Source organism: Colossoma macropomum, unplaced genomic scaffold, assembly GCF_904425465.1.
Source record: "Colossoma macropomum unplaced genomic scaffold, Colossoma_macropomum, whole genome shotgun sequence".
NCBI lineage: Eukaryota > Metazoa > Chordata > Actinopteri > Characiformes > Serrasalmidae > Colossoma > Colossoma macropomum.
The window spans coordinates 19,222,081-19,291,039 of record NW_023494807.1 but is presented as its reverse complement, the minus strand read 5'-3'; the positions used below and the strand labels follow the sequence as shown (position 1 = coordinate 19,291,039).

The 68,959-nt window shown below is 39.2% G+C and overlaps 2 protein-coding genes across 2 annotated transcripts; one reads left to right on the top strand and one right to left on the bottom strand.

Annotated features, from left to right (window-relative positions):
- Positions 1–15,509: 15,509 nt before the first annotated feature.
- LOC118796925 (vesicle-associated membrane protein-associated protein A-like) lies at positions 15,510–45,110 on the top strand. Its single transcript, XM_036556079.1, has 6 exons — positions 15,510–15,639; positions 34,176–34,328; positions 35,897–36,000; positions 38,722–38,802; positions 41,299–41,481; positions 43,943–45,110. Exons 1-6 carry the CDS (start codon positions 15,582–15,584, stop codon positions 44,102–44,104), a joined length of 741 nt encoding a protein of 246 aa, XP_036411972.1. The 5' UTR covers positions 15,510–15,581; the 3' UTR covers positions 44,105–45,110.
- A 1,016-nt stretch (positions 45,111–46,126) lies between these two features.
- Positions 46,127–68,713, bottom strand: LOC118797305 (protein APCDD1-like). Its single transcript, XM_036556626.1, has 5 exons — positions 68,277–68,713; positions 58,419–58,602; positions 57,433–57,961; positions 48,841–49,162; positions 46,127–47,588 (listed from the first exon to the last, which is right to left on the bottom strand). The coding sequence occupies exons 1-5, from the start codon at positions 68,317–68,319 to the stop codon at positions 47,131–47,133; spliced, it is 1,536 nt and encodes a 511-aa protein (XP_036412519.1). The 5' UTR covers positions 68,320–68,713; the 3' UTR covers positions 46,127–47,130.
- Positions 68,714–68,959: the final 246 nt, after the last annotated feature.

Here is a 68,959-nt window from a genome sequence, read left to right as displayed (position 1 = left end):
TAAATGGATTGAAATATTTGGATTAAAATACTTTTTAAGCCAAAACTTTATCACAAAACTATTATAAAGCAATGTATTAGACATCAGGCATAACACTTTTATGTAATAACTTTCTGGGAGGGAGATTTCAGAGGCATTAATCTAAAATTTGGTTCCTATCACCACTGCTGTGAACAATTCTGGCTTGGTTTCTTCAGATTGGAGCATTTCACACCAAACCACTCTGAATTAGGCAAAATGTTTGAAAAATCGGTTCCCCTTTAACATTTTGGAATAATAATAATAATAATAATAATAAAGTATCTCAAAATGAGTTAGTGTTATGAAACAATGACTTTATATGTGGAGATAATGACTAAATACTTCAGACTGATCACTTGTTTTCTGGATTTTGACTTTCTATGTTGACACATTCCCAAATAACTATCTATGTACTTTTATTGACATAGTATGTCAGAATTTAGCCATAACAGCTTGAAATCTCAAGCAAATAAATTATTTCCTGATAAAGTCAATATTTCAAGATACTATGTCAATTTCAGGATAAGTCAAAATTTTGACATATTGCTACAAGAAACAGGGAAGTCATAATAATAAGGAATAATAATAAGTTTAATTTATATAGTGCCTTTCTCAAACCCAAGGTTGCTTTACAGAGGCAGGGGGGAAAAACATCTGTAAGATGTAAAATGAAAGTGCTGAGAAAAGAGGTAGGTTTTAAGATGAGCTCTAAAGGAGAAAAGTCAGGGACAGTCATGAAGAGACATGGCCCCGTAGTTTGGGGGCCATGACACTGATAGATCTGACCTAAGCGTTTAGGCAGGGCAGACCTTAAAGAACGTAGCTGATAATGTTGTGTTTTACTGTTTGCAATGTTGCATTTCTTAACCTAAAAGATTAAACGTCCACTGACAGTATCACCACAGATGAATGTTTAAGATTAGTTTACTAACTTCTTATTTTTACAGTGGCCTCAAAAAAGAATTTGGACATTTGTGCCATACTAAAAAATGATGTTAAAATAGCTGATTTAATCATAAAGTCAAGCCAATCAAAGCCCGTAATTATCTTTTTTGGCAAAGCATTCTTTAAAAGGTGTCTGGTTTGTTTCAGATTGTTATCATTTGAGCAATTTCTTTGCTCACTGACACCATTATAAGAAAAGCAGCCCAGACTATGATCTTTACACCTCTGTGCTTTACTGTACTCGTAGTGCAGTCTGGTCGGAATTCTTCTACCATCAGCTTGATGTTGTGCTAAATTTTATTTTTCTGAAACAAATATTGTTTCGTTTTAGGGCCCCTGTATCTGATATATTTCTAATTAGCAAACAAAGAGTCATTTTCTAATATTCAGGCACAAAGAAATAGGAAGGAAATAGACAAGGAACTGATTTTATTAGGATACTACAGGAGATGTAAAGCTTTTACTGACACATCAAGTCAGAGCTGCAAAGTCATTATAAACCTGCCATTTCAGTGCCAGGCCTGAGCAGCTGTGCTGGTTCTGCCAACACCAGGCACATTGCTGCTCTTTTGCTGGCTCCTTTTGCTTAGCTGGCCAATCTGGGTTATATTTAACAAGTGTAAACTCTGGGGAATGGCAAGCTGAAGCTCCAATTACAAGCCTGCACTCCCTCTTCATAAAGCACAGTCTTAGAGTAGATAGCTTACGCTGTGGTCTCCACTGGGCAGGTTGCAGGTCAGTTGGCGGTAGCACGTGGTGCAGTATAAACTAGGCCTGACCCCTATAAAGCCTGATTTGAAATCAGCTTAGGACAGAAAGAGGGCAAATCCATCACAGAGAACACCTATCCTTTGTTCATTCATTCATTTCACCTAATAGACTATATGAGTGATAGACCATAACTGAGAATGTAGGCTTTACATGTATTTTGTGTATTGGTCTATTCTTGAGGTTTTTGCTAAAATATAATGTCTAATAAAGGTTTATATAATTGACAGGTAGGCTTTACCAGCGTATGAGCTACATTTTTAGCTACCATAGTAAAAACTTTTGGCACATGATTAGGGGACATATATAATTCAGTCATTTATCCTGTAGTAAAAATGCATGTGCCAACCATTTTATTGCTTTGTACTACATCTGCTCCTATGTGCCATTTTCCCCTCCCGTTTTTGATCTCATGTATCTGTCTCCCTCTAGGGGTGCAAACTGCAGTGCTGCATACATTTTATTCCATCAAAATCATTTGCGAAGCTAAGCTCCACTGTAGTAGGCAAGACAAATACCCCGGTAAGATTTACTTTCCATGTGTAAATCTCTTAGGTAAGAAGTCAAAATACATTACAAAACCATCATGAACCAAAAAACACTTAATAGTTTCTATGGAATTTTTCAGTAGGGCAGTGAAGCTTGTTAGATGAGGCCTCAGAAGGCTGAGGGATCAGAACTTCCCCAGAAATTGCAAGCTGACACACTTCCCTTCTCAAAGCCACAAAAATAGCAGACAACTCTGTTAAGCCATAGTGATAAAACACTTTAAAGTGCTTAATATTTCAAACCCAGAACATTTGATTTGCCATATCCAGAATGGCTTTTATTGAGCAAACTACATCTGTTATAAATGACTGCTGTTGTAATGCCATTACTTTACTATGCTAGCTTGCTAGTTGACAAGCTAAAGGCTAGCAACAACAACAAAAAAAGAAGGCAATTCACCATGGTTCTAAACCAAAGCTTAGCCAAACAAAGCAATTATTCTCAAAATGTGTTATGTTCAGAACTCTCAAAAAAAGTCTGCATTACAAAGGTTCATGGCTTGCCAATTAGCACATTGTGGCTAACCTAGCCAAGGATGAGTGTGCTCTGTTTGAAAAATCCGTGACGCACTTCTGGTTGGTGAGTTGGAGAGGAGATGTATCGAAAATGGGACCTGACAGTGGTTGTAGATGAGGGGCCACTAAACTTTTAAATTATGCTTCAGCCAAAAATGAAATTTACAGTTTTCTCTGTACCCCAAATGTGGTCAGTCAGCCAAGAAACAGATTTGCTAATGTGGTTTCTGAGACTGCGTGACATACTGATTCTATAAAAATGGACCAAAGTACAGACAAAATTAAGGCTTCAAGATGGCTACTAGATGGATGGCTACAGAGATTTTAACCTTAGCGTAGTGCGTCAGCGTAGTGCGTCAGCAGAGAGCTAAACAGAAAATCATTCCTTTTAAGGTGCTGACGCTGTTCTTTGAACACTATGTCACTTGTATGTGTTGTTTCTGTTCTGTTGAGGAAACTTCCAGCCACTACTGTAGATATCTACTGAAGGTTATGAACACTGAGGTTCTGGCTGGTAGTCAGAATTTAATATGGACACAGGACTTCTAGTCATGATGATTGTTAGCCAAAAGATAACGTGAAAGGTTTGAGAGCTCTTTGCTAAAGGCTTTACTTGCAATCAGCCTGTCTGTGGTCAATTTGGATAAGGTCTCGCTTCAACGATTGTATTTGCATTGTTTTTGCTCTCTTTTGAACACAGGATATCGCAGCTTTTGTAGAGATAAAGAGCACAAGTGAGAAAGCAACTTATTTTCTAACCTTTCTTTCTAACCTTCTGTTTCTTGGCATATTGGTCTAGGCCACAAGGGGAAAGAGGAAACCTTTTCTGTAACCAGTTTCAGATTTTGGAATAAATCTTTTAAAAGTCTAGAGACTATTCTTTCTGAATTTATCTTCTATAGTGGCTCCCCTCTGGAAAGCAAACTCCAACCCAACAATATAGGATCCCATTACAGTATCAAAGTAAGTTGTGTATATCAGAGGTTATTTGAAAAGTAGCCAAATGTTTTGAATTAGTTGGTTATTTGGCAGTATTACAGCACTGTCAACTTCCCAATTTCCCACTCGCTATCCCATATCTGTCTATTACTTGAAAAGTTTGCTAATTAATTAACTAATGATTAACTTTTGTTGTTCACTAGTTATCATAGCCAAGCTGCTAACCCCTTTAAACAGCCTACTGCTCTATAGGCGCTGGTAAAAGATCAATTTTGATTGCTTTTCTCATACTCATCAGCAGCTGATTGAACTGCTGACAGAACCTTAGTATGCAATATTCAAGAAAGAACCTTTAATTGTTTTCAAATAAAAAAAAAACACCACACCAAAATGTACCAGCACTAAATTATTACAAACCAAGACTATTACAGCTTGACTACTTCAGTTCAGGCCATGTACATTTCTACTGGCGCCCTTTAGAATTACTAAGATTATAGTTTAGTGTTAAGCTAATGGTTTCCATTGGTTGATTCCCTTGTCACTTTCTAATTATTTTGGTAGTTAATCTAATATGTAAATCCAGGTTGTGGGGGCCTAAATAATGGGAGAAGTAGGTACTATGGGAGAAAAATCCTAATTGGATGATCTTCTGCTGGACATTTCAAGATTTTAACACTTTTGTCTTTTGTTTCTAAACAAAACTACATAAGAGTATTACTATAACACTTGCAGAGTTTAAATAAAACAAGCATGATGATTCAAAAATTACAGACATGTGTTTTTTGGTATGTAGAAATGACTAGGCCTTCTCTGCAGGCCTAGAAGGCCCCGAGGGTTCCACACTGCACATAATCAATTTCAACAAAAATTTCAGATGCAGTCTTATAATTCTAAGCCCATGTGATGTTAGGTCTATATGTCCTTAAAGGAATATATTTGCCAAATTATCGAGAATATTGTTAAATTGTGACTTCACTGTAAATCACCTTTCCAAAACCTTCTGAAACCTCAGTCAGTCTCCTCCAAATAGGTTAAAATTAGTCTATTTATCCAGAAATCAATCCTCCAGTTTTTACAAACCATGTTTTATTTATCCAGAGAACAGTGAAATCATTTTTAGGGGTACTGCTTCTGCTCAGTACCAGTACCACTGTTTCCATAGTAAAAGTCTGACAGTCCTGTAGCTGCCTGGAAGGAGGCTTCTGCATTATAATGTATCAGTCTTGCAAAAGAATCACCATTGTGAAATGTGAAAATGAAACAGACAAAAAACTTTGAATAACTTTTAATAAATGTAATTATTTTGTGATTTGAAGCTATGTGTGTATGTATGTATCTAAGTCTTTTCTATGAATATATTTTCTTATAAACTTCATTATTAGTGCATACTTGACTTCACATCTGTAAATAATCCATGCAAGGTCAATGTACAGATGAGTGAGAAATTAAAGTAAAATACAACATAAAGTATCTTAGTAAGGTTTTGGGCCACCATAAGCCATGATCAGTAGCTTCAACATGCCTTGGTATAGATTCAGTATGTCTCTGGAATTGTGCTGGAGGGATGGAACACTATTCTTCCTAAAGATATTCCATCATTTGGTGTTTTGGTGATGGTGGTGGAGACTGCTGTCTTACACATTGGTCCAAAATCTCCCAACCGTGTTCAATTGGGTTGAGGTCACGTGATTGCGAAGGCCATAATATATGATTTTCATCATTTTCATACTCATCAAACCATTCAGAGATTCCCCGTGCTTTGTTGATGGTCCACTGTCATCCTAGAAGAGACCACTGGAGGGCTTTCAAGCATGAACTGCCCATTTAAAGTCTTGCCACAGCATCTCAATGGGATTCAAGTCAGAACTTTGAATCAGCCACCGCAAAACCTTAATTTTGTTTCTTTTCAACCATTCAGAGGTGGATTTGCTTGTGTCCTTCGGATCATTGTCCTGCTGCATAACCCAACAGTGCTTGAGCTTTAGGTCACAAACTAACGGGTGGACATTCTCCTTCAGGATTTTCTGGCAGAGAGCAGAATTCATGGTTCCATCAATTATTACAAGTTGTCCAGGTCCTGCAGAAGCAAAGGAACCCGAGACCATCACGCTACCACCACAACATTTAACTGTTGATATGATGTTCTTAAGGTGGAATGTGGCATTAGATTTACGCCAGATGTAACGGAACCCATGTCTTCTAAAAAGTTCCACTTTTGACTCATCAGTCCAGAGAATATTATCCCGAATGTCTTGAGGGTCATCTAGATGTTTTTTGGCAAATGCGGGGCAAGTCTTTGTGTTCTTTTTGGTCATCAGTGGTTTGCAACTTACAGCTCTCCCATGGATGTCATTTTTGCCCTGCGTCTTTCTTATTGTGGAATCAAGTACAGTAACCTTAACTGAGGCAAGTGAGGTCTGTAGTTCTTTAGATGGTCTTCTGGGTTCTTTTGTGACCTCCTGGATGAGTCGTCAGTGTGCTCTTGGTGAAATTTTGGTAGGCTGGCCACTCCTGGGAAAGTTCACCACTGTTCCAAGCTTTCTCCATTTGTGGATAATATTATCCACAGATTTAGAGAAATCTCTGATTCCAGAGAAATCTTGGGCCAACTTTTGTGGGCCCAAGCTCATCTGAAATGGATTGATAAACAGCGGAAATGTGCTTTGTGGTCTGATGAGTCAACCTTTCAGATTGTTAATGGAAATAAAGGATGTTGTGTTCTCTAGGCCAAAGAAGAAAAGGACCCTCCAGACCAGCATAAAGTTCAAAAGCCAGTGTCTGTCATGATGTGGGGGGTATTAGTGGATAATCTTCTCATCTGTGAAGGCACCATTAATGCTAAACACATTTTAAAGCAACATATTCTGCCTCATACACAGTGTCATTTTCAGGAATGTCCATGTAAATTTCAAACTGACAACACCAAGCCACTTTCTGCATGTGTTAAAACAGCATGGCTGCGTAATCAGACAGTGTGGGTGCTAGACTGGCCTTCCTACAGTCCAGAACTGTTTCCCACTGAAAACATGTGCAAAACACAAGAATGAAGCCATATATGACCCATATAGTTGCACAGCTGAAGACTTATATAACTGATGAAAGGCAAAAAATTCAAAACTGTCAAATATCAAAACTGGATCGGTTTTTGGGTTCAGTTCCCACACGGTTATGTAAGTGCTGAAGGTGATGTAACACAGTGGTACGCATGTTCTTGTACCAACTTTAAATTAAATTTGCAATGAGTGTATATTTACAAAAACAATAAGTACAACAAAAATATTGTGTTTTGGTACTGTTTTCAATTTAAAACAACAGAATCAGAATAACAAAATAATCAGACAGAATTTACTAATCTCTGCTTTCTGTTTCATAGCATTTCACATACTTAGCAACTTTTGGGAAATGGGTTTGTAAAACCTGAGAAGACATGGGTAGGTTCACAGGTGGTTTTAGATAGTACATAAAATGGCTAAATTTGTGTTGTACATACGGGCACTATTTCACATCAGACCACTCTGAATGATTTTCTATTGCAACATCACTAGATGGAGACATTTCACTGTGAATGCAGCAATTGGTTTGAACATAATGCTCTCTCTATTTTGAGAGACTGAGAGATTTTGCTTGCCACACAGAGTCACTTAAAGGAATAAAGAATTGCTGGCAGAAGAGGTGAGATGCTACAAACATTTATACGTTCCTCAGAATACTACAAATACAGGGAAGCGATTTTTGAAGTGATTCTTGAAGAGACGAAAGACACTGCCCTCTGGCATGCATGCTTACGTTACATTCAGAGACAGTACTGGGCGAAAGTCAGAGACCACCCTTCATTTATTTCATTTCCAGTCAAACAACCATTAAATTCAAGTTATTCATTTTTCAGCATCAGGGAAAAAGCAGAAAACATAAAAACAGAAAATTACTGAACATAGCGACAATTAAATACAATATCACTTTTAATACTTTTAGTATTCAGTGTGTCCACCAATTGGCTTTATTCTAGCTTCCATTCTTTTCAATAGGCTTGTTTTCCATTTTTAAAGAATAGGAGTGTTTTTCCATACTGCCAAAGTTCAGTCTTAGAAGTTGGTTGTATTTTCTGCTTTTTACGATTTAAGTAATCCCAAACATATTCAATAATGTTGAGGTCTGGACTCCCTTGTTCTGAGAACACCAGCCTCTTCTTTGCTTGATTTGCAAATGTTCTTTTTTTTGTCTGTTTTCTTTTCTCAGTAAGGGCTTCTTGACAGCTACACATCCTTTTAGACTCACAGTGCTGAGTTGTCTTCTCTCAGTGGAAGGATGGACAGAAACACCTGTGGATCTTTTCAGATCTGAAGCAAGAGTGGAGCCTGATTTTCTCCTCTCTCTTAAAGATGTAAGCTTTAAGTGCTGTTTATCTGGTGGTGACAGAGTTGGTGGTCTACCAAGTCTTGCATGGTTGTTAAGAGTCCTATTTTCTCTATAACGTTTAATGTTTCTTGTTACTTATTTCCCTTTGATTCAGGTGGGTTATCTTAAACGCCAAACAACATTTAAACTACCTCTTTGTTTTTACGCTCATGGTCCATTTTATCAGCTCTGCTTACTATATAGGTGCATTTTGTAGTTCTACAATTACAGACTGTAGTCCATCTGTTTCTCTGCATACTTTGTTTGCAACCTTTCACCCTTCAATCGTCAGGACGCCCACAGGACCACCACAGAGCAGGTACTATTTAGGAGGTGGATCATTCTCAGCACTGCCGTGGCTCTGACGTAGTGGTGGTGTGTTAGTGTGTGTTGTGCTGGTATGAGTGGATCAGACAGAGCAGTGCTGTTGGAGTTTTTAAACACTGTGTCCACTCACTGTCCACTAACTACTAACTGAAAACTACTATCTGTCAGTATCCACAATGATAGATGTGATAGATGATCTGAAATTTGTGCTGAAAGCAAATTAGGATACTTATATTTTTATTTATATTCCAATTTTATTGTCAATTTAATAAAAATCATTTTTACTTGGCTTTTATTGGCATTGTAGTATTGGCCTGTGCTACCTTATATACCTTAATACAGTATTGCTTGTCATTACATATAGAAGCTTCTTCTAATGAAGAATTGCTGCTTAATACACTTTCACAAGAAACTGATTGAACTAATAAAGTTAATTGCTTAACCCCTTAAAATTCTATAGGTGTATTACATACTAAGGCTTATTATTCAGTAACTACATGGACTTCCATGCAAACTGGCTGAGCCATTCTTAGGCTGTAAAAGTGTGTAATGAAACTTTGGGCCTGTCAGCGGTCCCTGGCCATTTATGGAGTTGAAGGAAAAGAAAATGTTGATCATACAATTACACATTGATATGTTATCCTTCCAGCTTCTGGGCTGGCTGCTGTTGACCTTTGTGGTTGCTGAAAATAGCTCAAATGTGATGGAGTGAAGAGCATTCCACAGGCTCTCTTACAGTCAGTTTAAGGAACTACTGCTGACCTGGGACCCTCGGGGTAGACCCCCGCCGAACTAAAGAGACTTTCAAGCAAAATGAATCATAGTTTGGCCTCTGAAATATTTTTTTTAAAAGTCGTACATTATGGATGGCCTATGTATTGTTCGTTAATATTTATTGCAATAGTGGGGCAATATTGACATTGCAGAAGCTGTTAATATACAAGTGTTTCTGTGGATGTTTTGATGAATCAAGGCATTCCTGTAATCCAACAAAAGTAAATTATTTTGATCAGCCTTTTTTGTGTGTCATATTGTGTTTTTAATATATTACAAGAAATGTCACAATTGATCATTTGTAAAATAATGACATGCCTTTTAGCCAGTTGCAGCTGTCTCTAAGCATTACTTCCTCTGTCATGTAGAAAAAACACTGTCAAAACTCCTCAGAACAAACCTGCAGTGAGAACAGCAGTGGCAGTAAATTAGTCAGAATTAATGGGCTAAGAGATGTGATATTTATTGTAATTGTGATAAATTACATGACAATATGTCATGATGTGCTTTTCTGAGTATATTGTAGATATTGTCAGTATAGTAATTAATTTTTAAATGATTGAAAAGAGAGCATTATTAAGAATTGTTGAAATGTTAAATAGAAGTAATTAGGTTCATAGTATTTGATAGTATTTTTAAAATGTGGCACTACTTTGCCTGTTGTGACTTACTAGATGTCAGAAAAAAATAAATACCAGTGGCACATTGTGTATAGTAAAAAGCTAAGTATTGTGACAGTACAATTGGCATATCACCCACACTCGAATGTTCTTTAGTATAGAAACATGAACACTCAAAGAACCCTTTGCATTATGGTTCTTCTATTGTGATAATGTCAAGTTTGTAACAATAGAAGAACACTTTATGGTGCCATATAGAACCCTTTTCAAAAAGGTTCTATATAGAATCATCTACAGCACATTCTCCATCAATCTGAAGAACGATTTAATGATGCAAAGTGTTCTTTGAGTGTACATTTTCTTCATTATAGAACTCTTGAACAACCATCTTTGTTAGATGTGCTTTTCTACAAACAGGATTTTACTGGCTTCAAATACGCATTAATGTTTCTAAGCAAATGCTCAAATGGTCTCAGTACTACCCATAAAACACAAATATTTACATTTTTTAAATCAGAATACTCCAGTTTTGGATTTGTAACAAACAGTTACTCATTTAACCTTTTAGCGATGGACGTCCCAAAGATGTTGAGAAACAGATGTGCTGTAACGTTATGTCAGATAAGGAGACAGATGAGACTGACTGGATAGCAGCCATGATACAGAAATAAGTTCAAGATATCTTTGTTTAATGATGTCCTTTCATTGTCAGTTTAGCTGGTTTACTGAATAGACAGCCAAGTTCATATTCCACTGCTAACTTCTTACATAAACGCTTCATGACAGGTTCATGAATGTTTAAGTCAACATTCATAAAGCATACATGTTTTACATGATATTAATATGAACTACTATGTCATTTTACTGAAAGATATTTTTCAAATTAAAGGTGTCATTTTTTTATTTTGAAAAACTAGACCCCTATGCTCATTAAGCGCTTTGACAGGCATACCACCAAAATTCGGTCGAATGATTATTCCTAAGCATATTTATGAGTAATTTGCTGTCCATGTAGTAAAGTGACATGCAAAGCAACAAACGATTAAGAAAAAACAGATATATTTTATAATTATATAATTGAAATTCTATAGGTGAAACATGCCTGAATGCCAAAGCACTTAACGAGCAAAGGGGTGAAGCAAGCATTTTGAAAAATGTATCTCAGTAAAATGACATAGTGGTCCATATTAATATCACATAAAACATGTAGACTTTATAAATGTTGATTTAAACATTCATTAATATGTTATGAAGCGTTTGTGTAAGATGTTATGAATGTGTGGTGTAGACAACCTTCAAGTAAAGTGTTACTGCCAACTTAGTGATCCAAGCTTGGTTTAATCACAAGTGAAATAACCTCAATAGAAGAACATAAATCTCACTCAGGGCTGAAGACTCAGCGAGATATTTCAATGTTTTATACTAAATTAGAATACATTTCAAGTTGTAATGAATCAGCTAGACCGATAAGCTAGACTGCTATCCCTGTTGCCTCCGTCTCTCAGTTCTGTGGTGGCCAAATGAGTGACCGAGGATGCTGAGCTTTTTCATCTGAATGACGTTGAACAGTCAAAATTATAGCCAAACAAATTAATGTATATTTGGCTATTTCTCTTTTTTAAATGCTTTTGCTATTTTAATGTCTTTCACTAACTTATCTTGTTTCAGGGATGATACTGTGGCTGTGTTCAGGCTAACACTACCTGAGTATGACATGACTGTTTGTAGCCTAATATCATGTCCATTGTTAAGTAATAAAGCAATAAGCCACTAGAGGCCTTGGGTTACTGCGATTTTATCACGGGAAGGGTGTACTTAGACTCCGTCCCCTGTGATAAAATCGCTGTAGCACACAGCCTCAAGTACCTTATTGCTTTTATAAAACAGCGGCCAGCATGAAATATGATTAAATACACACGTTTTCAGCTAAAAATTGTTATTTGGGACTCAGCCATACTCAATAAAACCATACTCAATAATAGTGTACCATTTGGCTGTAGAGGCAAGAATTCCTAAACTTTCATAGCTAGCACACTATTTAGGGAGTACAGAGCCGTTTGGGATACAGCCTGGATTTGATGCTACTTTTGACTGAAACATGAACGTTTGAAGCATGTATACCACTTAAGTGACATTTTTTAGACTTTTATACTGCAGTTTTACAGTTAATCATACCATAACTACTTTAATTCAAGCCTGTGATATTAATGATGGAGTAGTTTACTCTATCGTTTAGCCTGTTAGCTAGCTAGCTGACCAGCCTAGTTCTAGATAAGAATATAAGTTACCAGCCCCTCAGTTTTTCTTCATCAATATACTCGGTGGTCCATACAAGCAGCATGAGAGTCAAAGATTATTCCATTAAGAGTACAAGGATTTTTTCGTGCCGTGGTGCAGTTCAGTTGTTGTGAGGTGGTCAAAGGTGTGGATATATTGTGGATTTTACAACAGATTCCATTGCGGCTCAGCCAATCAGATTTTGGGACCGGAACTATCTGTTTTATAGTTGCTTATTTTCTTGGTTTTATTTTTCTGAGGTTTTCTGAGTTGGAACAGATAAGAAAGAGCCAGTAGTGCCACATTTAAAAAAAACTTACCACAACTGAGTACTGGGATTTTTAACATTTCACATTCTGCACTGTACTAAATCCAAGGCCTAATTATGCTCTCCTTGTAAATGAAACATGCAGTTATTGTGTTCTTTAAGTACTGATGACATCCATGATATGCTCAGAAAAGCATTTTGTGACATAATGTGATGTAATTTTTCACTATAACAATAAATGTCAGCATTTTGTCCACTCCTGTTTACAGTTCAGTCAATAAACTTTGAAATCAGAGTAAATATAGTGTCTGGTGTGATATTATATTATATTGTATTTGCTATCTTTGACAAAAACAATACCAGATGCTTTTAGCTAATTTCACGGTTTTGCCCAAACTACTAAAAGTAGCCGACATAGATAATGTAGCAAGGATATTTCAAGGGAGAACTTGAACATGAAAGAAGGTGAATTTGGAAAGGTTCTTAACTGAGGTCTGAGAGGAATTGCACTTTCAGTGGCAGTCAAAGGAGGTTACTCACAGTTCTTTGCTGTGTTTATGGAGGGGCGGTGTAAAACTGGTCCATTATGAAGTCCATTTTCATTAGGAAAATATATTTTAACAGAGTAAACAGAGTCTTTCAAAACAATTTTAGTGATTTTGCTTTTTAAAGATATATATAATTTGTGTTCTTCTACAATAAGTGAAAATAACCTCCCATAACCTTTCACACGTCATAGAACAGGGCGTCCGGTTCTGGGTACAAAATAGTCTTGCACAACTGCAAGCATAAAAACAGATCAACGTCATGTCCTCGAGTTACTGAATGAATTCTGAAAGAGCTTGTTAATGTAATGCACTATTTTGTTTTGCATAAAGCTATTATTTACCTTTGAGCTAAGTAGCTAGCTAATATCACTAGCTTTAGTTTCCTGTGTTTCTCCACCAAAAAAAGAGGAAATTTGAAGGTGACTGCATATATAAACACATGACTGCCCACAGCATTCAAACGAGCACGGAGCAGTGAAATAATCCCCGAGTCATAAGACTACATGTGTTCAGTTCTTTGTCAGGTTTTAACATGAGATTTGGTGCTATTAGAGGATATTGCACTACAGCATTAGCAATGTACTGTTGTATGCAAAAGTTTGTGTTAACTTATTTTCACTTAGAAAAAAAAAACAATGTCTTTTGACCAGAGACACCCAAACTTTTGCACACAATTTCAATTAGAGTTTTTAAAAGCAAATAAGTTCCTCAACCAATGTCCCGTAGAAGCCTATGGGAGGTACTTTTGGCACTGTATCTTACTTTAAAGGTATGCATTTCACCCCAATTATCCTTTAATTATACTATTGTACTGTTTATTTAATTATGTTAAGTGAGTTTGACTGTTGGCCAAATCTGATATGATTAAAGCAACACTACCACAAAACCATGCACCATCTGTTCATATCAAAAAGGTTTTGGACAGCTTGACTTTTGTCTTCTTTACACTAAAGCTGTGACACTGAATTTGTTGCTGAAGGAAGAGGTTGTAGTCATGATTGTCCAAATATCAAGAGCTTTGCTTTCAAGATTGAACATTGAAAGGGACATTCTGGCCTAAAAAAAGAGTTTAGCCAGTCATTTTTTATGTTAATCAGAATTCTGTAGCACAGCATAGTATCTCTCAGCCTCATCAGTTTGACAAAATTCATGATTTTATATCGATTTCATGTTTTTGTTCATCAATGTTCTCTCAGTACAATATCCAGCAATGCGTTATGCAAAAATCATATACCTATTGGGAATCTCTGTGGTGTCAACCAGAGCCAGTGTACACTTCCTGTTTCTTCCATATCAAACACAACCGCAAAAAACTAGAAAGCACCTGCTAGAGAGTCAATGGATAGGAATGAATGAAGCTAAAAGGCTAAAAACAAAAGGCTTCAAGTCATTTATGTGAGAATGTCCTTTATTTTGTAAAGTAGAAGTATGTATTCTATTATAATACATAGACAATTTACCAGTATATTTCTGTTTTTCTACAGAAAACAGGTTTTTACTGCTGCTGAGTGCTGATTGGTTGTTGAGCTGATCAGCTCTTTGGCTGAGTGAAGCGGTTTGCACCCCCTAATTGCTCAGGGGCACCCTCTAGCATCGGACAAAACCAGAAGACCACCCAAGCTAGCATTAACGTGACCCTTCTTCAGCTGTCAATGCAGTCTTTATTCATCGGAGGTAAAGTATCTAGATAGCCAGGTGGTTAGCTTGCTAACTTTAGCTTTTAGTTTGTGCTCTTCATTTTGTTATGTGCTCTTCATTTTGAGTCATTTCTGTTGATTAAGTAATCCATTTTCTCAATTGTAATGATGATAAGACAGTTGCTACAGTTATACAGTTCCAATTAGACATTCTAGCTAATGGGAAAAAGTCCAGCCCTAAAAATCGACCCCAAATCGCTTGTAGCTCCAAGATACATCACCAGAAGGAGGTTTCCCTGATTTTTAAACTGAAAAATCTCATTATAGAGGCTGCAGCACTGCTGTGGAATGCGAGTAAGCATGTTTACAACAGATGTAGTGATGAATGGAGCTAAAAGGCTAAAAACAAAAGGCTTCAAGTCATTGTTTTGCATGTTTACTTCAGTGTTTTGCATATGTCGGTCATAAAGGTAGAAAAGCAAAAACATTTTTTAAAAGATAAAGAGGATAGTAATTATTGTTGTTTTTGGTACATAAAACTATTCAAAGGTCATAAGTTGACCACCTTCAAGAAAAAGGGAGGCTATGGTCATTTTAATGATTTAAAATATCCATAAATTAAAAAAATAAACTTTGTTTATATTTGCATTATTTGTAAACAATGCTGCCAAATCTCAGGGTCTACCTGAAGCAGGACAGTCTCCATACATTTGATCAGCGAAGACTGTTCTGACCCAGGGATGTATGTTCTGAGAACTTCCAGCAAAATTGGAAATAATGTATTTTTGGCTACATATAATTAGGCTATATTGGATTTTGCCTCTCAGGACAAACAAATTGAGTTTGGACACAGATTGATCCAAGCAAACCCGCCAGTGCGTCGGAGGTGGATAATTGCCAGTAAGTGTCATCGTGAACGCGCCCTGGCAGCGGCGTATGGCCGTGTACGCGCGCCCCCGACCAGGTTTGGATCTCTCCGCTGATCCAGTGCAGCAAACATGTCCAAGCTGGAGCAGGTCCTCATCCTCGACCCTCCGACCGACCTCAGATTCAGAGGTAAGGCAGTAGCGCCCGTCATGGCTGACAGCCGTTTATTTGTTCGTGATTTAGAAATATCCGAGCTCAAGCGGAGACTGAGCGGAGGTTTCACACTCCCACCACGGCGAGTTTCGCCGACCGCAGCCCCGCCATTTTGAGGCAGGGAGCGCAGGCCGCGGTGCATCCCCGGGCTCGAGTGGCCACAGGCGGCCGCTGTGGGCTGAACTTAGCCGGCTTGCTAGCCGAGTAGCTTCCTTGTTACACCGCACAGAGGTCATGAAGACCTTGTTTGGTAGAAACACCGCAGCGGTCTTGGCTGTTGACTAATTTCTCTGTTTCATTTTCTCTCACTTCAGCCTGTTCCCGGTTTCTTTTCCACACCGAGCTTGGCTTTGCTTAGAAGCTAACTAGCGTTAGCAACACAATTAGCATTAGCTTCAGCATTGGGTTTCATTGACGACGTGGATGTTGCTAAGCTAGCTAGCAGGTGCTGATGTAGGTTAGCTCACTTGTGTTAGCTAGTTGCGCAACTAGAAACTAACTAAGCTAGTTGTAATCTTCACATACTGAACTGACTTTATGTAAGATAACACCATGTTTATCTTATTTCACATAGCAGCGGTGGCTGTTCTTTTCGGCTAGATGGTCGACTTGTTCAGTTGTTCAGGTTGTTGGCTGGATAGAAGATAAATATTTGATGCTCTTCCAAGCAAGGTGCAATATCAAGCAATGCTCCAAGTGCACTGCTAGCTGGCTGTGTGTTTTACTTTATGAAGTTAGCTGGCTTCCAAACTAGGAGCGTGTTGTTCATTATGTCTGTCACACTTGTTTGGTGAATATGAAGAAGTAGATTTGTAACGTTAGCTAATATGCTCTAGAGTCTGGCCAGGCTCGCCCCAAAGAAGTACAGAGGGCGGGGGTCTTTAGCTAAATGGGTTTAGCATGGAACCAGGGCGTGTACAGAAATCAATTCTGCATTATCAACTCTGTCCTTCAGACTCATTCACTGTACTATCAGCAGCCTTTGGAGTGGCGTTAAATTATGCAGGACATGCGTTCTGGAAGAAACCAACACGCGTGTGAACTTGCAGCGACCAGTCAACTTCATTAAAGGGTCCCAACTCTCGTTAACAGGAGCTTCTGTATGCTTAACTTGTAAACATTACTTGAAATTAGTTGAGGTATTAGTTTAGGAAGGGAGATGGCAGTTCTACGCACTGTCCACTCTTAAAAAAGATATTTCTTCTAGGGATGGTTCTTTTTTAGTAAAGAGAATGGTTCTACATAGAACCATTTTATGCTTAAACTGTACTTTTCACGGAAAAATGTTTCTTCAGATTGGTGGAGAGTGTGTTGTATGTGGTTCTGTATAGCACCAAAAAGATTGGGCTGTTGTTACGATGTCAACCTTGTACTTGTATTTCCAAAAAAGTTCTATATAGAGCCATACACGCTTTTCTTAAGTGCTGTTCAGGCAGGATTAATACACTGGGAGGTGGAGTAATGCAGTTTTACTACAGGATGTCTGTAATGTTCATGACTAATTTTTCACAGGATGACAAATCTCAGTATAATTTACAGAGATGGGAGTGGCTAATTGATTTACGCTCTACCGTCACACCCACAAACGTCTATATGCAGTATGTTTGATTGATCAGAAGTAGAAAATGTGTCCTATCCATTTTACATAATCATACTTGAATAATGACTGAATATGGTGTCATTAGCTTGGGAATTTACAGCCAACAATCAACATTGGTGCCTAAAATGAAATGATGTTTGTACACTCGAAGCAGGACAGTACATATCAGCTAGATGTGGGCCTTAGAGAATACATGTAAATTCTCCTTTGATTGCTTACATACCACAAAAAAGCAAATTCTCTTTTTCACAGCATATGTTAGAATATTTACAGACACAGCTTTTTCGCACAGGATTAGTATAACTTTATTTTCTTCATTTTATTTTATAGTAAGTAAAAGTAGTGGAATCTTAATTGACATGCATTCTGTGGAAAAAATATTGACATTGTGGATTTTGATGAGAAAAACTACATTACCCCACCTCCCCTTGTAAAACGAATCCTGTCCCATTAGTACTTTACAGTGTTGTGAACATTAACCCAGGTGCTTCCACTTTGACAGAAAATAAACTTGCTATTTATTCCATGTTTATGGAATTTAAACTGTTGTTTCAAAGCAGTCTGATTCATCCAGCTGCAGTACTGATATAGACGATATATCGTCCAGTACTAATTATCCTAGTGCTTTAGTTTTAGAACAGAAAAAATGCTTCACAAATTGCATGGCATATACGATAACATAATATCTACAACAGTGACACCACCGACAGTGGTTAGAGTAGTAATTGTGTAAGTTTACTGTTTCTCTCAGCCTTTTGCTACATTCGCTAAGTTTAAAATCTGATAGAGCCCCTAGTGAGAAAACATCACATAAAAAGGGTGAAATGCTAATACTGAGGTATGTTTATGTGGGTACTTGTTGTTGTTTATGCTCTTGGTCAGATACTTTGGATTCTTCATCTTAAAAGTCAGTTCAGGCCACTGAAGCGTTTTTGATGCAGTTGATCAGGTCTCATGAGACGCATAGTCTCCTTGGCTGGAAGCATGTTTGTGTGGTCTGATGAAACAGATTTGATAACACCTTATTACAGCGCTAACTCTATAATCTGAACAGGGCTGTGTTCCAGGCATTTTTTTCAAGGCATCCACTGACCGGACTATAAAAGCAGAGATCATGCCACTTCTGAAATATTGTTAGTACATTCCATTCTGGAGGCAGCTGCCTAACTAGCCACTGTCTTCAAAGATGCCTCTCTCTTTCGGCAGAATTTAAACAAAAAGGAACCATAGTAAGCATTGCTTTCAGGACACTTACGAAACATCATACGTCATAACTTTTACTGCACCATACACGTGATATCTCCTTACTCACAGTCACTCGTTAGCTAACACCTACCTCCAACTGTAAAGGTGGATTGGATGAATATTTGCTAAATGTAGGCTATCAGTAAAGGCTGCAAAATTCGAGGTTTTCGGGAGAAACGCAAGACAACTCGAGGGTACGGTCCATAATGCAGCCTGACTAAAACTGAGCTACTTAGAACATGTCTCGGCAATGCCAAAATACATTTTGTCAGCACATTTTTGTGCTATATTTATATTATTTACTTACACTGTTGAAATGTGGAAGTATATACCATCTCAGTTTGGACTCCTGACATCCCGCTCACTCACAGCAGTAAATATCACGCTAACATGGTGCTAGACAGCATGCATTCACAGGGCAGCTGCAAACAGTGTCCCACCATACTGGACCCTTACTAGGGACCAGTTTACTGAAAAAAGTGCTACTAAACAACAAACAACCTGTATTTTAAACTGGGCTCTCTTATATTGAAGAGCCTGCATGTTTACACAGCTAGCTAGCGTTAGCTCTGCCTAATGCTTTACAAACGCACCCTGTCTGGTTACGTTAGACGTCTGCCTAAATTTGACCACAGGCGTGATTTCCAGTGATCTACAAACACAAATATGTATTATTAATTATTAATTATGTTAAACAAATATGGCAGTCAGTCAAAACAGTAAAGGCAGAAGACAAGAAGTGACTTAAATTTGAAAACTTCCCACTCGACAGAAATGACCTTAAAATATAGCCTACTGAGAGAGCTGCCCCTAATGGACGGCACTATGTGTCTTTACGTAGTCAGATTTGGGATTTTGACTTCATTGTTTGGCGTAATTGTTGATGTTTGATGAAGCTAAGCTGTCCTGTCTGTTGCAGGGGTTGGGAAATTTAAATGTTTTTGAGGCCTCATTTCCTCATCCTTTACCTGCATTATAAAAAGATTATTAGAAACCAGATGATGCTGCATCTTCTCATTGACCTCAGTTCACCTGCTTGTAGGATAGAGATGGCATGATACCTCTTTTTCTTTTCCAGTGATGATATCAAGATTGAAACTTCTATATCATGTATATTGTGTGTGTGTTTGTGTGTGTGTGTGTGTGTTTCTCTTTTTGTAACCTTCTCAGATGCTTAAGTAAAACTGTTTTTGTAGGTTAACAGTAGCTTATTAGTCTGAGATGTCTCTTCACTTTTTAAAAGAAAACTTTAACAACTAAAGTAAATCTGCAATATTGTTATTGTTATGGTACTTTTGTCCTAGCTGTCAATGCTTAGTAGCTCCCAACCTAAAGCAGACACAGCTCGAGCTCAGCTAAACAACAAATAAACAAACATTACTCAGCGCTGCCCACCAAGTGTTATAGTGCCAGTCAGAAGTTTTGTTGTTCTTGTAAGACCCATGACCTCAATTAATGCGTTTTCTGTTTTCTTTAATTTACATGTACTTAACTCAACCCAGTGAGTAAAAACGCATCTAGTTTTTATTGGTTTTTTGCATCTAAAACATATGATTATGAAAGCTGACAACTGTTGAATTGCGGTCAGCTTAAATAATTGTGACTAGGTGATTATGTAATAATTGTGACAGGCCTACATCACACACTGAGTGTCCAATTTAAGGCTAGATTTGTTACAGGACTGGATCTGATTGAGTTCCAATCCAACATGTTCTACAGATGTCGGTGTTCTACAATACCTATTAATGCGCATATGCCATTTCTATTGCAGGATTACGGTCATGCTTTCTAGCTGAATGTCCACCTGCAGAGATCTCTGTTGCTTCTGCAAAGCCACTAACTAGGTTATGAGGTGGTTGTACTCATAGATATAAATGCACAGATGCCGTGTTGTCTGTTGTTCTCTGAGGCAATATGTCTGTGCATCCGCCAAGATCCGCTTGCAAAGAAATACATGTGCTGAGATGATGAGTCTCATGATTAAATTGGTCGTAACCTCCTTATTACACAACCAATTTTCACGATACATGTTTTGTTATAATCCTCAGTCATAGATAGATCTGTGAATGGACTGCTCTCAGTAGCTTTTAACTGCAGGTTAGTTATCTGGAGCAGAAGGAAAAGTATTTAGCCTGCACCCGAAGTTAAAAACCGAGTTAAGTATGAGCTCCGAGGCTGAAGTTGGCGTTCTGTTTGCCAGCTTCTTCTTCAAATTTTCCTGTTCTGTCTCTGTTCTGGTGCCTGAGGCTGCACCATTTAAGATGGAGCAAAAAAAATTTAATAAGAAGCTATCTTCAGCTTAGTGTAAATCCATAGTGAATACATGGATTGAGAAATGCTGTAACTTACCTACAATGCCTACACAGCATTAATCATTGTAAATAAATGAATAACTACTACATCAACTTAAGATCCTCTGTATAGGCTGTAGTCTGTATTAAATGAAGTAAGCTTAATATAAAATCAGGAAAAACAATCACACCAACAGGTTCTCTGTGCTTCACCAACCACATGACCATATCTTCACACAAACATGAGTGTGGATCGCTGTGTTCTCTCTGTTATATAATTCTATCCCACTTTCTGAGTGCAATATTTGGATAGTACCTTTCTTAAACTGCTGCTCTGTAATGGTACTGATCACAGTCCAGCAGTGATGTTGACTGGCCCAAAATGTGCCTGACTGAACCCAACACAGCATCTGTGTAGGTACATGGTTGCAAACATATAGCTGAAACTTTAGGCACACATCCATATTTCCTGATACTTGTCCTCCTTTCTTCTTAGTTTTTTTTCTTCTGCACTTCTCCAAGTTTCTGACAAACTGCTGGCTGATAAGATTTGAAATAATGAATAATAGTGAAACTAGTGACCAATATTTGACTCAGACTGGCCCAAAAAAGCATGCAAGCAAGGTTTAAGCAATGTTTTGTTTAGTTATAACTCATATTAAAGGGACATTATGGAGTGCAATACCTCTTAAAATAGATATGGTGAAAAGGTTTACCCCCATAGGCTCCATATTCATTTGAAGTGACATGTTTATTGTTTTCCACTTCACTCTTCTCAGGCACAGAAACACGGGTGACTAAAGCGAGAACTGACATACACAAACTGTCAAGCTATAAGGTGACATTTTACCCAAAAAATCTATGTAATGTAATGAACAAAAGATGTGAGGTCATAGATTAGTTTCTGTATATGCAGCCAAAAACACCAAAATTGTTTACATTTTTTTGGGGTGTGGAAATGTGTTTGATTATTCATTGAGCTTGCCCCACCTATCCTGATCTACAATGGTTTTATTTCAGTTTGTACCATCTGATCTGTCAGTAATCTAGTAATGCACCAATATGATGTACAGGAAAGGTATGTGCACCCAAACAATATCTCATTCAACAAATTGGCCAGCTCAAACTGTGTACTGTTTCCTAATCATGGTCATTAAAGAATCAAAGGGATTTGTTCCAAAATGTATTAATGATCAATTTCAAGAATTTTCTTTTTTTTATTTTTTTTTTTTATGGAATATGTTGTTGTTGAGTGGGCGTTATGCCTAGTACCACCTTTATTAGAGAAATAAAAATGTTTTTCATTATTTTTATCATTTGTTTTTTATTATTATTGCTTTTATTATTATTATTATTATTATTAATATTATTATTATTATTGTTAGGCTTGTAACTATACACATTTTTTGGTGCAGTATGATTTCCGATTCTCAGGTTAAGATTCAAACTGATGTTTGATGTGTTTGATGAACAGAATAGACAGTCAAAATCACAAACCCTAGAATTTATAAGCAGCTTCAATAAAAAAATGAAACAAAAAAAAAGTCATTTGAGTATGAATTCATGTGTCGCATAAGCCCCGTCCCTCTGCACCCACTTTACTCTGATTGGATGCATCCAAATGATTGGTGATGGTTTTCGTGGAACATGGTGAGAGACTCAGTTTTAGATTTTGATAGACTGTTATAAACATTCTTTTATTATGATATTGTATTAAACAGAGAGTAGTGCTATCAGGTTGGTACTCTTATCAGCCACAGATATCAGAATCATTACTGAGAGAGGAAAGGTTGGATTAATCCATCTTTAAAGTAAACCCACAACTGCTCGAGTCAGCCCAAGTTTTCCCCCCCCGTCATCCAGAAACCTGGACCTGACAGATACAGAGTTCAGTCACAGCACACAAGCTGAAGCAGCCTCTTCTTTTAGCTCATGTTTACCCTGTCCTATCAGCACCCCAACTAATTGGCTGGAGAGCGGTAAAGGGAGCCACGGAGATTACTGCTGCAGGCCTCGTAAAGGCCGCAGCAGGATGGATGCCTGTCTCTACTGAGCTAAAAACAGCCATCAGCACCCTGACACTGTTGCCTGCTCCACTACTCCAACTCTACTGAGATCCTTACACTGAAAAAGAGAATGGACTACAATTCTCTCGCTCGCTCACTCGCTCTCACTCTCCTTCTGTTTGTCTCTTGTGCTCTCTTTTCTCTCTCTCACTGCTGTCTTTCTCTTTTTGTCACTCTGTCACTTGTTTCTTTGTCTTGCTTGTTCTTTCTCTTGTATGTCAGTGTCTCTCTTGTTCTCACACACTTTCTCAAGCTCTCTGTACTCTCTCCTCTTTTTCCTTCTTTTGTCTACCATCTTTTTCTGTTGCTTCTATTTTTATCTCTTTTTTTATTGTTTGCTCTCTCTGTCTTGTCTTCTTGCTCTCTTTCTGCCACACTTTGTGTCTCTCTCTTTCTCCTTCCCCTTCTCTCTCCTGTCTCTCTCACTTTCCTGTCTCATTCTTGCTGATTCTCTCCTGTCTCCTTCTCAGTCTCTCCTGTCTTTCAGTCTCACCCCTCTCTCTCTCATTCACTATTTCTCCTGTCTCTCTCCTGGCAGAGACTGGTACAGGGAGAAAGTGGAAGAGTAGGGGAAGCCGCAGCAGGGCAAAGATGACCTAGGCTTCATCTTATGAGTCTTTCAGTAATTCTGTCCTTTCTTGGTCAAGTCTCTGTGAGACCTAATGTACAGTGAAAGCCTTAATGGATTATCCATAGGCTACACATAAGGAAAGGAAATTGTATCTTTCTAATTGCAGTCATGACCAAGACGAAAGAGCTTTCAGAGTGCAGCTGAGGCTCAGATTAAAATCTGATCTGCTCAAATTAGTTGACTGATACAGTAGGCAGTGTCCCTGATGGACTAAATTCACATGCTTTTTAGAGCCAGACTCTAAGCAAGATGCTGGATGCAGCTCAAGTGACTAGCACACAAACATATTTTCTGGAGGAGTGGCTTGGGACCCTTTTAGAAATTGAATTTTGCAATGGAAACAATGTTCACAGCCTCACAAACTGGTGACCTGAAAGTAGACCCCACCTTACGATTTTTTTTCTTGTTTATTTTTTTAATATGTAGAAAGAATCACATGATTCTGCCAAAGGCACTAAGAAATAAGTAAACCCTTTACTTTAAAACTACCATAAATGGCAACAAGTAGTTTTGATCCTCTTGGGTAACTTTTTTTCATAACAATTTTTGTGATGTCTGTAACTTCACGTTGAATTTTATGCTTGAATGTAATGTTGCTAAGAACTGGTTCTTTACAAAAGCTTTGTAGATTTTGCATCTTGTCTGCAGGGCAGTGAGTTAAAGTCTGTGTAAATCTGAGTTCATAACACATTTTACTTCAATACTGTGACATATTTCTGAGCACAACACAGTATTGGGGTCTTTGAGCTATCTGAGTGTTTTCACTCGATAGGTGTGAGTGAAGGAAGGGGGAGTTTAATCATAGGTCAACTTCAGTGATGGAACCTTAAGTGAGTGTTAAACTTTCTTTGCTCTGTCCCCTTTTCATTTCATTCACCTGTGGAGAATTAAATCTGCCTTGCTTTTAGTTGGTTGAGCAATCGGTTCTAACCAGAATTATCCTATTAAGCTGCTGTCAAGCTTTATACAGTTCTGGTTTGTCTCGTGTTGGTATGGAAACTGCCACTCTGTAATGGTACTGGGATGGATGGAAAACATGAAAGTGAGTGGGATAAGACCAGCCTAGACATTAAAAAAGCAGTGATTGGCCTAAATCAGCTGGAGTTGACTCAAGTATTTCTCAGGAATTTAACCCAAACCCCATAGTATTAGTGACACAGAGATGTGGGAACTGTGGGCCGATGCCAGTATTCGATATTTTTCATTTTTTGACATGCCAATGCATGTACATAAACATGTATAAAATTTAGGACTAGGTTTAGCATTACAAGAAAAGTTATGTTTATTTGTAGACTCTCAATAATGCAGTCAAATGAATAAAATGTCAGCATTGCTTAAACATTGCATTTCTTTTCTTCTACAAAAACAGTGTTAATTATTGGTTTGAAATATTGATCAAATCTAAACATCTGTCTGATACCGATATTTATTTTTCATTTAATCACCTGCTGATAATGATATGATTTTGATTTCATTGTGCATTAACTGTCTCCTTTATCCTATGTAACGGCACTGTTTAACATTTGTCAATATCAGTTGTTAGAGATGGTTTAAAGGTATTTAAAAACCGTAGCTCCCACAACAAGTACAGAAACTCAAAATTATTCTGTGAACTTTGTTCAAGATGGTCTGGTTTAGCGTCTGCTGTTTGCCCTACAAGTTTAAAGTCGCAGTTTGCACAGCTCATTTTGTCTTCGCATGAAAGGAGTCTTTAATCTTAAGGAAAGAGAGAGAACAGCTGTTTGTTGCGATAAGCGTGCTGGGTGGATCGGTTGATCTTTTGCGCATGCGGGTCACTTCAGGTCGGTTGTCAGATGTCGGTTATAGGTTACATTAAAAAAGATAATGACAACGACCAAACAGCTAAATCAGATTTGGGCAGTAAATCAGATCTAGGCCAAATTTATCTGCAGTCTGAACATAGCCTAATTGTCATGTCTGAATTAGTTATGTTGTGGCTATGTAGAATTTATAATTGATGATCCATCTTTAGATTAATTATTAATATTGCGTTTTGTTGTGAGCTGCTTTTAAAACGCAAGAGAACATTTTCTTATAGTAAGACTGGGTTATCATTATCAGCCCAAGTTCAACTGGGATAGCTGTTATGGCCTAATTACATATCACAGTGTGCAGAAGATTGAGTTTTACTGTTGTGCATTCTATAGAAAGGTCGGCTCATGTGATGCTGTGATTCCATTACGTTGTATCTGGTGTTCTGATGTACATTCATTTAGTACTCAGGCAGTACAAAACAATCCTTGTTCTCTTGGGTCTAGTTTGCAAACCTAAACACCTGGCCTTCTGCTCTGTGTTTGCAAAACAGGGCTTGACTTTGCTTGATCATTTTGGAGCAGTCTTGACAGTGGCTATTATGCTAATATGAGACATGCTTGGTCATGGGATCCTGAGCTAATTGTCCATCTTCTGTCCTCAGCCTTAGCCTGTGAACCACAGAGGTTGATGCTCAGCTGTATCTGGAAGCTAGAAACTTCAAAATGCACCAGCAATTTTTGCCTAGAAAATATAAAGCTACTATAAAGTGAAAAGTGGGTGATTTTCTGTTAAAAGGAATTTAAAATACTGATCTACTAGGAAGTGACTGCATGATACACTAAATGGCCAAAAGTATGTGGACCACCCTTCAGATTTCTGAGTTCTTTGTGAACAGGTGTGTATCAAGCACACAACTATGTTATCTCTGTAGACAAACACTGACCGTAGAATGGTTCATACTGAAGAGCTCAGTGACTTTAAATGCGGGACTGTCATAGGATGCTATGTTTGCCACAAGGCAAATTGTGAAATTACTGCTAAATCTGTCCTGGTCAACTGTACATGCTGTTATTGTGAAATGAAAGTGTCTAGGAGCAGCGATAGTTCAGGCAACAAAGCGGTAGACCATGCAAACTTGCAGAGCAGGGCTGCTGAGTGCTGAAGCGCGTAGCAGGTAAAAATTGCCTGTCCTCTGTTGCATCACTCACTGCAAAGTTCCAAACTGTCGGTGGAAGCAATATCAGTAGAAGAACTGTGGATTGATAGCTTCATGAAATGGGTCTCCATGACTGAGCAGCTGTATATAAGCCTAAGATCACTATGTGCAATGCTAGTTGTCGGCTAGAGTGATATAAAGAGTGCTGCCACTGGACTCTGGAGCAGTGGAAATGTGTTCTCTGGAGTGAAACTAATGCTTCACTATCTGGCAAAACTGAGCACCGGGAGCTTAATGGCATGGGTTTTCATGGCTGAGCAGCTGCATGCAAGCCTTACATCTCCAAGCACAATGCAGAGCGACGGATAGAGTGGTGTAAAGTACGCCGCCACTGAACTCTGGAGCAGTGGAAACATATTCTGTGGAGTGACAAATCAAGCTTCTCTATCTGGCAGTCTGATGGATGAATCTGGGTTCAGCGAATGCCAGGAGAACATTACCTGCCTGACTGCATTGTGCCAACTGTAAAGTTTGGTGGAGGAGGGATAATGCTATGGGGTTGTTTTTCAGGGGTTGGCCTAGACCCCTTAGTTCCAGTGAAGGGAAATCTTAATGCTTCAGCAGAACAAGACATTTTAGACAATTCTATGCTTCCAACTCTCTGGGAACAGTTTGGGGAAGGCCCTTTTCTGTTCCAGCATGACTAAGCCCTAGTGCACAAAGCAAGGTCCATAAAGGTATGGTTGGGTGAGTTTGATGTGGAAGAACTTGACTGACCTGCACAGAGCCCTGACCTCAATCCCTTCAGAAATCTTTGGCATGAATTAGAATGGAGATTGCGAGCCAGGCCCTCTCGTCCAACATCAGTATCTGACCTCACAAATGCTCTTCTGGATGAATGGACAAAAATTCCCCACACACAAATTCCAAAATTAAAAGCATCCCAGAAGAGTGGAAATTGTTATAGTTACAAAGGGGTGACCAATATATTAATGCCTATGGATATAGAATGGGATGTCATAAAAGCTATAACAAATATCGAATCCGCAACCTTGGCTGCAAATTTTTTTTTTCTCCAATAACCCTTTCACCATGTGTATTGTTTTAGTTGCTTATTCCTTGTTCTCTGAGAGTTTTCTCTTGTGTACTCATTGGCTACTGGCCAGTGCTGCTCCTACTATTTAGCTGGGTGGTTTTGTTTCAGATCCCAAAAATGTTTGCAACTGAAAAGAGCCCAAATCGTGTAGTGTGCACTTGTGCACAAGTGGAGCCTGTCTTGTAAATTAATTTAGTGGTGAGCGATGTGCCAGTTGAAATCCTTCCTCAGGTATGAGGTTTGTGCTGCAAAGAAGTGCAGATAACATTAGACTGCTTAGCCAAGTGGCTGAGCCAGGGATGTTTGTCACATTTCAAATGAAAATAAAAAATGCAGCAGACTCTCGATCACCTCCTGCTGTCTAATCCATTGTGTCAGAAGTAGTCCCCTTTGTTTTCAAGGCACTTTTGTACATGAAAGAACAGCCTGTCTTTTGGGGTTTAACCTTAGCTTAACTTGGACACCAGAATGATTCTGTTGCTTTTCGTACAGTAAGAGAAACCACCCGACTCAGTCAGCTGCATCAGAAGAGTTTGTGTTCTTATAGCCTTGTGGACATGGACCAGCTTGAACTGGTAGTGTTAATGACTATATTTTCCAGATTCATGCTGTATCTGATGGTCGGATGCGCGAGTGCATGGGACACGTATGAGACAAATGACTTGGAGTTTAACTGAGCTGAAGTTGGCTTCTTGTTTAAATTTCATGTGCCACCTTAAATGGTGCGCAGTTACAATCAGGAGGCTGTACAAGTTCCAGAATGTATGTGGCTCCACTTAAGGTAGAACGGCAAAATCAAATGACAGCGTCAGCCTTGTAGAAAATAAGACGTGAAGGAGCATTCAGCGCTGTTTTTGCTGGGCCATGGGGCTAGGGTTAGAAAGCAATATTGACATAGGTTTATACTATTTTGCACAATAAAAATATTTAGTATTATTATATTGTAAACCCATGAAATCGAGAGCTGGTACCGTAGTTTAGATGTAGATTTTGTAATTGCACAATTACATGATGGCATGACTACATAATTATGTGAGATTCCCTTTGGCCTAGATTGTGTAGACACTTTTCATGTTTGTTTCAGTGTTAATGAATGACAAACACATGGAAAAAATGTACAGCTTTACTCTTTTGAACCTGTACCAGTAACTATTTCATCAAATTTAAATCATCCCATTTATTTATTTATTTATTTATTTATTTATTTATTTATTTATTTATTTTTAAACAAACCCACATGTGAGATTAATTGAAACTTTGGACAGAACGTGTCTCAGTGATTTGTGAAAAATAATATGAAATTGTGATGTGACTTTTGCAACACGCTCATCTTTCAAGACGTTCAGTCCTGGCCAATGCACTACTGACATGGGCTCATATGTGTTGATACATAGTGACACGTCAATTATCTCAAGTTCCGGATGAGGAATCACACCTCTGTCAGGCATTACATGTTTTTTACTAAAAAAAGGTGACCCGTGTTACTGAACGGGTTTCATGTTTTTAAGCTGCTTATTGATATCAGCCTATATTACGTATGGAAGGCTTGGTTATTTTGCGTTGTTTCCACTTGTGTGTTTTATCACAGCATGTCAGGTGACGGGTGCCACGTAGGCAGGTCACATTCTGATGTCACTCACCATGCACAGTACTACATTGTTGGAATGTCAACATTAAAACCACCTCTCGTCACCTTCCTTGACACTCCCGACTGCAAAGCAAAAAAACAATGGGGCAGGCCATAAGCAAATAGCAGATAAGGCAGTCTATCTGTAACCTTCTGTACTGCACACCTACAGAGTGCCTCCACTGGCTTTTGACCTAGAATACAAGTTGTAATCTTAAGCTGAGTGGTACTGAAAGGAGTATTATTACAGCAATATGACTTGTCATCATTGTTTTTTTGAATATCAAAACCCTTTTCATTGGCCATTAACTAAGCATTGCTTTATCTTTCTGTACTTTTGTTGTCAGGTCTTGGTATTGAGCGTTAATTGGTGTTGCATTATTCCTGAATTAAAGCTTGTTTACTGCCTCATTAGGCATTAGGATTATTATCTGACAGCAATGTGTCTTGCCTAATGGAAAGTGCATTTGCTGAAGTCTGTATGAGTTCTTTGCTAGCTTTGCTAGTCTATACACGTGATTTTGTTTAACTGTAGAACCTCTGAGTGTACATACAATGTTAATTCAACAGTACAATCAGTGTTAGCTACGATATAAACGTAACTAGCGAGTAACATAGCTGATCTGGTAATTTGGCCATTTTGGACTTGTCTTTTGATAGTTTCAAGTAGTTAACGAGAAAAGACATTGAAGTCATTAATCACCATTATTGATCTAAAATTTAATGATCGTGACAGCCCTACTCCAACTCATCCTAAAAGTATTGGTTGGAGCTCCATCACTCCAGAGAACACAGTTCTACTGCTCCACAGCCCAGTGCTGGAGAATTTTATACCCCACTAGCTGATTCTTGGCATCAAGCATGACCTTAGGCTTATGTGTGGCTGCTCCAGAGCATCCTATTCTCATAGGTCTGAGCACAGTTAGGCATGTCCTATTGCTTGGTGCTTCTGGCCACAACATTTCACATTTTGGTCACTAAAAATGTAGTGTCTGATTTACCACTTTTTGGACATTGAAATAATTGCATCAAATCACATTTTTATCTGTAACCATCATAATAGCTAATGTGATAGTGTAGTGACTGTGGTGGTCACCCCGGCTGAAATGAGTCTCCTGATCTCATAGATGCTGTTCCATTGGCTGACATTTTCTGTGGAACAAGATCTTAAATAAAACAAAATGTTAAATAATCTAACATTACACCAAGAGTCTATTACTGCAGTAGCTGAACTTGTACCCTAGATTTAGAGATGGAACGATCGATCGACTATTTATCGGTATTGGCCGATTTTTATCCCAAATATGCGATCGGCAACTGGCCGATATTTCTCTAACTTAGCCAATTGTGAGAGCTGATCAATGACGTAAAACATATGAGCCATATTTAAGGATCGCTGCCTTCATGCGCAAGGCTCTTTGGTCGTAGGACCCTGCAGTTCCTTGTCCAGATGCTAGATGGAAATACAGACCTTTTGACTACAGGACTAAAGGACTGTTTACACAATCTGCTTTTTACGGATGGAAAAGAGGCATGTCAGGTTTTGAAAATGAACGCACGTATGTTAATACCGTCTTTCAGTCCGAGTCTGAAACTGACACTGCGTACATTTTTAAGTGTCACCTGCTCTGTTTTCTGCGTTGTACGGATGTGTTAATATCTGGCTCTGTTGTCATAGTTGCAGCCCAAACAAATGTGCGTCAGGATAATGGCAGGATCCTTATAGCAAAGCACAAAAGCTTATAAGACCAACAAACGCTTAAAAAAATGTAGAGGTTAAGGACAATATGTGGTGTATGAGAGTTAAAATGCTATAAATGACGGTGAGTATGCTACAGCAACTATAAGTTAACCAGAGTTCATTCGCTCCTTTTCAATGAGAAGACCAACAAGCAGAAGCAGAGCGTCGTATTTCCCCTCTGACCTGTGGACATAACTTGAAGAATCACTCATAATGCAGCTGCAGCTAGCTCTTGTACGAGGTGCTAGAACTCCTGTGTTGTCTTTTTTTTGTAGAATGCGATGTACTCGGCCGATCGTGCTGAAAGGAGATCGCCGATCAGTATTGGCCCCAAAAACACTGATCGGTCCATCTCTACCCGGATCAGATGACGTCATGGTGCACGAGTTCGGCAGGGGTTACCACCACACTCAACACAACAGCAGTATTTCTTTTTCAAAGCAGTGTCTGACTGTTTTTGATACTAAAGCATTGGTCATTGGAAATATAATGTATATCCAATTAAAATGCTTTTGTTATTGTGGCACCAAATTCTTAATTGTGGCCACATGATTCATTGGTTTAGTTGCCTGAAAAGTGACCCGTGTAAATGTTTATGTCCGTCAACTCCAGTTAACAATTAAAGACCCTTAATGCATTTGGAGCCACTAATTAGAGGGGCTGTCTGGATCCTTTATAATTTATATAGTCTTATGTGGGTCTGTAGTGTAATCTATAGAGGGTCCCTTCAAATGCTTTTGTGGTCAGTGAATGTGTGAATGCATCATACAGAAAATATTAACAAGACAATATTCAACTAAAATAAACCAGAGAATGTCACATAAAAAAAGGATGTTTAATGAAGCGTAAACATGTTAAACCCTCCTTACTGCTGTTTTGTCAGTTACCAACCTCCCCTCCAAATGAGACCCATTGGTTCTTCAGACGGTGTGACTATATGCAGCTACAAGCTGAATAAGGGCAGTGAAGATTTGACCATTACACCTGTTTAGAAGTTCTTGGGATGCACTCACTGATCTCAGTAGGCATAAAATTGAGATTTCACAGTCGAGATGCAATTATGTAATTCAATATTCATTGCCAGTTGTGATCTGTTAAAGAACAAGGCCCTCAGTATCCTTAAGCTTAATGTGCAATGTTTTCCCTGCTAAGGCTCTATATTTACATCACTGTCTTAGTGTAGAGTCTGCTGTGGTTAACTTAAATAGCCCACTTGAAATCGGGGGGCCACTCGAGCTGGCATTTCATGCTAATCTGCTTGTAGATTAAAAAACAGAATAAACTTGTTTGTTCTGACTTTGCACCACAGACACGTTCCTGTTGGCAACAGTTTAATCATTTTATGAATTTCAGCATGTAGACCAAGAGTTCTCGGTGTGCTGCTGTGTTTTCTATCACATATATAAAATATGCACAAGGCCTTCTTTCTTGTTGGATGCACTTTTTTATGCATGAGTGCATGAGCCCATTCAGAACAGATTTCTGAACCCTCCTTTCTGTTTTTGTTTTTTTGAAAAAAAATTTGACTCTGAATAAAAATCTTCAGCTTTTGGATCACATTGTTTACATATGAAATAGATTTTCTGTCTATCAACAACATTCAGAATTTGCATTATCAGTGGAAAAGAGTTGGTTAAACGACAGAAATAGACACTTTTTGTGTCTGTCTGAAAGGGTTATAGTACCAGAAGAACTTTTACTTAATGACTTTATGGGAGAAACAGGTGTGTGTGAAAGAAACACAAAGGCTGACTTCTGAAGTTGTACTGTTTGTACCTTAATTAAACCAGTGCTTGGAGCCGTCTGTCATTCCAAACCTGTTCCACCACATTTGCAAGATGCTGTGTTGACAGAGAAACTGATTAGACTGTGCATTAACATGTGAACAACAAAAACTGATTGGCTCCTTGTTGTCCTTGATATGAGATTTTCATTTCTAAGGCAATATATGAAACATGTTTGAGTAATAACCCCACTCCCACAAAAAAGTATATGAATCATGGCACACAACTCAGCATCTTATTATTACTGTACTATATTAGTCACAAGCCCAGACCACAAATCCATAGTAGGTGACGTGGCTTGAAATTTGCACAGGGAAAGATGTTGATCTTAAAGTCTCTAGACTTCAGACAGTTGTAAATTATCTGTTGTCACTTCAGTTAACATTAGTAGTCTAGTCACATCGTATTTCATTTCATACATTTCTGTTAGAAAACAATGAGTTTGTGAAGAATTAGCTGATACCAAACCTGAGATTCACTAAATTTTGAAAGTTTTATTCCATTATATCTGTACTAGTATAAATGTAAAATGAACTTGAGGCTGAGGTTTATTGGTACTTTTCTGCAACTCTTACTATGTACTTTACTGCAGCAGCGCTTTGGCCCCAGAGACCCTCTGCTGGCGTGGAGCTTCTCTTCTGGTGTGCGGTAGCCTTTAGCTGGCTGCAGTAGTCTTGCTATGCTTCCTCTTCAGAGTAAACAGAAACTCTGACCAAAATGCAAGGCTGTGTTCAGACTGCAGGCGAATTGTTTCTGAAACAGATCTTTGGGACGACTGACTGCACTGTTATTTGCAGTGATAAAATCGGATTTGTCTAGACATGGCCAGCCTATCTGCATGGGTCACCATGGTAACGATGTAGGCGTCAGTATCTGTGTAGCTACACTGGTGACGTGTATTTCAAGCACGGATGCAGGAGAGATGGAAGTGCATCATCTTGCCCTCCAAACTCTTCGAAATTCCCTGGCGAAAGCATGAATCTTTGGCGCTGTTTGTGAATCCCAGCACTTGCATTCATTTGGATTTGACATCGCCTCAGTGTGTCGTGTTGTGAGTGACGCAAAAGACACTTCAAATCTGATCTGAGTGGCCAGAGAGTCTAGACTAAGACATATCTGTAAAAATCTGATTGGAATCACATTTCAAACCACCTCTGAATGTGGTCTGGAACCACTTGGCAAAAATCGGATTTCAAGTGGCTTTTAGTTGACCGGACTATCAAAAAAAAATCTGGACATGCCAAAAATTAAATTTGGGCTGCCAATCTGACACAGGCTCTTCACTACCCTCTGTTGGTGGAGATAATTCAGACATCTCTGTTCTTGGGAAAATGTATAACACCACCATGTAACATTGAAAATCCTAATTTACTGTTTTGATTTTTTTTTTTTTTCCTTTCAACTTTTAATGACTGTCTATACTCGAACAATCTGACTCATTCTGAACTTGAAACCATTCCATCCACTCACTCCGTCTCCCCTCCCTCCCATCTCTATAGGTCCCTTCACAGACGTAGTCACAGCCAACCTGAAGCTGTCAAACCCGTCAGACAGGAAAGTATGTTTCAAAGTGAAGACCACAGCGCCCCGCAGGTACTGTGTACGGCCCAACAGCGGCACTATCGACCCAGGCGCCTCCCTCAGTATTTCAGGTGAGTTGTTCTTTAGTAGCACCCACTAACATTTAGTCTCTTGCGGCCAGACTTGATCTTGCTATGAGAATACACATCTGGAGACAGTTTGTTACAATTTTCATGTAACAGGCTTTAATGGGACGAGGCAATATGACACTGACAATATTATTGTTCAAGCGTGTGAATCAACAATGAACATAAAGAAAAACGGCACCTTGCTAACTAGCGAAAGAGTCTCTGCGAACATGGCAGACTGTTGTTTACACTGCTGTGTTGTCGCAGCTCTCAGTGGCAGAGGTGACATACAGCTGCTGGTAAGCAGTCACCAACTCTAACACTAACTTCTTAGTACAGTAATGTCATCTAAGTAGAAAGTGTAGTTCAGTTTACTGTAGCAAGAGGGTATGTTTAGTTGTAACGTTATTTTTAACACAAGCATATCTACGTTAATTAAAGTCTTATTTGGGCGCTTTTCAGTCATGCTAGCTGACATCCACAACAGTCCTGTTGTCAGTCAGACAAAACACACCAGAGCTGTTTCTTGTTTATTGCCCCTCCTTTGAGCTGCACCTTTACAAGGCATTGGATTGGATTAGACGATTCAAACTTAGTTTGTTCTCACCCGCATCAAAGCCAAATTCCTTCACAGTTGTCTCCAGACATGTCCCCTTATGAGGTCACCTCTGGCCCCACAAGACTGACTTACATTCAACTCCTCCACTTGATTGTCAATGAGAACTAATGGCATTCATTTCATCATAGCCATTGGACAAAAGCATTTGTATCAGTCACCAGTGTTTTGTGCTCATAATTGCATGTCCATATAAAAAATTAACTGTACAGTCTGGTATGTCTTTAATACAGCGATGTAAACTGCGTTACCAATATAAAAAAGGTCAGTAAAATCAGTTCTGTTAGAGGCTATTATGTTTGAGAATATGGTTGAGAACGGCTCCTTAGGATAGCAACATTATTGAGTGAAACTTCATAGTACACATTAGCATAAGCATCAGTGTAGTAAATTTATCTTCATCCACTTTTTATAAAACATTAGTACTATTAATTGTTTATTGAACCTCAAAGAGGACTTGCTTTCATATCAGACATTCTTCCGTAGCTGTTGGTCTGCAGCAGGAGTGAACAGGACAGTTGTACTATAGAGTCTCTGCGCTTTAATTGAGTACATCACAAAACTCATTGAAGTCAGATCAGTTGGGATAAGTGCCTCATGGATGCTGAGGAATATCTTTTTATATGCACATTTCAAAGTGTTTTAAACTAATCTTAACCCTTTAAGATTCATGTCAGCGCTGAGGTTTTCACAACTCAATGTCTTTGGAACGTTAATACACGTGTTATATGCACGTGTCAAATTCTGGCTGAGCTGTCTGATGTGCACTGTTGTTCATTGTACTTCTCTGTTAATAGAAGCACTTTGTGTTTTAAATTGAATTTGTGCTCAAAATTCTCTGGCATAACTGAAAAGCTGAGTTTGTGCTGAATCAGAGAGCATTGATCTCTGAATGATGACACTGTGGTATGCTTGTCTAATTGTAAATGTATTTACTTATTTGTGTTTTTTGCAGTTATGCTACAGCCATTTGACTATGACCCCAATGAGAAAAGTAAACACAAATTCATGGTGCAGACCATCTTTGCACCAGCCACCACTACAGACACAGAGACCATGGTAAGAACCAGTCTGGCCATTGTTGGTACATTCAAACTCCATCTTATCTGCAGGTTAAAGTAACATTTTTTTAACTATATTTGCTAATGTTGCAAACAGTGACTCAACTCTGGTCTGGCAACTGGCAGAGCATCCTTTGTTTTAGCCACATTGACATTATTTGGTCGAACCCACGACTTAAAAATTCATTAAAAATTTGACAGACTGCATTCCTTTTTTGAGTCAGCAGAGGGCAGCAGAGACACTGTTATTGGTAACATAGTCCAGCAGTTCACAACCCTGCTTATGGATGCCCTCTGCTCTGCATATTATAGTGATTCCCAGTTCCAGCTCACCTGATCCAACAAATCAGCTCATTAGCAACCCATAACTGAATTAAAATGGGTTAAAGCAGAGTCTTCCAGGACCACAGTTGAGAAACACTGCCATAGTCAGTTAGTGTTGTGTGACTGGCTTAGGGGTTGTTTTAAATGTTTAAATCTATTTTGGTATCAGTTCAAGTTCCTTTTCTTGTGAATGAGAAACCAAACATTAAATTACATTTTGTGGGATTTGTTGTAAAATTCTGTAAAAGCCTATAAATTTATACAAAAAGCCACCCATCACATAAACCTTTACAAGTAGAGTGCAGTAGCATGGTTGTATGAGTATTTGTATTAATATTTGCTGCACCAACTATGAATTTTTTTTTAAATTTTTTTTTTAATGACAAATCAGATTTCTTTGCAGCCAGATTGACTGACTGGCATTTTTTTAAAAATGTAATATGAATCAAAAATTTTCACTTCCGATCGTGCAAACGTCGTCTCTAAATGTGATCTCATAACAAGAACGAACAAAGTGAAAGTGAAGTGCATAAATAAATCCAATGCTTCATGAACCTGGAGCTCACGGTCAGGGGCAATGGTGCTCTCATCAACATTGTCAGACGGACAAGAAGCTTGTGTTTCATAAATGTACGTAACATGCGTTAGCATGGGCAAAAAAATAGGCTTGGGTGATATTACAGTAATAAGTTTTAGCCTCGTATTTAAAAATGATGGCATTTTGCAAATCAGTTTTTTATTCCAATGGTCAAATGAACACTTTCCACCCATTTATATTATTATTGATTGGTGGTGTGGAAGCGCACCGATAGGTGGCGCTGATAGGAAAAAAGGTAGAAAATTAGAGCCAGGAAAAACCTCTGAAAAACTAAGCATGGTAGTAGGTCATCGAAGTCCAAGAGCTACTCATACCAGAGAACATGTTTGAGTTTGACTTCACTCTAACATCGGTCTTCTGCTGTATCTTTTAAATAGGTGTAATATTAGCTCAAACCAGGCCTGTGCTGTGGCGTGTGGCACGTTTGGCGTACTAACTAGCTTAGCCAAAATGCTACAGTAACAAAAACGCCACAGAACAGGTTAAAATTTGCTAAACTTTCTGTCACTCCAACACCAGTCGTTCGACTTTTGCTCTCTCAGACAGTAGTTTTTATCTTCTACACTTGTTTCAGCAGAGCAGCAGTTATTCAGAATCAAACCTGTACAGTGGTGTGTGGCGGTGTTTGGGTCTGTAGTCTCCTCGCTAAGATAACATGAAGTACAGATCTAAACACCATGTAGCAGCGCCAGGTGCTCAACTTTACTTTCTCAGTTTTGAATTCTCATCTAAACTTGTGTCGGGGCTTAAGTTACCCAGTTAATCAAACGTGTTCTGTGGTGAGCAGAGCTGTTATGAGGGTATAAAACCAGTGGATACTGCCCAACCCTACTGAAAAGCCCAAAACTCCCACCACGCAAGTAGGTGTGTGTGTGTGTGTGTGTGTGTGTTTGTGTGGAGAACACATTACATGCAGTAAAAATAAACAGCACCTCTCAAAACCATCAGTTTTTGTGTTTTAATATCATCAAGTTACCGGCAAACAGCTGGCCAGGCTTGGTGAACTGAACTTTTACCACATCCTGTTGGCAAACAAGCCTGAGTTACTGTCTTCAAACAAAGTTTGAAGTGGTTTCATGGAATCTGTTTTGCGCTTTAAAAAAAACTCTTATAAACACTTAATTGATTACTGTTCCTGAAACAGTCATTTTGATGAATGAATGTTAGCTAATGGTAGCATTTTGCTGCAGTTTTAATTTGATATTGATTGTGCTCTGGATGTTAAAAGAGCACAGGCTAGATGGATTGGGAGGTGTGTTTTGTACCCGTGTCAAGAGCAGACTTCGCTAAAATCTGGCACAAAAGTTTAACTAGTTGTCCCAAAACACGATTCTTGTTATGAGATCACGTCCCATGAGACTAGTAAAAAGTTAGCTTGACATTTTGTACCGTTGTTCCACTTATGTTTTGCTTGTGCATAAGGATCAGTTCTAAAGCATCAAAACCACAGTTCTGGGATCAGTAGTGTTTTTGTGAGAATTTATGGATCATTCCCATCCAGCTCCTGCACCTGCATTACAGTAGACAGTTGGACATTTTCTTGTACACACATTGTATTCAGTGTAAAACTAAAAATACGGTTAAAAGTTAATGTTGTCAGTGTTGATTTTCTTGTAGTTTGGTAGGCATTTGTGAATGTGTATTTATAAATATATGATGTCTACTTATATTGTAAATATAGGTTACTGTTTTACTACTGGAGTGTCTGTACAGCGTGCATGCGCGTGCATGTGGGATGAGGCTCCAGCTGTAGTCGTTTAGGCTGATGAATCGCATGCCTATTTTTCATCCCCACAGTGGAAAGACGCAAAACCCGATGAGCTCATGGATTCCAAACTCAGATGCGTGTTTGAGCTGCCTTCTGAAAACGATAAAATGGTGAGTATTGAGGAAGAGATGCATGCAAAGGATGGGTGGAAGAAAGCAAATAAAGATGGATAGATGAATTGAGTCTTGAATATTGTTAACTTCTCCATGTTAATGGTGTAGTAAGACCAATCATACTTTTATTGTAATGAGTCTTTACACTGAGCTCAGTTTTATTGAGCAGGTGGTGGATTTTTACTAATTGCAAACTTACAGCTGAAAATGTAATAGGTAGGCACTAATTTTTGTATTTTTTGTGATTCTGAATCTCAGTGTAGATAAATACACAGTAAATATAAGCTATACTGAGTGGTCGAACTACTGCCTTAGAGGTTCAGGTGCATAAAACTCTATGTAAAAAATCAGAGACCATATTTCATTTATTTTCTTTCTAGTCAAAATAGCCATTATGTTCAAGTTATTCATTTTTCACCAGCAGGAGGGGAAAAAGCAGAATATGTTTCAGTTATATAGTAAAATATCAGTTTTTTCAGTATTTCGTGAATCCAGTCTTTGTCTTTATTACAGCTTCCTTTTGTTTCGGGAGACTTACATTCGGCATTTCAAACACATACAGGGATGTTGAGGTCTGGACTCTGGGGTGGTCAGTCCATTGTTCTGAGAACACCAGCAGCTTCTTTGCAAATTGTCTTCCTTTTCGTCGGATTCTTTTCTCTGTAACAGCTTCTTGGCAGATACACATCCTTTCAGGCTCATAGCGATGAGTTGGCTTCTCACAGTGGAAGGATGGACAGAAACATCTGTGGATTTTTTTTCAGATCTGAAGCAGAGTGGCGCCTGATTTTTCTCCTCTTAAAGATAAAAAATTTAAGTACTGTTTGTCTGATGGTGACAGTTTTGGTGGCCTTGCACAGTTGTTCGGAGTCCCATTTTGTCTCTCTGTTTTCCTTTGTCTTTTTACTCCCTAACGCAAGTGGATTATCTTATTTCATCTCCTCATAGACATCTCTAGAAAAATGAAGACTTGGTACCTAATGGCCAATTAATAGAAATTAAATAAATAAAGGGTGGTCTCTCAATTGTGTACAGTACTGTATATCCTCAAATTATCATAGCTGCCCAGAAGTCATGGGTGTAATGTTGTGTGAGTAGTGATATAAGGAGTCCAATAGAGATGTTAGGGGGCTGGTCGCTGGGGGCTCCACTGTGATTGTCACACCTGCTCTACTGGTAGTTACTCCACTGGCTATACACATGCACTTGCTGTACATTGTTTTCTTGTCTCCTCTAAGCCCTTTTACCTCAATCCCATCCCCTGCAGTTTGGCCAGCCTGTGCTCTTTGCGGGTGATGCGAGCACATATAGGGCGCCTTACCTGCAGCCCTGCCTCTCAGCCACCCCCACCCCGAGCAGGGCTGGGTTTTGCACACCTCTGCAATCTCGCCCCCCATTTCCCCCTACTCCCAGCAGCCTTAGCAACAGGAGTGACCTACAGGGCTTCAGGACTGCACCCAGTTCAGAGGTTAAGGTCAGGAGAGCGCAGATGTGTCAGGGTCAGACAGGCAGGCAGCAAGCAGGACCAGAACAGGGACTCAACTTCAAGGTTGGTCAGAGGTCTTACTTCAGGTAGGCAAGTGAGAATAGGAAAAGTTTGGCTAAATTTATCTTAATACCAGTACATCATTAAGGCCTTTGTGTTTGTGATGCACCTTATACCTTCTAGATTGAGTTGTCTGTTTACAAGGTGCACCTGTTGGCCACTTTATCAGAAACACATACCATATAAGTGTCCTTCAGTGGAAAAAGACCACGATAACACCACTGCTTACCAGAAATTATTAGCATACTGATCTGTTCCCAGCACCCACATGGCAGTGGCATGGTATTGGTTGCTGTACTAGTTATGCCGCAGTCAGTATTGTAAACAAAGTGCAACACTACAGTAGGTGTTGCTGATAAAGTGACCAGTGAGTGTAGATATGAGGTAGGTGTACATAATAAACTGGCCACTCCATATTTTTGTAAATCGGGCAAAAAAAAAAAGACGTCTTTTATATTTCTGTGTGATGTCATGCACTTTACACAGTATGGCTATTATAAAACATGGATGGTTTCTCCCAAAACATCAACAGCTTTTCTGTTTTTATCCATTCTTCGCACCTTTTCATCGATGTGATGTCATAGCAAACGTCACCCCTGGCAGTGGGTTCGGTCAAGCCGCAACCGTGGCTTTCCACACTAGCACTAATGCTGCTCTCTGAGAGTTAATGACAGATTTCCATCACTGTCTCTGTAATGTGGTGGATTTGGGGCTCTCTTTTATGAGGTTGTGTCTCCGATGACAGTAGTCGTCATCTGCCTTCCCTTGTGTGTTTCGTTTTGGCCCAATAACACCCTGAATATTGTTTAAGCAGGCATTTCTCCCCTCCCAAGTGTTTTAGGCTGTTAAGAACACAACTGTGAAATGAGTCCTAAACGATTGCGTCTCCATGTTTTTGTGCAGCTTTGGATGATGCGCCTAATGCTGTGGTTTTAATGTAATTGCAGAACGACGTGGACACAGTCAGCAAGGCAGCGCCAGTGCTCAACTCCTCCAAGGTGGACGGGCCAGTAGCAGCAAAGCCAGCCAGTGCTGCCCTGGACGACACGGAGATGAAGAAGGTTCTGGAAGAGTGCAAGAGGCTGCAGACAGAAGTGGGCAAGCTGCAGGAGGAGAACAGGCAGCTGAAGGTACGGTTTAGTCTGTAAATGATAAGGATGGGTGTGGCTTTTAAAATTTAATCATAGTGAATAGTCAAACTCAATTTAGTATTGTTGGCATAACATTATAACATTATTGTCCATTTTATCAGCTCCACTTACTATATAGGTGCACTTTGTAGTTCTACAATTACAGACTGTAGTCCATCTGTTTCTCTGCATACTTTGTTAGCCCCCTTTTACCTTGTTCTTCAGTGGTCAGGACCCCCATGCACCCTCACAGAGCAGGTACTATTTGGGTGGTGGATCATTCTCAGCACTGCAGTAACACTGATGTGGTGGTGGTTAGTGTGTTGTGCTGGTACGAGTGGATCAGACACAGCAGTGCTGCTGGAGTTTTTAAACACTGTGTCCACTCACTGTCCACTGCTGCACAGTTTGTGTTGGTCATCCTCTAGTCCTTCATCAGTGGTCACAGGACGCTGCCCACAGGACGCTGTTTGCTGGATATTTTTAGTTGGTGGACTATTGGTGGTCCAGCAGTGACACTGGGGTGTTTAAAAACTCCAGCAGCACTGCTGTGTCTGATTCACTCAGACCAGCGCAACACACACCAACACACCACCACCACCACATCAGTGTTACTGCAGTGCTGAGAATGATCCACCACCCAAATAGTACCTGCTCTGTGAGGGTGCATGGGGGTCCTGACCACTGAAGAACAAGGTAAAAGGGGGCTAACAAAGTATGCAGAGAAACAGATGGACTACAGTCTGTAATTGTAGAACTACAAAGTGCACCTATATAGTAAACAGAGCTGATAAAATGGACAGTGAGCGTAGAATCAAGGTGGTGGCCTAATGTTATGCCTGATCGCTGTATCTTGTAGTTTTAAAATGCGTTTTTTACTGAACACGCAGTGTAGAACTGCAGAGAATGTCGGGACATGAGCAGAAGAAATTGCATCTCACATTAAGCAAAATGGCCACAAGTGGTGCTATAGAAGAATTTTTTCAACAAGCAGATAACCTATTTGTACCAGGTATTGTCCAACTTGTAGTATGTGAAATACACCAAAATCTCAGCCACAGAAACATTTTATCCAAAAATGTCAAAAGTGGCACCTTTTTGTTACGGCTTGAACAAGACTGCTTTGTCAAAAACACTTAACAAATTATTTGAATGATGATGAAAATGAGAGTGATTAAACATGTTCTTTTTTTCCTTTGCTATCCTACACCAGTCAGTTCAGACTTGTTTAACAGTTTGAGCAGCAGCAGATCAACAAAGGGGAAAAAAAGTTAGCCATCTTGTTTCTACAAGGGACGATTTATAATCTCTGTTCCTGAGTATGAAGTGGGGGCACAACACCCAGTGACTCAAATTCTGTTGATTCATTTGATTTTTTTTTTTTCCCCCCATGTTTTTTGACACCACTTGAAAACCCAAAGTCCTGCTCATTATGCCAGAATACAGCAAAACAGAAGCAAAACGAAAGTCCTGCGAGCACTAAAGCGTCATCTGTAGCTGCAGGTTTTAAAATGGTTAAAAAGATCCACTAACGACTGTGTCAAAGTCCAGAGTATAACTAAAAAATAATAGAATTCATTGCCTTGAATGACCAACTGTTTTCTGTCAGGCATTGGATTCATGATCGCATTCTGTAGCCTTTATGCTGTAATTCTTTTAGGAAATTGATTGTTTTTTTCGATTTTTGAATTTGTATTTGTAATTAGCATACTTGAATAATATGTTTAAAACTTGAATAACATTTGTTAAAAAAATAGATGTTGAAATAACCAGTAACTGAAATGCCAGTTGTTGGGTTGGTGTGAGTTTGAGTGGAATATGTGAGTAGATCACAGTGCAGCGGGTATGCAAAGCTGTTTATCTCTGGTACTGTTTATGATACTGAACCGTGTTTCCCCTCACAAAGAACCATGTTTGACAGACTAAGTGGACTGTGAAATTCACATTTGAAGGTGGTTTATGAAATTGGCCCTCACACGATAACATTTGATGGGTTTGGTTGGCACAAAGACATTTTTGTTAGCATGTCAGCCGCTCTGTAGACTTTCAAAGGAGGTTTTTAGATTTCTGCTTAATTTCTGGAAGTTGATAGTGTAAGTCTTGCCTTTTAGTCTTTACTTTAATCAAGTAATCTCCTGATTATTTTGACCATTAATCAGAGTTTTAAAAAGGAAAACCTAAATGTTCTTAACTGGACATATTATGTGTAGTCTTTAAAAAATTCAAAATACCTTATTATTAAAAGAGCGATTCTTTAAAAAGACTTTGAGGGGAATCCACCAGTATTTTCATACTAGAACATTCTCATATGCAATTCATGGTGGAGATATACATGCATAACAACATGCATAATACGTAACAATTGCCAACAAATGCCTGCCGATTTTAGAGAAGGTAAATTGGAATCAGTCGTTTTCTGTATCAAGAAATTATGATAACTATATTTCCCTTTTCTTGTCAGGACGATGGCTTGAGATTGAGGAAGGCTCAGCAACCCGAGCACATAGCCTCCAACTCCAGCTCTCTGATTGGCCGAGAGGTGACCACCAGCTCCTTGCCCTCGCTCCTGGTCGTCATAGCAGCCATCTTCATCGGATTCTTCCTCGGCAAGTTCATCCTGTAAATGGATCGGGGTGGGGGGATGTCTTAACATGTCTGCCTGCCTGTCAACCGGTTCCAGAGAGAAAAAGAAAGAGAGAGAGAGAGAGATCACACGGCCTGGATGAAAGGAGGATGTCTTTCTGTTGACTTTGCCATATCATTGGTAGTTGGGCCAGCGGCAGCACGCACATCTTCGTGGCATCATAGCGTGGGCCTCACCTTCTTCAGCCACACACACGGTTTGTCCAACACAAGAGAGAGAGAGAGAGAGAGAGAAAGAGAGATAGAGGGAGAGAGAAGAAAAGTTGGGGAGCATAGGACAGGTTCTCTTCTCTCTCTATCTTTTTTTTTTTTTGTTCCTTTTCTTTGTGTGATGGACAGAAGGTTGAATTGTCGAACAGGTTTATTACACAGCAGTGGCTTAAGATTGCAAAAGTAGTTAAACAGAGAGAGAGAGAGATTCACCCTCACACGAGAGAAGGCACATCCGAGACATTTGACTATAAATGTGTATTGTAAACATTTTTGATCGCCCCTCCCCCCCACTCCTCACTCTCTCTTTCTCGTTTTATTAAGAGTTCAATGGAATGTTAGGTGTCTTGTAAATGTAATTTTAATCCTTTTTAAGAAAAGGAACAAGAAACTTCCATCAAAACAAACACAAAAATATAAACCTTGTGACCCTTTTCGTTGGGTGGCTTTGGAGGAAAAAAAAACGGCAGATATTTCTACCCCTCGCTGCCTCTCCATGTCAACAGTTGGGCTGGGAACAAAGATGCCTCCTTTTGTACATTTTATCTTTTTTTCCTGTCCCTAACGATACCAATGCAGACTTTTATTACTGTTATCATTATTATTATTATTATTATAATTATTAATATTATTAATGTTCTTTATTTTTCCTCAATACAAAGCATTTATCCCTACTTGAGGCAAATGTTGACTGAAGTTCGAGTCTACACTTCTCCTGTCCTGTCCCATGCTATTCGACATTGTAGAAATAAATAATAAAAGTGGAAAAAAGTCAATTTGTACAGCTGTGAGTCTTTTTGTGTTTTGTGATCTCTTTCTTGCCGCAAGCATCAAAATCATGTTCTTTCTTCTTCTAAGAAATACTTTAAGTTCCTTCTTAAGTTCAGACTAAGAAGTCAGATATTCTTTTGAAGTCTTGGTTATTTTAGTAAGATTTTCTTAAGAAAACCTTGTTTTTTATGTAGACTGCATGTTATTTGTCATGTAGCCTGTCAATATCATGTTCCATTTCACAGCTCAAAGGAAAGACATGAGGTACATTCTAAAGCTGAATTAAAGGTTGTTTGTTATTCAGTTTAGTTCTCTCAGCGTCTGAGGACAGCAGGATGGAAGTACAACAGTATTATGGCTAAATTTCTGAAAATTTTAGCTAAGAACTAGAATTGATAGTGGAGGGAAAAAATCTCCTTGGTCTGTTTTAACAGTGAAGCTGCCATTTTAAATATTACTTGTTCTTAGAATTGTTCATGAGAAGGAAAACTAAGAAATAATAATTCCTGAGGAAGAAAAAGAACAACAGTTAATCTTAACGTTTTCTCTTAAGTATCAAGTAAAATTATTATTATTATTATTTTTTTTTTTTTTAAGTGAACGTATGAATCCAGACCCTGGCCTTTTTGTGGGTTTGCATTTGATTTTGAAACAGCAGGAATTGGGATGGAGTCAGCCAAAGGAAAATGTTCTTGAAGATAGTGAAGTAAAAGGCAAATGTCATGTCTGCGAGTGTGAGTACACAATATGCGCATAGGCTAGTTGATTTTAAGGCTATTGTTGATTGGTTATTGTTTTTTTTCTGTATAATATTGTGATTAACATAAATACAAGACTCATTGCATACAACATCTTCAAATATTTAATTTCTGTTCTTCAGTCATTTATGTTCAATCCAGTTTTCAGGACACTGTCTTTAAGGCACTGGTAATGAGACACGTTGTCCAGCTCTGGGTCTACACAGGCTTTAGTAACACCATAATATTCTAATGCAACAAAGAACACGCAAATACCGTCTGAAAACATTTGCCTCAAACAAATACAGCGTTTTATTCTTCGTGTTTGGTTTTTGCGCATTGGAAATAGAATCCACGCCACTGGAGGAAATGAATATTTCCATTCCAGTTCAGCTCTGGATCAAACTAGGACTGGCATAGAGAACAGCAATTCCTGGTGGGCTGTATGAAACCACAATTGCTTTGAATTATTCCACATGCCATAGCACAATACAGCAAGCAAAAATGATAGCTTACAGCACACGTGAAAGAAACTGTCAGGAAATCAAAACTGGCACTATTCTGCACACACTCACCCCACACGCCTGGATTCTAAGCAAGCATTAACAATCGCACCTTACAGGTTTATGAAGATCCCTCTTCTTTCAGATCAGTTATAGAAACAAAAGTTCTTTTTTTTCTGTCTTAGTTTATTTCGCTTAAAAGATTTATCAGTGGTTATGTACTGGAATATGATGTATTGAAATTCCCTTTTGTTCTCTTCTTATAGCCCTGAAATAGTTCATTTTGTCATTTAAAATCCACTCACACTTCCTCACTCCACACATTGTAGAAAAATACCTCTGTTAGTGTGTATGTCTACAGTATATAGCTTCATCTTACAAAACAAGAAAATAAGCAGGAAATCCTCTTGTCTGAGCCTGGCGTAGAAAATGAACACGTTTTTTGTTTTAATCAAAATTGTAAGTTTTAAGTCATATTTTACTAAAGTGCCATTAATGTGGTGCAGCAGTTTCAGTTCGCTGGAGTCTGGTAGCAGTTCAGAGCAGAGCAAGAAATGAAAGAAGGCAGACTTCGTCTTTCCACTCCTTTATCCATTTCCTTTTCATCCAGCTTCTGTAGGCCAGAGCCCAGGAAAATGAAAGAGCTGAATGCCCAAGTGCGTCAAGTAAACTTCCTCTCAGTCGGCCAGAGTGCTTCCCTGAGCTTCTCTGGCCATTTCTGCGTCAGTATGTACAGAGATGTACAGAAATAACAGGACAGTTTTGTTGGCTTCTTTTTTTTTCAGTCAACCACATAATTCCATAACCAGCACATTCAATACTACAAGTGCCACAGCTTGCACTATGGAGCCATGGGCACCACCCCAGCTACCGTTACTTGGCTTTCGGGGCCGGTCTGCATGGTGGCCCAAGGTGACCTCTGGCCTTTGGCTGCTGGCGGAGCACTGCACCAGGGGCATCTGGTAGGAAGTAGCTCGTTTCTCTGGCCGGTCAGGGCTGGAGCCGTCGCTGGGCCTCTGGCCATTGTAGAGTAGGTAGCGTCCATGAGTGTCCTGCTCCATCCGGAAGAGCTCATACTCTGTGTGCGGGAGGCGAATTCCTAATGCCACGCAGCCATTGGTTGGTGTGACGTCCTGCTCCACTCCCACCTGCCACGAGCCTTGAGCACCACATTCATTGCCGTTGAAGACGTTCAGAAGGGAAGTGGTGGCCAGGTCCATCGGCATCACACGCATATGGTTCACTATATACAGAGACAGAAAGAAAGGTTGTTACATTTCAGACCTGTACACCTACTCAGTCATGCAATTATCTAATCAGCCAATCATGAGTTGCAGTGTTGGGTCAAGCGTATAAGTTAATGTTCACATCACACATCAGAACGGGAAAATTGTGATTCAAGTGACTTTGACCAAAGCATGGTGCCAGACAAGGTGGTTTGAGTATTTTAAAGTATTTTTAGAAAGTGCTGATCTCCTTGGATTTTCATGCACAACAGTCTCTAGAATTTGCACAGAATTGTGTGAAAAAAACAGCCAGTGAATGGCAGCTCTGTGGTTGGAGGAGAATGGCCAGACTTGTTTGAGCTGACAGGACAGTTTAAGCTGATGCTGGTGGTGTAATGGTGTGGGAAATGTTTTCTTGGCACACACTGGGGGCCCTCTCATCATCGTTTGAATGCCACATGCTGTCTGAGTATTACTGCTGACCATGTGCATCTTTTTACGGCCACAGTTTACTATCTTCTAATGGCTACTTTCAGCATGATAATGCACCTCACCACAGAGTCATCTCAAACTGCTTCTGTGAACATAAAAATGAGTTCAGTGTAGTTTACTGTCCTCCCAAGTCACCGGATCTGGATTCAATAGTGTACCGTTAGGATGTGGTAGAGCAGAAGATTATATGATTTAGTTAACATGGACAAGAATCTCTAAGGGACATTTCCAGCACCTTCATCCATAACACAGGGACTTCAGGCTGTTCTAAAAGCAAATGGGGGCCTACCCAGCATTAGATTGCCATTCCTAATAAAGTGGCTGGCGAGTGTATATAGTCTATGATAGTCTCGTATCTTGGGTATTGTGGTAATCCATCTAAATATTGTCATATTCTTTTAGGGCCATGCAATCAGTTGTTGACCTTTATCATGATATTGGCTATTGTGAAAAGATGCTCTGAATATCAACACTATGCAATATTTTGTCCATATCATACAGCTCTTCTTGAGTTCAGTCACATCTTGACAAAATATAAAGAAGAACTTGCAAATAGTCCATATTGATGTCTGGATTCTGTACAGACTCCCTTCTTTTGGAATTAGATGGGAGGGAAAAGGCAATAAATCCTGCCTCTTAAGTTCTCTGTGGTTATTTGATTCACTCTGACACTTGAAAGACTCTCTAATAAGTGGAAGAAATGATTACGCTGCAGTGGTTCTATTATACTTAATATAATTAAATACAACTGACAGACAAAAAATTACCCACACTTACCCTTAAATACAAATTCAGTTCCCCCCATCACACGTGTGGAGTGTACACCACGACTGTACCGCCCTCTGGCGTAGATACTGAAGGTCGGATGCTTGCAGACGGGGTCCGAGTAGTGGTAGTAATGTCCTTCCCAGGTGTTGTTGTTATCGTGGAAGATGAAGTGTCGGGTGAGGAAGAGCACCTCCGGCCGCACCTCACAGCGCTGGGACACCCACTGACCATGCAGTCCCACAGTGAGGTCGGCCCGCGGGGGCAGGATTGGTGGGTGGAACTCATCCGAACGAGAGATGATCCGGCATGCGATGCAGCTCTGATCATGGCTCTGTGGGAAGAGAGAGAGAGAGACTAAATGATACTTGATAGTTCTGTCAAAAGTGTGCAGCACAAAAGATGTCACAAGATGAAGAAACTAGAGTTTAAAACATCAGTCAGAACAAAATTTGTTAAATCAGGAGTTCCTTCTGGGCCACAGCTCTGCAGAGTTTAGCATTTAGCCTCCTTAGACATACCTGATTCAACTCATCAGCTAATTAGAAAAGCCTTTGTAAGATAAATTCAGAGACCGTGTTTGAAATAGCATATTGTGAACTATACACTGCATACTACACCACCATACAGCAGTGGTCACCAACACTGCTCCAGGAGATCTTCCAGCCTTGACTAAATACATCTGAGTTGAATTATCAGTTCACTTAATTAGGTGGACCAGGTGTGTTACAGCTGAGTTCTGCATTAAGGTAGATCTCCAGAAGCAGGGCTGGTGACCACAGATATGACACACTAAACCATGTGCGATTCTGCAGGGCAAGGATGTGAACAGACTACCAACATCAAGGACTGAGCCAAGCAGACCAATCCCAAGACTTGCCGCATTTTCTTGGCCCTCTAATCACTGCTGTTCCATGTTGCATTATTGGATGCAGTGCATCACGAAGAGCTCTGGCTACTTACTAAAATATCTGGTCAAAGCAGAACCTCATCTGTTTTTTTTTGGGGTACTGGAGAAATTCATGCTTGTTGCATACTGCATGCTACTTACTACTATTGGGCACAATCAGTATGTGATCAGTGTGTAACAAACACAGCCAGCATGTTAGAAGAGAAAAAAGCTAATCTCTGCAGAGCTGTGGCCTGGAAGGAGCCCAGCTTGACCCAGTGTTGCCCCATCCTGGGAACACTGATTCATTTGAATTCCTTGACACTCTCTCCTTATACCATGACAACCTGATTTAACCAGCATGAGTTTTAACAAATGCTAAGATAAACTATATGACCAAAGGTTTGTAGACTTGCTACATTCCTTCTGAAATCAAGGGTATTAATAGGGAGTTTTGCTGCAGTTATGGATCCTACTCTGCTGGGAAGGCTTTACACTAGATGTTGGAACACTGCTGTATATACATATATATATATTGTATATAAATACAGATTGTTTACAAAAAACATTTGTTGATGTAGGCTATGGAACATAGGTAATATTTTATAAATGACGATAAAAACTTTTTCCACTTAACCTTAGTGGAAAAACTGTTGGTCAAGACCTGAAATGTTGTACACCCTACACTACTTTAAAATTTAGTGTCGTGACAGACTGCCCTCACATGCCTTTTATACTAGACACAAACAGCAGGGTGGAGAGGTGTAGCTGGACTGAGGAGGAGATGAGATGCAGGTATTATAAAACATAAAACTAGAGATGGAAATGCCAAATCAAAACTTTTGCAACAACATTTTTTGCAAGAAATGAGTTCATTACATATTTCATTTCTGTTGCTAAAAGCCAATTTGATGACTGTGCAGAAAAACACACACTTTTTAAAAGCATTTTTATTTTATCACTTGCAATATGCACATAAGGTTAATGGAAACAGCTACTGCTAAAATATCATCTTACTATTTTTTTGTATCCCTACAGATGCTTAATTATTATCTTTGGATATTCAGCTGTACATGGGGGGGCAATATGACAAAAAATAATATTTCAATAATTCAAGACATTTTTCACTATATGTGATATTTTCTGAGAGGTGATAAGTTGGAACAGTCAAAAAAGAAGCAGTAATGCCATATTTTAAAAAGTGCTATCAAATGCCCAATGTCTTTTTTTCAACATTTCAAAGACTAAATGCAATTAAACAGGACTACCAGTGCTCTTTGTAATGAAACATGCAGTTGGTAAGTACTGATGATATCCACAATATTCTCAGAAGAGCATCTAGAGCCATAATTAAATGTAATTTATCAAAGTGCCCATTCCTAGCTGTAAAAGCAGCCAAAAAGGCACTGCATGGCACAAAACGTTGTGATTAAAAATGCTAACCCATACATATTACTGTGACATTTCACATATTAGTGTTAACAGCAGGGAATTCCAGAGTGAAACAGATTTGGATCAAATGAAAGCTGCCACATGTTGAGGCAGAAGATAGCGTTTACTAGCCAAGTGCTTGGGAAACAATCTGAAAGTACCAGGAGTGGTGAAGCAGAGTGGTCACTTGTTGCTAAAACGCTTCAGCATGCTGCACTGCTGGACAGACACGTAACGGTGTGTATCCAATGGATTATATGCTGTGTCTGGAAGAAGAAGTCTGTGTGTTTCATTGATTTTCAGATATGTTATCTGAGCTGGAAATGCCTTCAAGCTCACTGGGCCTCACCCCTTTTCCACTCTTCTGGATTCTGTTAGTACTTGTAGGTTCCTTCATGTACCTTATCTTTAGTTTAATTACAGTTTTGCTTGCCAGCAAGTTTGAATTAAACATGTTTTCCTCAGTGTGTTTCACATTTATAAAGCATTTTAATGACAGTAAGTGGCGCATATAGACATGGTTGCAATTTCCACAAAGATATGAGATCTTTTCATTTCTAAATTAGTGTGGTTTGTGAAAGAGATCACTTGAGATGTAAAAAGATGAAAACGTAATCACTCGTTGGATCATAATGATATGGCAAGTCAAAATAATAAGAAAGGAGAGGAGCAAGAACGTAATGATCTGCTGAAACAAGACGCCTCCATGGCTCCACTGCAGACTCAATGTAGAAAAAAAAGGGAAAAAGAAGAAAAGAGGAACTGCATGTGTGGACAAGATGTTTTCACCCCATCGTTTCTGGTGAAGATTCCGCTTTATGAGGCCCTGACCTTCTGACTGGCCCAAGGCTTAGCAAAGTAACATATTCACCACCTCTCTCTCTCTCTTTCTTCTTCTTTCATCTCCCCTTCTCCTTTTCTCTCTCTCTCTCACTCCTGGCTCTCTCACTTACTCTCTCTCACTCTAATTTCCTGTCTCTCTTTTTTCCTCATATCTTTCTTTCTTTTTCTCTCACTTCCTCACTCTCCCATAGGAAAGAAAAATAAAGAGATCTCGTTAATATCTTTAGTTTCTTCTAGACAACAATGGAATCAGACGGAAAGACGAGACTTTTGCTTAAGTCTCCTGCTGCTCAGATATTTCTCGTGAGCGAAAGAGCTCAGTAATCTTGTGTTTCTTCTCTTGAGTTTTAATAGAGATCTCAATAAAGTCACGCGTGCTCAGATGTGTTAAGATAATACTCATGTTTACCTGCAGCTAAACTCTCATCTCTCCTGTTTCTCATGTCTCCTTTACATCTAATGCTACTTTTCCTAAGAAATTTTAAGAGAATCAAGTTAGCAACAGAATATTAATAAATATCTATGAAAACACAACACTGAACAAAGCTTTTAAAAGTGTCTTGAACTTATTTCTGTATCATGGCTGCTATCTAAGTAAGCAAAAATCCAGTTAGACTCCACTGTCTACTTATCTGGCATAACGTTACAGCACATCTGTCTATCAAGATCCATCGTAAGGGATGTAAAATAACCGTAACTGCTAGTTAAAAACACTGTCCTTCTTATAGTGCTACACCACCAGAACATCATAAAGAAAAAACAAACAACAAACAAACCAAAAAAACAGCATTTCTGTGCAATATTTATTTGTTCTAATCAATAAAAGCAAAAACATGCCTTATGTGCACTGTCTGCTAAGCTGTTTCAATCAACAAATAATCAATAAAAGGCGGGCTCCCGCAGACGGGTCTGAACCAGTTTGGGATGGAAAGATGGAAAACTGTGGCAGGGGAATTGGAAAAGAGAGAAAAACATCTTGGTTGATGCTGGTCTGTGACCATGCAGCTCAGATCCACCCAATAACCACAAATGAACAGACTGGCACTCTAAAGTCCTCTGGAAGAGGCCCAGCAGCTGGGCATGAGCTGCTATTTGTGATTTATGGATGGAATTGTCATCATAGCAATAAAGCATCTAAATAAGGAGGAATCACTCCTCCCCTTGATGGTGGAGTTGTTAATTAAATGGGGTTTTCTGTGCCATATTTGGCTGATGTGGTCATAATGCATCAAAGTGTAGACTAAATCTTTGGGCTTGATTAGAATGAAAATGAGTGCCACATGCTATGGAGCCTTTTCCCTGTTGTTGCTTGAACATAAACTTGTGGCTTATTCTTCAGAGCGCTCTTGTTTGGAATTCTCTGTGGCTAAATTGCGCAAAACCCATTTTTAATAGCAAAGGGCTTAAACGAAATTCTTCATGTAAGGAGGGTTTTCTATATTAAAATCTTTTACGGCCTCAGTCGAGCAGAACTGTCTCAAATTATGGCAGACGTGTATGACAAAAGTCATGTCTTTTTAGGCTGGTGGCAACTTAAATGAAGAAACATGTCATGGCAAACGTGCTGTCTTTTAAAAGTTTTCCACATATTAAAAAAGGATCCTTTGTGGTTATCTCTGCTTTGTTTCCGAAGGTTCCTTTAAAAAACACATGAAAGGCGTTTTACTCTGTAAACGTAAAGCACTGTCTGAAAGGGTGCTATTATTTCGTGTTGTGGAGAAAGAGAGAGGGCGAGAGAGGCGAAGGAAAAAAGAAAAGGGCTGAGGAACAGAGAAGCCACGGCTCTAGTGAACTTTCTGATACTGCCTCAGGCATGCATGAAATCAGTTCTGGAATGCACTCGGCCGAATAATTCATAAGGCTGCGTGATTCCGAATTCTGGGAATACCGCATGTTGATCACTCGGGGAGATAGGCCCCGTTTCACGTTTCGTGGCCTAGTTGCGGACAGGCTTAACGTTGTTAGGCTCAGTGATTAAGCCCTGTTGGAGAGAGTGTCTGATCACCAGAGTTGTGTAAAAATCAAATGTAAAAATGCTTTGACTATAATAATTTTCAACATGCAAAACATTTTTTCACCAAAACAAAATTCTCAGAACATTTTTAAACATAAAGAAAAAACATTCCTCTTGTCAAAATTGTGTATTCAGTACATTTTTAAAAATAATTCTAAATAATAACAAAATAATTAGGAATGCACAATGATATCGGAATCATATCAGTATTGGCATATAATTGCTTTAAAACTATATAGACATCAGACAGATGTTTAGATTTGGCAGATATTTCAAAACGATATTTGGCGACGTATTTATGGCATTCTGGAAGAACAGTATGTTTATGTGACGCTGGGCTACTGTGCTAAAATATTTGCTTTGTATATACTCTGCTTTATTTACAGCCCTACAGAAATAAATGTTATATTTCACTGTAATGCTAACCTAGGTAGACAGTAGTCCCTCCTAGCTAGTCCCAATTTATACATTTTATAAACGTTTATGTATCAGCATCAGCAGACATGTACAAGAAACATACTGGCATCTGCACACATTTCCCATATTGGTGCATCCCTAAAAATAATCATATCAAATCGAATCATGGTGAAATTGGAGATTTTATGATGCACTGATTCATTTCTAGGGCTGGCTAAACATTTTACAGGCTTCAAAGACTTGCTAATAATTCCGAAAGAGTACTTATAAATTTGTATAATTGTTCTTAAAATCACTCTTAAAAACAATAATATTGGAAGCGTTTTTATGTTTCAGTCCAGACCTAGTCCTAGCTAGACTAGACGTGTGTCTTATGTCCATCATAGCGCATGCTGAAATCCAGTTAACCCCACACTCACTTTATATCGAGTTCTAAACTATTTTTACGGCCCCTTTCCAGTCCAAAATGACTTACAATTGCATCATTTCATGGAGGTAGGTGAAGGCAGTATTAAGAGTCTTGCCCAAGGACTGTTGGTGTAACCCAGGGTGATGGCCAGACAGGGGATTGAAACCATGTCTGCAGTGTTAAGGGCAGAGGGGTTACTACCTACTCTATAACAACCTGTGCTGCACTAACAGTGTGTAGAGGCTCTGATACAGTAGTAAAACCTCAAAAAAACAGATCTGCTGTTTGTACTGTTAAGTTTTAAACCTACTGTAAAACTGTTGTATATAAAAAAGCAGAGTAATATCCCACCTGATGTGATTATGTGACAGAGCTGAGTTGCAGGCACTGTGGAATCTAATTGAATCACTGTAAAGGGAGAGACTTATCACCTTTTCTAACTAGTGGAATACTGACCCTACATTGAGTAGTAAGACGATCATCTGAGATGAATTTGCTTGGTTTATTTACTCAGCTGTTTATGCTGTGATGGCGTGTACTCTGTTACTTCTCCAAATTAGACAACTGCAGATCAGGAATGCACACATTGGCACAGGGAATTAAGAAACAAGGAATGTGGCTTATTGTGGAGGACAGATGTACGAGCCAAGGCCTAAACCTACTGAAATGCTCATCCAAGCTCCGAACAGAACAATTTCACTCTTAATTCTTGGGGGCTTTTGAAACTGGTATGATATTGTCTGTGTTAGTCAAAGCAGAAGCATGCCATCAGAAATGTAACAGTACATTCTGACACAATTTATCACAATGCTGATCCATTTTACCATGTCCAGCATGGACATGCATGAGTCACAACTACTCTAGGAGAAGATTTTAACAAAGTAAGGAGGATATCACCAGTGTCTCTTGCTTCCTTACACATATCTCAGATCTGTTGTCCGCTTTGCCACCACATATAAAGAAAGGCTGATACCAGCAAGTAAATGCCAGTAAAGTAGGAGCAGCCTGCATTTGCCTTTAGCTCTGGATAGGAAAGGCTTACTTTCCACTTCCACACATGCATGCATAGACATATACATGTGAATTCAATCTGATCTGTGGTATTAAAACTATTTAGAGTCAAGGCGTTCTCAAAATCTCCCCCCTAGCGTTTTATATGCACATATGGAAAGGCACACGTGTGTATATGCTCATGCACACAGATGCACTCCACACACTCAAGGCATAAACTGTGCCAGAAAAGACTGGATCTGGGCCTATTTTGGTGGATCCTGCACTTCGTTTACATGTGAAATAAATATACGTATTGGTTCATATCTGTAAATATGTTCATAGTTCACCACAGTAATATTTTCTACAAACAACTCACAAATTTGACTAAAAAGTTGCAGTCTCTGAGTTTTTCGGATAATTATATGAACATGTCACGTAATTTCACAGCATGCACGCAAACACAGTCCAGTCCATGTTTAAATGATCTTTCCCAGTAGCTAGTGCTTTGGTGCGCACAATGCACAGCATGAGGTGATAGCTGTGTTTTTGTACTTCATTATGGCAAAAACATTACTAAAAAAACACCAATTAAGCCTGTCACAATTACTACATATTCGTATAATCGCAATTATTCAAGTTTATCCTAATTACTTAAGCTGACCATAATTATTTCCTATGGTTGTTAGCTTTCACAGTCATATGCTTACATTACAACAAACAGAATGTAAACTGGGTGTGTTTTCAGCAGTTGGATTGAGGCAAATACATGTAAATAAAAGTAAGCAGAAAACACATTTTTTCAGACACGTTACAAAAATAACAAACATTCTAACCTCTGACTGGTGCTATAACACCTTTAGAGGGCAGCAGTGAGTAATGTTTGTTTATTTGAGCTCGAGCTATACCTGTCATCAGTTTGGAAGATACTAAGTACCAACAGCTAAGAACAGGGCTGCACAGAAAAATCTTGTTTTTATAGGTATCATGATATGAGTCCCTGCGATAAACACATTTTCAAGGGCTGCGATGACAGAATGGATCAAATTACCACACATGCATAGGAACATAGCTGAACAAGTGCTTCACTGCGGAGGGCCTGAACGTGGAGAGCAAGAAACTTAATGGTTCAGCTAAATGGCTAATTACAAACGCACATGTATACAGCTCAAAAACTGATGAACTACTACTGTAAACATGTTTAAAACATGATTACTATTCTCATTCTCAGTTTTGTGTGTAAAATGTGTGAAGCAGATGATACAGATTCTATATTTATCATTCATAAATGCATTAACTATACATGTACTTGTTCTTCCCTCAAAAGAGCTTATTAATGCTGTGAAAAATATTTGGCTTTTGACATCAATTTATCAGTCTATTCATGCTTTAAGAGGAATGCACTTTGCACATTGTTTGCTGAGACCCATGTTTGTGAGAGAACATCTGCTGCTTAAAACCTTGTGAACACACCCATTACTCCCCAATATTATGGGAAAATCCACCACTGAGCTGCAGGTCTTATTTAACCTGCCAGATCTGTCACTACACAGTGTTCCACAACCTCATAATTTACAAATGAAGCACTGCCCACACTCCTCTTGCACTGACCTTGGCGTTCTGCAGTGCTGGCTGATAGCTGGAGGGCCTGTAGTACATCCTCTGTGCTGGCTCCGTGTGGATATCCCCCAGGAAGAGCTCCTCTACCAAATGGTCCAGGTTGTGGTGCAGGTACTGCTTCTCCACTCGGAGCAGCTGCAGCTCATGCATGGCAAAGTTGAGCCCACGTGAGCAGTCGCAGCCGCCCTCCTCGCTCCACAACTCGTACATGACATTAGGCTCCCAGGGTCCAGGTTCTTTTTCTCCACTGCAGGTCCGCTCCAGCCTGTGGTTCAGCTCTTTGGCTGTGGCCATGGTGTGACACACAGCCTGGATGCGGTGGATCTGGTAGTCGGCCTCCGTCCCGCCACGGATGATCCAGGAGGCCTGGCGTAGACGCAGCCGGCCCCGGATCACCAGCGTGTACGCAGGAGCTGTACAATGGTTGTCTGTGTAGTAGAACTGGTGGGCCTGGAAGGTGTGGTTCTGGTAGAAGCGGTATGAGCGCGTGATGAACTCCGGCCCAGGACGCACCTCGCAGCTGTCATGGTAACAGAAAAATGGGGGGGTCACTTTGAACATCATTGTGAGTCTCTCTAATACATGCATGTGATCTGTACAGTTATGATACTGCTGCAGTAACTATTCCCTATGGATCTATCTATCTGAAAAGTGCACCTGTTCTTCTAAATAATACTGACTTCTTAAGAATACAAATAAAATCCTAGGAGCATCACGCAGAAACCCATTTAAAAGGCAAAGCTGTACAAACGTTTTAACAGAAACAGCTTTATCACATTCTGATCTAAACTAAAGAGCATTTTTAACTTCCTTCAGCACCAGACTGCCTTTTGTTCTGGTATTTTGTTGATATAATTTAAATTAAAAAATATTTTGTATTTTATGTTACATTTTAGAAGCAGCTTCTAACTACTTTTCCCAATTTAACACTGCCTCTATTATGAGAGAGAACCAATTCTGATCTATTGTGTGCTCACCTGGTAGACACCCAGTGTCCCTCTATGTTAGGAGGCATCTGTACGGTGATGCGTGCACCATTACGGAGATGCTTCAGCATGTGTTGGCACTGCATGTCTTTGGACGGCCAGCTTAAACTCTTCTCCAAGGCCAGCCGAGGAGAGCGGCCATCCGATGCGTACAGAGACAAGCTCTCTGTCCAGCCTGGCAAACACAGCAAGCAGCGCCACAGGAAGAACATGTTTAATAAACTGTTTAATGTCTGTCTATTTTCTGTAAAGTCTCACAATAAGATTATGCATGCATTATGCACATTGTAGGGGTCACACATTTCACACTATTCTATTTGACATCTGGATGCATCAATGCACTTTAATGTCCCTAAGACACTGCAATCCCAAGTAATGATTATAAATAAGCATGTTTGAAAACAATTAAGTGAAGACCAGTAAGCCACAATACATCTAAATAAAAATCCTCATAGCTCTTTAGAGAAGTGGCAGACAGCTCTGACGAATGTTTGGACCTGTTTTTACTGCCTGATGATACACTCGTTTGTGTTAGAGAAGAATTCCAACTTGTTTTGTATGAGCTGGAATCCTGATTAGGCTATTTGTTGGGTAAATTGGCACAAATGCTACTTCCCACTGGGAGATTATGCAAGCAACACTTTTTAATGGTCTTGTAAGAGCACAATCTATTGATGTTTTAGAAATGTGAGCTGGAAAGAAGTGAACAAAGAAAAGTGTAGTCATCAGCTATTCAATCAAAAACATGCTAGTGCACAGGCTATGATACATACACAAAGTCTACTGATATAGACATTCTTATAAAAGAAGTTTCTTCATTGTAATGATAACAATAAGCACATTCTTTGACCATACTATGCTAACGTATGTTTCAAGACATATGTTTCCATAGGACTTCCATAAGGTCACCATATGAAACAACAAAAGCTGAAGACTAACATAGGTTATCCGAAAGGAAAGGATTCCAGAGCCTGAGGCTATTAAGCTACATTCCAAGATGCATCAAGAGTGTGGCGGATTTCTCTCACACACTCTTCTTTAAGAATGGTTGCCAATGCCAGTAGAAACCCATGCTACTCTGTCAATGCTGCTCCAAGGCACTACAAACAAGCAGTCTGTTCTTTTGGGATTACTATGTCAACACAACAGTCTTGGGTAAAGAAACACAGTTAAAAGTGTTGTTTAGTCACTTCTGAAACATTTGCAAACATTTAAACTTGCTGGTCTGGTCTTTAAACTTTGCTCTGCTTCAGGGCTAAAATTTTATTGGTTTTTAAACACAATGGTCACACTGAACTTTTTGAGATGGAACAGTGTGATACTGCGGAAGCAGTATGATGTAGAAAAAGCATAATCTCTCCAGCTCAGCTAGAATGGTTAGTGTTGCTTCGTTGCTCTCCACTCTTTCTATCTACACTCATTGTCTATTTTATCAGCTCCACTGATCATAAGGATGCACTCTGTAGTTCTACAGTTAGAGAGTGTAGTTTGTCTGTTTCTCTGCATACTTATTTAGCCCCCTTTTACCCTGCTCTTCAGTGGTCAGGACCCCCATGCACCCACAGAGCAGGTACTATTTGGGTGGTGGATCATTCTCAGCACTGCAGTAACACTGATGTGGTGGTGGTGTGTTGGTGTGTGTCATGCTGGTCTGAGTGGATCAGACACAGCAGTGCTGCTGGAGTTTTTAAACACCCCAGTGTCACTACTGGACTGAGAATAGTCCACCAACCAAAAATATCCAGCCAACAGCATCTGATGAAGAACTATAGAATGATTAAGACAAACTGTGCAGTAACAGATGAGCTACTGTCTCTGACTTTACATATACAAGGTGGGCCAGCAATGTAGGTGTGTCTAACAGAGTGGACAGTGAGTGGACACAGTGTTTAAAAACTCTAGCAGCACTGCTGTGTCTGATACACTTATAGCCTACCAGCACAATAATACAACACCACCACTGCAGTGCTGAGAATGATCCACCACCCAAATAATACCTGCTCTGTGGTGGTCCTGTAGGGGTCCTGAGCACCAAAGAACGGAGTGAAACAAAGTATGTAGAGAAACAGACAAACTACACTCTCTAACTGTAGAACTACAAAGTGCATCCTTATGATCAGTGGACCTGATAATGTGGACAAAGAGTGTAGAAACAAGGTAGGTGTATTTATCAGAGTGGCTAGTCTGTGTGTGTTTCCATTTTCAGATTATTAGAGCATTCAACATTATAAAAATACATTATTACATAATAATGCACTTGCCACCAGCTAATATATTAGCCCTGAACTAAGATAATCTTAAGAGGGGTGTGCTTTTCCCATTTTGAGGTAAAGAGGTAATAATATTTTCTCACTCACTGTGGGCTTGCCTGTTTAAATGTTATTATAATTCAGGCAGTATAATCAGCTTTAAACTGAGTACTTTATTTGCTCCAGTCTCATTTTTGTTTATTAATAAAAAGGGTCAGTTTAAGACGATACAAAAGACCCTTACAAAGTCCAGGTGGTAGACTAAATATATAGTATATAGAGGCACTGTAAATCTGCAAATCTGTAAATTATTTGATTATGATTCATTAGGAAACGATTCAGGGAACAGCTCAGATTTCACCACAATTCAGATTCAGAAGAGTTGTCCACTGAATACAAATACAAAAATGTGACTGGAAGGACTACATACACAGAATATGATAGTGGAATATAGACAATGAAAACAATACACCAAGTTTTTTGGGGTGCTGGAGGGATGTAATGTTTTTACATCAGATGTTTGGAAAAGCCCAATAATTTTATTCTGGCCAACATAAGAAAAAGATATTTCATTGAATATTACTCTATCCATCCATCAACTAAACCGCTTATCCTTCTGGGTCGCGGTGGGGTGCTGGAGCCTATCCCAGCTGTCATTGGGCGGAAGGCAGGATAGACCCTGGACAGGTCGCCAGTCCATCGCAGGGCAGACAGACAGACATACACATTCACACACACACACACACTCACACCTAGGGACAATTTAGCATGTCCAATTGGCCTGACTGCATGTCTTTGGACTGTGGGAGGAAACCGGAGTACCCGGAGGAAACCCACGCAGACACGGGGAGAACATGCAAACTCCACACAGAAAGGACCCTGGTCGCCCGGCCGGGAATCGAACCCAGGCCCTTCTTGCTGTGAGGCGACAGCGCTACCCACTGCGCCACCATGCCGCCAATATTACTCTAATTAATCAGAATCATCATCACAATCTATGTTCCAAAACTGAAATATACTTAAATTGTTACTTTCAGATTGATGCATCGCAATTTACTGACACATTTCTACACCCCTAATTTTTAAAATAAGAATATAGTGCCTTAACTGAGCCGCACTGCCCTGAAAAAAAAAAAAACACTGGCTGTGTTTGCACCTGCATCTGTAGCCAGTTCCGCCCAACATGATGACTGCCTGCCAAGTCCGTGTTTTCAGACTCTGATACTCTAAACCACCTTGGATAGGCCCAGTCACGGCTAACATGGAGAGTTCTATTGTGTAAATAAAAGCAACCTGACATGTCCTCGATTGTGAGATTTCCTAATGGCTGGTGAACCACATGTTAGCACCCGGCTTTTCTCATCTCTTCAAGGCAAACAGTCTTTCCAACATTTTATGGAGGGTTCAGGATTTACGCTGCATGACGTCTTGGAGAGGGGCACACACTGTTACTCCAAAGTTGGATAAAGTTTGAGGTTAGACAGAGACTGCTTATCCACATCTTAATGCTGAATTTGAATCAAATTGACTCAAAGCTGGAACTGAGCCTAGTCAGATTCATGCAAACTGTATGAGTCTGCACATGGACAAAGTAAAAATAGTATGCTGATGAGTCACTGGAAGATAGCACTGATAACTAAATGAAATACTCCTCTCAAAACATCCGCAGCTGCACATATGAATGACTAAGTCTGCTTGGTGCCAAAGTTTATTGAGTACACAGTAGCACTGAAGTCCATTTATGACCCATGGGCCTTCTGCAGCCTAGCCAAAACCTACAGTGTTGCAGAATCGGAAGTTCAATTTTTTTTCAATACTACAATGTAGTAAACAATATATTATCTTTTGAGATTTTAAATTCTATATTCATATAGACTAATGTGTTTTTCTTAGGTGAATTAAATTATGCATGTTAATTTAATAAAGCATATACAATAACATATGTGAGTTTTATTTAGTAACATATGTGACCTTATGCTTCTAGAAACAAACATAAAGTATAACCCATTTTGTAGTTGATTTAAACAGTGCAGGGCTGTATGTAAGCTTTCTGAGCAGGTAGCAATGGTGATAGAAAAGTTGTGTTGTAGCACAAATAATAATAATAATAATAATAATAATAATAATAATCATCATCATCATCATTATCATCATCATTTTGTGAAATGTTCAGATGACATTGTCTGGGGAATAGTTCAGATTTACCATCTATTAGCGCTAAAACAGATTTTGTCTGCATTGCTGGAAGAGAGGAAACCCAGACCGACAGGAGGTCACAAATACACTATTACATCCCCAAACTAAACATCCTTTGGGTATTTGTACATCACAAAACCCTCTGTTTAGAAACTGTAAACTATAGTGTTTGAACTACCTGATAAACTACAACGACTACAAACACTAGAACCTAATCTGAGTCACAGATGATGAAATGGTTTAGGAAGTTGGGACATTTGTTTATGTTGCAAACACAAATGAGAGAGAATAGAACAGTAAGTACATAATTGACTACAACTTCTGTGAGAACTTTGGCTTGAACATTTGGATAGTAATACTACACATGTGCACACAAAGGAGGTCTGTGACTGTGATCTTCTTTGTACTGATACAGGATTAATTCCTCTTAGAACATGCGACAGCATTGTTGCAGTGAGCAACCCTGCAGTGTGATTAGTGTTAGGATGTTTTATGTCTTCATTTCACTGTTAATCTTCCCTCCAGAACATGTTGAATGGGTTTACTTATTTTATTTACTTAAATTTCAAGAGTTTTGTATTGATAAATAGGTTGAATTTGAACATCAGAGATGCTAATTAAGCAGTAACAATTTATATATACTTCTGTGGTCAATCCAATAAACACTGCATGTTCAGATAATGACCAGTGTTTAGATTTTTTTGCCATACGCTTTAAAAAATAAAAGTGACAAAATTGTCATAAAAAACAACAACATTCTTTGTTCACTTTATTTTTAAAATTTAACAGCATCAAAAATCATACCTGGTGCCTGGACTTGACTGTTTCTTGTTTTTGCTTAAAAAATGTTTCTTTTTTTAACCCTTCCCGTGTTAACTGTCAAGCCTAGTCTACTCTAGCCTGAGGTTTATAACCACTTTTTCCCAAGCTCTTGCCGTCTATCTAATTCAAAGAACCCACTCAGTTCCCCATGCTCCAACCACCAAGAACATTTCCAGTTGGCTGGGTCCCATCGGTGAGCTAACGGTTCTGGGACGGCTGACAAACGGACAGGCTCCAGAATCGCCCGAGGAACTCAGTGACAAGCCGCCTCCATCTTTTCCTAAAGCTATTTACCATGCCTCGCTTTTTCTCCATATCTGCTGTGTCTGAGGGCCAGTCTGTCCCTGACAGACTGCTCACAGAGCAGCTTTTATTAGCCCCTCGTTAATACAGATTATATACACAAGTTTTATAAGCCCGTAGGCATTTTAATGGATGCATAAATGAAAAGAAATGGAGTTTCATGTGCACAAAAGTAAATGTGCATATTCAGTTACACTGCATTACCTTGATTTTGCTAGGTGTCTGATTAAATTTGAACCCAATGTAATTAGATTTTCCCTCAAGCGCTGTGTGAACATAAAAATCTTTTCAAATTAGATTCATATATGATCCTAAATCTATGGTTACCAGAATAAGCTAGCAAGCTAGCATTTGTTAGAACCTTTCTAAGTAATGGGGTGATGCCCCACCACTTTTTGATGCTTATTTAGAAAAACAAATCCCGCCTTCCCTAACCGCACAAACCCATTCAAATCTCCATTTCAGGAGGTGGTTGGGACATTACCCAAACAGTGAAACCTGCAAGATTTTGTGCGATTTCTCACTAATCCAGTAAACAGTTTATAGTCCATGTGAAGCTGGATAAATGGCAGTTTCTTACTGCTACTTTTCTTAATATTTCTTACTGCTACTTTTTAAAGATAGGATTTAATGTTCCTCAGAGATGTTAGCTAGCAAAGCTTGCTAAGTTCACATTGTAGCTATGACCTAGGCTATATGTAGTGCTTAAAGTAAATATGTACTAGATCAGGGGTGTCCAAACTTATCCACAGAGGGCCGATGTGGCTGCGGGTTCACTCCAACAAAGCAGGAGGTCATCTGATGAAATGTTTGATGGCAAAGACCAACTGATTAAACAAGTAGAATCAGGTGTGCTTCAGCTTGTTAGGAGTGAAAACCTGTAGCCACTCCAACTCTTTGCGGATACGAATGGACACCCCTGTACTAGACAGTGGCCCAACTGTTTTTTCAATCAGGGACAGAGAACACTCCCCTCTCTTGCCACTGTTCCATTAGCACGTTGTAGCCAGGCCAATTTTGTTTATCATTATTTATTTATTTATTCTATTTAGCCCCTCCACTTTTTTAGGTGTGGGACCACCCCCGCACAGGCCAGATACGTAGCCCATACTTGTCCATGTGAAGTTGTGTGTTTTTTTAATCACACTTCACTGCAAATACACATATTATTGTGGTCAACATTCAGCATCAACTGTAGCTGTAACTTAAAGTGTGTGCATGCAGGTGCTTTCAAAACAGAGGTCTGCTCACAGCAATGAAAGACATTAGTCACTTACAAACATCAATATGAAGGTTCAGGCAGAAAGATCATATCTGAGATTGAACAATAAGACTTGTAATGTCTGACAGTGTCTGCTTGGCGTCAGAACTTACTGAGCACACATTAGCACTGAGGCATGGAGCACATTCATGATGACCCATGGGTCTTCTGCGGCTAAGCTGAAAACCTTCAAAGAGAGAACTTTGCTTCATTCAGAAATGATTTTTGACATCTTTCTCTTTTAATTTTGTAGGTGCTTGCAGCTTTGGTGTCTCACTTACAACAAGCAATAGGCCGGGCTCCACACTTTGAGCTCAATTTGGACTCCAGTCTCTCAGCACAACATGACGCCGAGCCTTAGGTTCCTGCTTTGGTTTTTTCCTTTGACCTCATCCTGAGGTTTTCCCCCCTATAAATTTACAGCACGCTCTAATCTGGCATGACGTCGGCAGTTTTATGGCTGCTAGGAAAGGCTGCAATAACGCGCCACTTAATTGAACGTTAGATTCGTTTAAACACACTCAAGAGTTTAAGTGGATTTGAAAATATCGTTTTTATCTCTGGGCCTCATTTGAAGTGGCAGCCAAGCGTTGGCCTCCACTGTCATTTCTGGCAGATGGAACGGGTCAGGGGCAGTCCAGTAATCTACACTTCCCCTCTGTGCCAGGCCGAGCCCACGGAGAGCTAAAGTGAAGCCTTACTCTCCAGAACAACCCTCATCTGCACAAGAGCCCCAGGGAGTGCACTTTATTGCCTCCTGTCTTACACACAAAATGATTTAAATATAATAGCAATCTCACCACTAAACATTGTCCTTCCAAACAGGCTGCAACTTTTGTTTAAAAAAGGGCTCTGGCAACCACATGGGAAAATAATAATTATTGAAATAATATGCTTTGTGCAAGCTGTGATTGATGCCTCCACTGGTAGAAAAATTAAAGAGTCAAAGGTCAAACACACACATCCAACCGCAGAACTTGCAACTGCAAGCTTTTCTTCTGTGAAAGTTTTCCTGCACTTAGGATTAAAAGGGATGCAATGAAATTGTGAATTGTGGATCGATGCCGATACCCAATATTTTTCATGCACATATCTACAGATGCTGAGACATAAACTGGGTCTAGATTCACCTGGATTAACATCACAGAGAAATACAACATTTTGCTGATGTCTGAACAAAACCTCACATATCCAAAAAAGTAACTTTAAAGGAGAAGCAAAAAACTTTCTGAACCTTTAATAAAAGTGCAACAAGATTTTATTCTTCAGTCATTTTGGACCAATTCTTATTGGTCAATTCATCATGAAATTTTGACATGGTGTAAACAGCAGCTGGAATTTTAAATTATGTAATAAAAATATGGATTTACAAGGTTTCGTTCTGACTGTGCAGCTTCATTAAAGCAGTAAGATGAATAAAAACATTTTAGCACAGCAGCCCAGCAGCACCTAAACATTCTGTTCCTTCAGAGTACAATAAATACATCATCAAAAAATGGTTTGAAATATTGGTGAAATCCAAACATCTGTACGATGCTGATAATTAAGTTGTTTATGATTCAGACATTGTAGAGCTGGGCAATTTGACACTATCGTTACTGTGATAAATTACAGCACAGTACGTCACAATATGCTTTTTTGAGAATATCATGGACATCGTCAATACATAAAACACTTTCCAACTGCATGTTTGATTACAATGAGAGCATCATTAGTCCTCTTTAATTGGATTTTGTGCAGCACAGTGTGTGAAATTTTGATTACAAGCAACTGGATTCTTAGTTTTTAATAATATTTTTAAAATGTAGCACTACTTTGTCTATTCTAATTTATCAGATGTCAGAAAAAATAAATATTGTGACACATCATAAAAACTTCCTTAAGTATTGTGATGTTACATTCTAACGTATCGCCCACATCTAAATATTGTCCATCCTTAAAGAGTAGCTATTGATTTAAGCACAGACATCAAATCAGGCATGTGCAAAGTCCAAGGAACACAGCATGCAGTTCCACTCAAAATGAACATTTCTTGAAATGTTCCTGCACGAAATGAGCACAAACGTCTGCTGAATGTTTGCTGTACAAAATAAAATTCTAAATACATGTTGTATTTGTTGTCTCAGGCAAAATGCACTATGAATATGATTAACATTCAGAGAGAAAAATGAAAACTTAATAAGAAGCATATTAGTGAGAGTAACATGTCCATATCTGTCAGTGAAGTCACCTTTTAAGTGTTTAGCAAGTTTTTTGTCAAGAAAATAGCACAAATTCAGCACCACTGGCTTATACAAGCACACTCTAAAAATTGTTTCTTCAAGGGTTCTTTAGTAAACGAAATGGTTCTATTTAGAACCTAAACAGTCCTTTCAAGCCTAAATGGCCCTCTGCATGGTGAAATGATTCTTCAGATGGATGGAAAATGTGTTGTATATGGTTTTATAGGACTGTTTAGAAAATGGTTCTATTTAGCAACAGAACAGGTTCTGCTATTATTACGATATCAAGTAACAACAGAAGAACCCTTCTGGTGCTATATAGAACCACTTCCAAGAAGATTCTGAATAGAACCATTCCAAGCTTAAATGGCTTTGCATGTTGAAATGGTTCTTCAGATTAATGGAGAATGTGTTGTTTATGGTTCTATAGAACCTTTTCGAAAATGGTTCCATATAGCACCAAAAATGGTTCTGCTGTTGTTACTATTTCAAGCTTGTGACAACACAAGAACGCTTTTTGGTGCTATACAGAGCACCTTTTTTAAAAAGTTCTATACAGAACCATATACAACACATTCCCCATCAGTCTCAAGAACCATTTCACCATACAGAGAACCATGTAAGCCTAAAATGGTTCTATATAGAACTCATGGTTCTGAAAAGGACCATGGAAGGACCTAAAGCACGCTAGTTCTTTTTTAAGTGTGTACCATTAGCTTCATATGCTAAGCGCGCTTAAACATATACCCGCGGTAGTTAATAACAAGGAAAACATGAATGAACAGCCTGGACTCACCGAAGGTCAGTAGTAGTGGGAGTAGTAGTGTAGGAATGCCCATTCTCAGGTCCACTGAGGAGTCAATTTAGCTTAAAAGTGACCGACAGGAGCCTTCAGCTCGAACCCTGCACAGTTAATCTGCACAAATCCACACATGCAGCTCGGCTGTCACGCGCGCCGTGAGAGAGTTCGAACACATTTGAAGTGGGTTCGAACGTGCTCTGCTGTTCCACACTGAGAAAACCGTTAAACTGTAACCGTTAAAGTCCAGATAGAGGAGACTCGGCAGCTCTAACGGCGCGACATCCTCCTCAGAGCCTTCAATCAGTCGACGTTTCGCGAGCGAAGCTACACTGGAGTTGTCCGCTCGTCGCCCATCGACTCCCGCATCTCTGAATCGTCTGTGTGGGTGGACTGAGGGGTGTTGGTCGTCTTGTACCCCGGTGAGGCGTTATTTTGTTTTTCTGTCCTACCCGTTTTCAGACACGCTCCGCCCTCCTGCGTTAGGATTGGCTGGTAGTGCAGAGACGTACAGTCCGAAAGTTTAAGCAGCTCCGGTCAAATTTTTGATTTTCTGAGTTAAAATATTCACACATTCTCTACAGAGAACACACGTCTGCACATCTTAATGAACAACTACTGTTTATTCGCTGAATTTAACATATTGGGGGAGGAAATAAAAAATGTGACACATTTTATAT

Excerpts from the sequence above, each read along its gene's own strand:
- LOC118796925 (XM_036556079.1), top strand. The coding sequence starts at position 15,582 with ATGTCCAAGCTGGAGCAGGTCCTCATCCTCGACCCTCCGACCGACCTC. Across the intron at positions 34,329-35,896 it reads CGCCTCCCTCAGTATTTCAG|TTATGCTACAGCCATTTGAC; the intron begins GTGAGTTGTTCT and ends TGTTTTTTGCAG. Across the intron at positions 41,482-43,942 it reads AGGAGAACAGGCAGCTGAAG|GACGATGGCTTGAGATTGAG; the intron begins GTACGGTTTAGT and ends TTTTCTTGTCAG.
- LOC118797305 (XM_036556626.1), bottom strand. The coding sequence starts at position 68,319 with ATGGGCATTCCTACACTACTACTCCCACTACTACTGACCTTCG. Across the intron at positions 57,962-58,418 it reads GGACACTGGGTGTCTACCAG|CTGCGAGGTGCGTCCTGGGC; the intron begins GTGAGCACACAA and ends TTACCATGACAG. Across the intron at positions 47,589-48,840 it reads AACTGAATTTGTATTTAAGG|TGAACCATATGCGTGTGATG; the intron begins GTAAGTGTGGGT and ends CTCTGTATATAG.